Raw genomic sequence first — 72089 nt, forward strand, 5'->3', positions numbered from 1 at the left:
AAGGTTTTGAATTTGTATGGCATTTAGTTTACTTTATTAAATTAGATTAATAGTTATATATAAAATATATGTTTTTTTAATTATTTTTTATTTTTTACTGTAGAGTTATAGAAATGCTGAAAGTTGGAGAGATAGACCTTTTTTAATATATAAGAGACTTGCACACCTATTTGGAAATGACCAAGCAATTGGTATTAGAGTATAATCTTTAATTGGTATGGTTGATGTTGTCCTTTTGGAGAGTCAACATGAATACATAAAGGTTGATGTTGCACCTTCTCCTATGTCGGTGTATCAAACTATACATAATAAACATGATATATAATCCTAAGTAAGAAGTAAGAGAAATTTAAATTAAAAGATGATGACTTTGCAACAGGGTTTGATGATGTAGCATTTCAACTATACAATCAATTAGCTGAAAAGTTTGATAAATTTGATGCTAATTATCCAAAATAGTTAGTCGATGAGCTTAAAAGATTGGGATTTTTTGTTACTGACAATCTCAAAAGCAATCAAATTTGACTAATCAAATTAAAAGGTCTTTCAAGATCATAGAAAATTGAAGAGAGTCATGTTGTGGATTATCTATTTATGTTTTATGTTGTGGATGATATTAATGTTTATTTTAATTTTTGTGGATTGTATATTTGCTATTGAATTTATATTTATGCTGCTAGACTTTTATATATGCGAAGCAAATATATATTTAATAATATATGTTTTTTATTTATACGGCTTTTTTAAATTGTGCTTTAAAATCTTAATGGCAAAGAAAGGCACAGAATATTGAATGAACTATATTATTTAATTTATGTTTATATACGGGAATATTGAATGACAAAGAAATGAGTTTATGCTATGTATAAAGGTAAATAACCAGAGATATCTAATTTGTGGCTTGAATATCAACAACAAGTACATGGATTTAAATATAATTTATATAAAGTATATCCTATAATTGAAAAAGTTGAAATTATATATATTGTGTATATTGAACAGTGGATGGGGAAACTGGTTTAGTCAAAACCTATGTATGAACCTATATGAATTACCACTACACATATACGTGTTAAAAGGAACAACGAGTGGATTAATGGTTTCATATTAGGTTATCTAGTTAGAATATTATCGATGAGTGTATTTGCTTATTAGTTGTATAAGTAGATTTTTCAAATAAAATCTAATATATATTATGAATTTGCTACTAGGTTATATACATTTATGAAGTGGAGATGGATACATAATCTTAATTAAATATAATGTTTTATTTTTATTTTTATTTTGTTAATATTTATAGCTTACCATATTATAATTTAATTTTAATTGATTTGTTTAAAAAATATATTAACATAATTTTGGAGGGTGAATATTAATAACCAATTTATTTAAAATATAAATACATAATATTAATTTTATATTTTAAAAGTGTATATATATTAAATAATTATAGTAAAATATTAGAGTCTGGTGTGTACCAAACACAAGATAACTAATCCAGAATTAAGTCCAAGACTACACTAAATACCTTACAATACTATGGTTGGCCTGGTTTGACCTGACCTGTTCGGTTCGATCTTGGCTTAATAATTCTGTTCAATTCTACACACCAAACGCACTCAAAGAACTTATTTGGCCCTTTTTTTTTATTTCTAAGAGCACCATATATCAAAATGCACAGAGTCATAATGGCCCTTGACATGGTATCAAAGGCTCGCCACCATATCAAGCTCACACTTAACTATACCCATCATCATATCAAGCTAAGCCACACACCTAATGCATATTTGCTTGAATTGCACTTGATGTCCAATCTCGAATCTCACCTACTATATCCCACTAGTATTGTATGCTACCAACCAAAGCACATATGCACATTTAAGGCCCAAGCATGGCAAATGGTATTTACCATGCTTTGCCTATCTCGATATTTAAGGGCCTAACAAAATTTTCCATCTGAAATGGACGACATTCTCGTCAGGTGAAGCCTCAAATACTTAGTCATTTGATCCTCAAATTACCATAAACTAGGATCTCTCTCCCATGTTGCATCAGCCTTGGATTCCCCTTTTAGAAAATTAGTTTATCTCATCTTTTGTTATATCCCATGGTTCAATGATTAAGGATCTTCTCATTCTCCATGTCAAGTTGCTTCTTTACCACAAGAATGACTCTCTTCGCTTAAACCTAATTTTGATTGTCCACTTCATCATAAAATGGCTTCAAAAAGTTTGCATGGAAAGTAGGATGAAACTTCATCCCATTAGGCAATAATAACTTTTATACCACATTCCTAGCCTTCTTCAACACCTTAAACAGCCCTTCATATTTATGCACCAATGATTGATGCACACTAGTCCTTCTATATCTTCGGTTCTAGCTTTAGCAACACCTTGTCTCCCCTTTAGACTTTAAAAGTCTCCTCTTCCAATCAGCATACTTCTTCATCCACCTAGCAGCCATGGCCAAACTATCTTTTGCCCATTCTAAAAAGTTTTGCTTCTCATAGACAAATTTGTATACTATAGGGCAAGCCATGGCCAAACTATCTTTTGATCAATTAGTTTATCTCATCTTTTAGAAAATTAGTTGCTATCTTAATGCCAACTTTATAGGGTTCATGCGTATAGATGATGATCTATGAATATTGTAGTAACAACACCAAGTGAATTGACCCAATTTGTTTGGCTAGTAATCATGAAATGCCTTCACTAATCCTCCAACAATGTATTCATCATTTCCATTTACCCATCAGTTTGGGGATAATTTGCAGCCAAAATCTTCAACTTAGACCCCAACAATTTCAATAGTATCGTCCTAAATCTTCTTATAAATGAGCATCATGATAGCTAAACATGTCATTCTGTGTACTAAAATATTTCACAAAATATTTATGAAATAACTACGTGACTACATTTGCAGGCATCCATGTGGTATAGCAATGAACAAGACATGCTTGGAGAATCTGTCCATTACCAGCAGAATTGATCATATGTCATCAGTCTCTGGTAATCCAACAATGAAGTATGGTGATTTGGATTGAACATGCTTCTTTGGGATACGAAAAGTCTGTAGCAAACCCACCTCTTACTTTTTCTCTACCTCATCTTATTGGCATACATGATAAGTTTTTATATGCGGTTCAACATCTTGCTCCATCTTTATCCAGTAATAAAATTTAGCCAGCAAAATCATCATCCAATATTGTCAAATCGTGACTCGGAACGTGAATTGTTTTGTTAAAATTATAAAACGTGTATCGTAAGATACATTTAAAAATAATAAATTATAATAGTATCAATCTATCATTCATCAATGTAAATATAATTATGTAATTGTAAATTTAACATCTAATTTTTAAAATGTTAGCTACATCCATAAAATAAAATTTTAATGAATACTATTTTTTGAAAATAAAACAATAGAAAATTTTAATTAATTATAAATAATGTCAATCTTCAAATTCAAAAGGATCGATATCATCATCCCCCAATTCATCTCCACTCTCCATGTGATGGTCTTGTGCTTCCTCATCATTACTATTGTTTTGTCCAATATCAATTATTTGTTTTCCCTTATCTTTACTTGTAAGATCTCTTGGACGTACAAATAAGTAAATATATATATTACTATGTTGTGACTATTTTACAAAAAACAATATACTTAAATTATTTATACATTACAATTATCTCTTTTTCTTTTTTTATTGTTTTCTTCTTCTTCAAATTCAAAATATTCATTGACATACATCCAAGTTATATCATCAGGTAAGATTGAATCTTCTTTTTTGGTAATCCACTCATCATCAGATTCTAAATCTAATAGACAAATAGGATCATAGAACTCACCTTCTAATACTCTTTTTTTATGTCTTGCCTCTAATTGGAGATTGTACTTTATAAAAACAAGTGCACTTAATCTTTTTTGTTCTAAATGATTTCTTCCTTTTGAGTGCACCTATTTAAAATAATAATAATAATATTTAAAGTTTAAACTACATCATATAAACATTTATTAATATTTAAATAAAAATATTATACATGATCAAATATACTTCAATTTCTTTCACATCCAGTGGCACTACAAGTCAAACGAAGAATTCTAATGGCAAGATTTTGAAGCTCCTTACAACTTCCACTAAATGACTCCCACCATAAAGCTGTAAAATTAAAAACAAATAAATTTAATATATAATTTAAATGTAACTAGATTCAATATTTTACCTGGTTGCTTTTTATCTCTCATTTGAATAGCCATATCCATACTAAACATATTTTCTGCATTTCGGAATTGATCCAACTGTTTATCAATTTTAAGCCTTAAGTACGATTATGGACACATTCTTTGTATTGTCTTATAAAGTCCCATTTTTACTTCATAATCCGCATCAAATTTAGAAGAATATTGAAATCTACATTTCAATTTAAATGGTAATTAATTAAAGTAGAAGAATAATTAAATATAATAATTAATAAACCATAAAAAATAAAAATATTTTATTTAATAAATTAATAGATAGACTACTATATAAAAAAATAAATAAAAATAAAGTTGTACTTTACCTTGGATTAAGAAAATAGGCTGCTGCATGAAAGGGTCTATGAAGTTGTAATGCCCATCTTTTATCAATAATATCCCAAATCAGCTTGTAATGCTTTTGAACTTTATTGAAATTAGCTTCAATTTGTTCTTTTGTACGGTCCATTGCTTCATAGATATAACCCATGGCGGGTTTTAAGTCTCCATTAACAAGCTTTAATACTTTTACTAATGGAATTACACATTTCAAACAATAATCAATTGATGTCCAAAACTTTTTATCATCAAGAATGATATCCATAACCATTGTACCATCTGACTTTTTAGAATAATTGCTTCTCTGCCATTCTTCAGAACCAAACATTGCTTTCAGTCAATTTTATTCTCCTCCAAACTTGTCAAAGTCAAATAAGAAGTAGCAAAACGAGTCATAGCAGCTCTAATTAATTCTCTTTCCTTAGTATATTTTCTCATAAGGTTTAAAACCCAAGAGTGCCTATAGATATACATTGTAATCTTTCTTGCCTTAAACACTGTATCACTATGTATGGGTAAACTTCCAATATCAGTTAGAATTAAATCTAGACAATGTGCTGCACAAGGAGACCAAAATAATTTTTTCCTTTTATCCATAAAAAATTCTCCAGCTTTTATATATGCTGCTGCACTATCTGTCACTAATTGAACTACACTATCTTCACCAATTTCATCTACTACAGAATCAAGAAGCTCAAATAAATTTTGTGCATTTTTAAATATACCTGATGTATCAATACTTTTTAGAAACATAGTCCCTTTAGGACTATTCACTAAAAAAATTAGTAATAGATCTATTTTTTCCATTTGTCTAAGCATCTAACATGAGTGTGCATCCTTTTTTTTTTTTTTTTTTTTTCCATTCAGCTGTGTATTTTTCTAGTAGTTCCTTGTTAATTGTTTCTACTTCTTTTTTCAAATATTTAATCCTTATTTCATGATATGATGGGGGTTTCAAAATTGGACCAAATGAAGATACTGAATTCAACATAGCTGTAAAATAAGGACTTTTCACTAAATTAAAAGAGAGAGCATTTGCATAAAACAATCTACAAATATCTGAACAAACACTATCTCTATCTCATTTTTTCCACAAAGTATTTAAAGTGATTGTTGCTGGTTTTTCACCACCTTTCATAAAAGCATCCATCATCAATTTTTTTTTTATCATGTTCATCTTCCTCATTGTCAAAAAAATCATCTCCATCATTTTTTTTCTTATTTCTATCTATTAATTGCTTGAAAAAATCACGAATATCATTAGGAACTTTCTTGCATCAGGCAACATCTTTTCATGTACCAGCTAAGTGATTTTTTATTCTAAAAATATCTCCCCAATAATAATTTCCACAATGTATACACTTCAATCTCAATCTATTACCTTTTCCTTTCTCTATATTTTCACAATGATCCCAAGTTGGATCATTATTTTTCCCTTTTCTTTTATCTAACATGTTTTCTTAACCAAAGAAAATAGGAAAAACAAAGAAGAAGAAAAAAGGTAAGTTTGTGTACCAGAAATATTGAAAGAGGCCAAATCTGATTGTGCCGCACTTTATTGACTAATACTTAGGTAAACTAGGTTTACATGGATATATATATATTATTAATTACTATATATAAATATATTATACATCAACTTTTACTTTATTATTTATTTAAAATTTTAAAAAGTTGATTTGTACTGCCATATCATAACATCACATTTTAATAAATAATAAAAAAATAAAATTTTTTATTCACGTGCCTCCATCTTATCAAATAGTAATAATAAAATTTCTTTATTATTTTATTTATTCAATCTATTGAGTTGCATGAATCATGATCCTACAATTAATTTATTTTTTATTTCACTGATAAATTCACCAAAAAAAAAAAAAAACACTTTAACCAGTAAAAACTTTTCTTTTATTTTTCCCTTTTCTTCATCTCTGTCATTCATCTTTGTCTTGTTTTGGTTTCCTTTCTGCATCGTTTACTTCTCTATTTTTTGCCATTTATCTCTATTTTCTGTTCTGCCATTTATCTTCTGCCTTTGCATCATCTTCTTATTTTCTTTGTCTTCTTCGATTATCAGTATCTTCTTCTTCAATCCCCCCTTTTCAAATAGATTTGTTTCTAAGGTATTTTACATTTTGAGGAGTGAAATCAACTGAAAAAAGGGAAAAATGTGCAGAAAGTCTGAAACGGTGAATCGACGATTTGTTCAAATTGTGCGATTCACTTTGGAAAACGTACGATTCATCTTCCATTTGATTCACATAAATGGTTTGTATCATTTTAAGTCAAATTCGATACAAATCGGATGATTCGTATCGTGAATTGGATGATTTAAATAACATTGCCACCATCATTGTTGGATGACTAGCCCAGACAGAGTCATAGGATTCACGCAATAATTCCCTGTGAATCTTTCCACTAGTAAAGACATACATTTTATTGCCTCATGCATAAATGAGTTCCTCTACAAGCTAATATATCCACACCAAGCCATCTTTGATCTCTTGTGCAAGCTTGGTGTTGGCAGCATCCTTTAGGCTTTGCTCCTTGATTCGTTCTAGAAAATCAAGCTCCACATGGATAATGGTAGCAGCATATGCATGCACCTCTTTTTTGCTAAAGGCATCCACCATCTAAATTTGCTTGCCTGGGCGATGAAACTAGTCATAATAGAACTCACCAAGGTATTTCTACCACCATGCTTACTTGGGGGTTAGCTTCTTTTGGATCTTAAAGTAAATATTCATAACATTGTCAGTCACCACTATAAACTTCATTTGTAGCATGTAATGCTTCTAAACATCAAAATAATGCACCATTGCAGTAATTTCTTTTTTATGGCCTGAATACCTCTACTCTACTTCCTCCAACTTCTTACTCTTAAAGGCAAATGGATGGTTGTCTTGCACTAACACACCACTGATTAATATGTCTTAAAATCATCCTACACCTTAAAAGGCACTTGAATCGGATAGGTTCAAAATAAGTTCAACAAAGATGGTTTGTTTTATCTTCTCAAAATTTTCTTTTATCACTTTCTTACATCCACTTGGCAACTTTTTTAAAGCAAATTAGTTAAGGGACTCACTTTCTTAGAATAGCCTTAAAAAAACCTGCGATAATAGTTGGCTAAATATAAGAAATATTGAAACTTAGCACAGCAACCTTCATAGAAGGCATCCATCAAATTCATGATTTGTTGCACTTTCCTACTATTCATTTTAATATGCCCTTGGCCTATCCCATGGCTAAGAAACAACACGCTTGATCGCAAAATTCACATTCCTCCTTCTTAACACTCAATAGGTGTTCCCTCAACTTAGAAAACACCATCTCTAAGTGCTCCATATTTGCATCCTCGATCTCACTCTACACCATAATATCATTTAGCTATACAACCACAAACTCATCCAAAAACTCACACATTATTAATGAGGTTACAAAAGGTAACAAGAGTATTTGGTAGATCGAAGAGCATTATAGGGTATTCAAACGAGCCATACTTTGTAACATATGCTATTTTTTGCTCATCATCTTATGTAATTTGCCCTTGCCAATAGCTAAACCGAAAATTCAATTTCGTAAAGATAGTGACTTTGGACAAATAATTGAACAAGTCCACAATGTTGGGCATTTGTTACTCATCTTAATGGTGTTCTTGTTCAAAGCTCTATAATCCACACAATTCACATTGTACTATCATGCTTTTTTTGAAGCAACTCTACAGCATTATAAAGGGCCTTGGACGGTTAAATACGCTCAGCATCAATCAACTTATCCAACTATTTCTGCAAGTTATAAACTCTAAAAGTTTCATCTTATATGGTGCACGAGTAGAGTGTTTAGCACTAGGTTCCAACTAGATCTTTTAGTCAATTGCTCATCTAGGAGGAAGTGTCTTAGGTAACTAAGGAGGTATCACATTTGCAAATTTCTCCAACACGTTAGCAATAACCTCAGACACTTCCACATGTTGGTCTATTTTAATCTTTATCAATGCAGCTACAAAGATCTCCACACCTTTATCCAAGCCACCCTTTGATTTGGAAGACATATATCATCTTATATAGTTTTTTGGAATGCTCTTTCTCAGCCAGAGTGCATTCCACATATGAGGAAAATAAACCATCAGAAATGAACAATCCTACTCCAATAAAGCATCAAATACACTCGAGCATTGATGAAGAAATCAATGCCTAATATCACATCAAAATCATCAAAAGGCATCACCATAAAACTATAATCACTTTCCCATTCTCTAACTTATAGAGTCGCCACAACTATGTATAGGTCGTGTAGCAGAGTCAAGGGCATTGATATGACTTAAATGTGAATTGATACTTAAACCTAAGTCTTTTGGCTTTTTTGGCGCAATAAAATTACGTATGGCCCTTGTATCTAGTAGTGCTATCAAATCCCTGCTATTGATCCACGCTACAACATAAAAGAGTTCTTGTTGTAATTTGTCCTTCTCGACTGTCAGAACATTCAGCAACTGAAGAGGTACAACCCTATAAGGAGCAAAATCACCATCATTCATGCCCCATCATCAGCAATTACCACATTGATTTTCTCCTTCTAAAGACAGCTACAAGTTTTATGGGGTCCATTACAAATGACGCATCTACTAATGTTTTTCGATTTCCCACTGGAGTAATCTGATTTAGACTTGGAAGACTCGCTTTTCCTTTGCTTCTTGCCACTCTTGGACTCTTCCTATCACCACTCTTTTTTTTGTCATCGGAATATGATAATGGAGCAGAGTACTTGAAGTCCAACAAGCCATCTGCAGTGGTAATAGCAGTGTGTAATTTTGCACCCCCTTGCCTTCTTAATTTAGCTTGTGTCCACCATTGTAAACCAGATTTAAAATTAAAAAGCTTATCCTCTTTAAACTCCTTCACATACTCACGAATGCTACCAATATATTTTAGTTTTGTTCAATGCATTCCTGGCAACCCAAGCTTATTGCCAAGAGAAAACTTATCTTTTAGTTCCTTCTTCAACCAATACCCTATCTCAATCTTTAGTCTATTAGCATCTTCATGATCTTGCAATCGGTTTACCTATCAAGGCTTCACATTACTAGTTAAATACATATTTGTAATGGTTATGTTATCATGATTTGAGTAATGAGTAGCATTGAAATACTGCACCATGTTCCTTAAGAAATTCTCTAATTCTTTCAAATTCTTAGCTCTATTAAAAGGCTTCGAATTGGGAGAAAACTGCCTATAGAAGACTAGAAGACAGCCAACTCAAACTCCAACAATTGCATCTGAGCCTTTAGCACATCATTGAAAGACATTAAATCCTCCATGATAGTCACATGCCTATCATTTAACTCTGTGATGGATGAGGAAATATTATGTGCCACAATGTTTTGATGTTCACCATGGCATTATCCAACAGATTAGAAAGGCTTATAGTTGGATCTTTTTAAGAAAAAAGCACCTAGCGACTCCTTGTTATGGGAAATTCTCTCATGCGTGGCCTCCATCGTTGAGCCACCAACCATAACCAAACTCTGATACTAAATGTCACAAAGATAAAAGTCAATATCAATTTTGGTCTCTGTATGGCATAAGATATCATACTTTAGTCAACCAAGCTCGCCTTACATAGTCTCACACCTACATAAGTAACGTGCATAGCAATCACACACACAATGTAATTGAAGGTAATTACAAAGCAAAAACAAGGCACACCAAATTTATAGGGTCTATCCCAACCTTTTCTTTACTTGGAGAAATAATGATAAACACAGGCCATGAACATGTAAGGATCACCACAACACTCTTTATGGTGTCTCCTATATTGTTTCAATATTTACAACCTACAAAACTTCTAGTTAAGAAGGTTAACTGCATGGATAATACTGAAAAAATTAGCTGAAGCCATCTATCAATGTAGTTGACCTTGTATAACCGCTAAGAATATGTATAAATACAAATGCTATATATTAAGACAATTCTTCCAACATAATTGGATGATGCCATTAAGGCATTAAACACAAGGAACCATCGATAATCACTCTTCAAAGTAAGCTCAAACTAATATTAGATGTCAAGAATGCAAGACACACAAGATTGCCTAGTAGTCATGTGGCCTTGCTTGCACATGCCATCAACATGCAACCTACAATAGCTAGGAACCACAATCAACCTAGTCCACCAAAATGCTAATGCACAATATTGCTCGCTAAACTTCACCCTTTTGCACATTCACTTGCTACTAACGTCCACATTTGTTATTGAACGCTATTGCACATTGCTACTTATGCTAAGTGTTGATGCACACCACAGCTAACCTACACACAATTGCGCATACACGTACTCATGCATCTGCACACATGGCTCACATACAAATGCACAAGGTTGCACTTGTTTGCACAGCCCACTCTCCTATGTACATGGTCGCATGCCTACAGGCATGCTGATGCTTAAATCCAGAAGCCACACTTGCTATGCACACTAAGCCCACACCGTTTGCCTACATTGGCACACACATAGACATGGTTGCCCATGTTGCATGCATAAAGCCTATTTATACATTGGCACCAGGCTATGACACACTTGCCTATATATGCTTGCATTGACAGAAAGGGTCAATAATAACCACTCACAAAACATATGTTCTCACACATGTAGTCATGTAAGATAAAGTTTGTGCCATGCATAGGCATCTAAGAGTTTGTCCATGTCAAACCCAACATGACCACTGCGATACCCCCTTTCAAAAAGCTTATTTAGTCCTTTAATTTCCAATAACACCATATATATGAATGCATGAGGAGTTATAATAGCCCTCGGTATCCAAAGGCTTGCCACCATGTTAAACTCACACCCAATAATGTCTATCATCATGTCAAGTTAACCCACACACCCAATGCATGTTTATTTGACGTTACACCCGATATCCAACCTTTAGTGTCCATCAACGTTGTGGGCCGCCTAAGGCATACATGCACACCAAGGCTTAATTAGGATATATGGTAGCCACCATACGTAGCCCATCTTGAAGCTCAAGGCCTAATAGATGGTTAATTTTAAATGATAGTATTTCTTATTTTTTCATTTGTAAGGATGCTAGTTGTGTAACTCATGTTCTTACATAAAATGCGTTGTCTTTAAATGAGTCTCAATTTTGATGAGGAAGTTCATGAAGTATTACTTCCTACTTTACAAAAGGATATTTCTTATTTATTCGTTCTTAATAAAATTTTATTGATTTTCAAATAAATAAATAAATAAATAGTTCTATACTTTTTCTGATATGGCATTTTATTTTTTTTTAACCCAAAAATGTTATTTTTTTTATTGTCCAAGGCCATCTAAATCTCTTCATTTTTTTTCTACTTCGTGCTTTAGTATTTTTCTCTTAGCAACAACAAATTGAATAAGAATTTGTTCACAAAAAAAAAAAAAGAAAGAATAGGAATATTAGTTATAAATATTCACAAGTTCATAGCATCAGTTGAAAAATATACCAATGAACAAATCGATTGATACAAAAATCCCATAAAATAGCTGTAAATAAAAATAAAATTAAAAATACAAAAATCCACAAGCCTTTCATAACATTTAAAATTTCAAAGGGCATAAACCACAGTTGAAAAATAATAATAATGTAAAAAATAATATTCTAAACTAGATCAAATCTTGATCACTGAGTCTACGGTTATCCTTTAACTCTCTCTTTCTTTATCTCTGATGTGATTCTGTTCGAGCTCGCTCCACCGATAACCCGCTGGGGTGCTGACTCGACACGGATGAAGACTAGGCCAATCACAAGAGCTCAAATTAAGAAATTTAAGGGCAACCTGGGAGTATTTATACAGAGGGTAATCAATCTTAACAGAGCTTGTCCATACTTGAAGATACAAAGCCTATTCGAAGCATCCAAGTGGTGGAAGCCGATACGGACCCGGGTGACGGTTTTGGTACATTTTTGGAGTCCGGGAAGCATGAAATGGTTCCAATGCTTTATGGGTTCAATACATATGCCTAAGAGGTCATGGAATCAAGTTAAAGCAGCCTCAAATGCAATCAAAAAGGGCTTGTACGGACAGCATCAACAATTTGGCCGAATTTGCTGCATTGCTTGCTGGCTTTACTGTATTTTACTGTATTAGCCTTTTCTTATTTTTCCAAGCATGGGCAACGTGTGGGACTTCATATTCAGCTTATTTGGCATCCTAAAAAGAATCTAGAAGCTGATTTGAAGCTCAAAGAGGTCAAAGATTGATCAAAGTCAACTTGATCAAAAGGCTAGCATTTTTAGTTTCCTAATTTGTTTTAAGAAACTACCATTACTTTTTGTCTTTTATTTATTTATTTTCTGGACAAATAACTTTAGGAAGGTTTTTATTTTATTCTTTCCATTGTAAATTAACTAATTCCTAATTTAATATAAAGGAGTTAATTAATCAAACTTAGATTAGGAAAGGAAGTATAGTTTTGGCCAACTAGGTTTCTTTATGTGTGGTGGCTGGTTTTCTTTATGTTCTAGGGTTTTATTTCGTGGCTTTGTAGCCTATTTAAAGGCTTAGTTATCAATAAGAAAAAAACTTTGATTTGACTAAAAGAAAATACTTGTGAGATTAATTATCTCTTTGTTCTTTGAGAACACCTAAAACACCATTAGAGAATTGGTTGTTTTAGCTTGACTTATCAATAGGTTTTCCATCCCCTATTGTGGCGTCTACATTATACCAAGGTGTCTAACCACAGGTTGGTTAGGGGTTGAGGTCCATTCCATTAGAACTTGAACTTAATTAAAGATCCGGGCTAATATAATACGGGTTTAGGAGATGATACGAACCTAGGATGACCTGCTCCTAAACCCGTATTATATTAGCCCGGATCTTTAATTAAGTTCAAGTTCTAATGGAATGGACCTCAACCCCTAACCAACCTGTGGTTAGACACCTTGGTATAATGTAAACGCCACAATAGGGGATGGAAAACCTATTGATAAGTCAAGCTAAAACAACCAATTCTCTAATGGTGTTTTAGGTGTTCTCAAAGAACAAAGAGATAATTAATCTCACAAGTATTTTCTTTTAGTCAAATCAAAGTTTTTTTCTTATTGATAACTAAGCCTTTAAATAGGCTACAAAGCCACGAAATAAAACCCTAGAACATAAAGAAAACCAGCCACCACACATAAAGAAACCTAGTTGGCCGAAACTATACTTCCTTTCCTAATCTAAGTTTGATTAATTAACTCCTTTATATTAAATTAGGAATTAGTTAATTTACAATGGAAAGAATAAAATAAAAACCTTCCTAAAGTTATTTGTCCAGAAAATAAATAAATAAAAGACAAAAAGTAATGGTAGTTTCCTAAAACAAATTAGGAAACTAAAAATGCTAGCCTTTTGATCAAGTTGACTTTGATCAATCTTTGACCTCTTTGAGCTTCAAATCAGCTTCTAGATTCTTTTTAGGATGCCAAATAAGCTGAATATGAAGTCCCACACGTTGCCCATGCTTGGAAAAATAAGAAAAGGCTAATACAGTAAAATACAGTAAAGCCAGCAAGCAATGCAGCAAATTCGGCCAAATTGTTGATGCTGTCCGTACAAGCCCTTTTTGATTGCATTTGAGGCTGCTTTAACTTGATTCCATGACCTCTTAGGCATATGTATTGAACCCATAAAGCATTGGAACCATTTCATGCTTCCCGGACTCCAAAAATGTACCAAAACCGTCACCCGGGTCCGTATCGGCTTCCACCACTTGGATGCTTCGAATAGGTTTTGTATCTTCAAGTATGGACAAGCTCTGTTAAGATTGATTACCCTCTGTATAAATACTCCCAGGTTGCCCTTAAATTTCTTAATTTGAGCTCTTGTGATTGGCCTAGTCTTCATCCGTGTCGAGTCAGCACCCCAGCGGGTTATCGGTGGAGCGAGCTCGGGCGGAATCACATTAATCTCTCTCTGTTTTCCATTGGTATGGATTCACTTGTAATTTCTCTATCTTAAAGTCAATGGAAAAGAAGGAATGAAAAGGGGAAGATCAGATCTGCAACTGTTAGGAGTGAAAATTTGCAATAGAAGGAGATAATCTAAAGGTCAGATCAAATATTCAACAGAAGGGAAAAATCTAAAGATTAGGATTTAATGGCGAAATAGTGTTTGAGGTTTGAGTAGTCCACTTATCAAATCGACCATTTGGTAGGAGGTAAACATTAATATGGAGGCAAAAACATTTCAAATGGTGAAAGCAAAAGGCTATTTGGTAGGAAGTAAAAATTATTCATTAGAGTTGCAAAAATTATAAGTATATTAATTACCGATAGATATGAAGAAAAGGATCATTGTTTTTGAAAATATATTTATACAATATTCATTCAAGAAAATTGTTACGAATTATTTTAATTAGTCTCTTTTGTTTATTTATCTTTTTTTTGCTTTTGCTTTTGTTAATTTTATTTTTATAAAATTCATATTTAAAATTTATATTTTGTTGACTTTACTGTTTGGGTTTTTATTGATTTAATTATATAAAATTAATATTTAAAAGAGTGAAAAGTGAATATTTTGCTAAATTCTATATATAAATTAAACTCAAAATTATTGCAGTTGGAATTAAGTCTTAACATTTGGGAAATTAACAAATAGTTAAATAACGTTAATTAAAATTTTTCAAATCAATTATTTTTTATATTAAAAAATTGAAAGTTGAAAAAAAAAATAATAATAATTTAATCTTCTTAAAGGTATAAAGGTTATTTACATTGCCGCCAGAGAAAATAAGTAACAAGCTCCAAATGGCAGATGAACGAGGACTAAAGTTGAATTGTTTCAAAACATGGAGACTAAAATTGATTTACACTAAAATTCAAATACAGCAATTAAAATTAACCTTTAAGAAAACACTATTAAATCTTCTTTTTGGATTATAAATATCATTTATTATTATTATTATTATTATTATTATTAAGAGATTGGAATGCAAATCGTCAACTGCTGAAAGATTAATAATATTGTAGATAATAATTTATTTATCAATTTTGTAAAATAATATTATTTTTAATAGTGCTATGAATATTAAAATATTCATTAAATTTATTTACAAAATGACATATGTTAAAATATTATTAGTTGGTATGTTTTTATAATCTAAGTATATACAAAAAATGAATTGTTAAATAGATAAATGAATTAAAAAAAAACTAATTAAATGCCATATTATCTGGCATATCATTTAGTAAATAGATTTAATAAACATTTTAATAAGTGTCATATTATTGTATTGTTTTACATATTTGTTGTGTATTTGTTTATATATTTAGAATATACTGGTTTATTAATCATGAATATATTGTCAAATCAATTAGTATTTTAAATTAGTACCTTTTTTATTATCAAAAAATAACTGGTACCTTTTTTTTTTTGGTAAATCTTTTTTACAGTACTTAAAAGTATTTTCAATTATAAGTACAAAATAAATCTAGCAAGATATATATTAAATACCAATGTATTAATATTTAATTGGCTTAGAGTATTTTTAAGAGGTTTTTCAAAGTCTAAATTTCTCTATTTGAATGTGTGATACTTATTTTTAATAACTTCAACACCAATAGATTTTCCAAGTTGAAAGGTTGAAATAAGAAGTACGATTTGACTTTTTAAATGTAAAAAGTCAAATCCATTATCCACATAAAGTTTTTAATATATTATTTATTGTTTTACAATTTTAAATACACAATTATAATTATATTTAATTTCAAAAAAAATTAAGAGGAAATTCATTATTTTTTTAGAATTGAAAAATAAAGAGTAATATTGGTGTTGGATAAAAATCCCACTTTTCATTTTAGAAGATTTACAAAGTTGCTCTTTATTTAGAATATTATGTTCTTAAAGCATCAAGGGACTCTCTAGTTGTATAATACTCTTTATTTTAAAGAATTAATCTTTAAAAAATGCTTCTAATTTTTTTCTTTTTATATTTTGATTGTTTAATATAAAAATTAATTTAATTTAACTTTTTAAATGCCATCCTCATATTTTTTAATGGATCATTTTTTAATTGGTGTTACACAAGTTTCAACAAATTTTTTTTATAGAAAAATATATCTATTACTTTATTTCATGGAATGCAATGCTTTAAGCATCAAAATAGAGAGTATTACAGAAAATCTTTTTGGAAGTCTCCATAAAATTTCATTCGGTCTTTAATTACATTTATCTTTTCAGAATTTCACTTATTCATCAACTAATATTAATATGTTTGATCAGCTATTATGTTTAACAGGTATGATTTTTTGAATTGGTTTTTTCTTTTTCTCTTTTTTTTTTTCCTCCCTTGTCCCTTTAAATTTACATAAAACAGAAAAAAGCTCTCAAGACTTTATTTTTGCTGAATAAAATAAAACTCTTGGATTTTTTTTACACTTATTCTAAAACTCTAAACACAAAATAAAAGCATATCAAAAATTTAAATTTCCAATAACAATAAACATAATCTAATGTTTTCACTTATTTTCCTTAAATTATTAAATAAAAATGTAAATATTATGAAATACATCAAGTTCAATATTATCAAATATATATATATATACATAATAATAATAATAATAATTAAAGAGAGTAAACAAAATGCCCAAATAACGACCTAAAAACCTAACTATTAATATTGCCATTGTACAAAAAATTATGTATTTCTTTGTACTAGGGTATAATAAAACACCGCATTAGAATTTGGAAACACCTCGACCAACCAAAAATAGAGGGAAAACAAAATTTCACGAGGCAGCATAACAAAGCTCAAAACCACCTTGATTTTCCTTTTTATTGAGATCACATCTAATAATACAATCATATGCACTTTTAGACACAAATAAATTATCGCTTGAGAAATAAAACTAAGAACTAACAGAGTACATATCAAATTCTACATGAAAACATACGGAACCTACAATGTTATATAACTACAAGAAAGAAATGAAACAATCACAATTCATGGAGGATCTGCTTTACCAGCACAGATGATATGGTATTTCTGCTGCTGCTAGGGTCGATGATATACATATTTTGTTCTGGGGTCCACAATCAGACCCTTCCCTCCATTCACCTCCAAATCGTGCCTGTATTCATCATGGATCAATTACCACATTAGAACCAAGAATCTGGTTACATACAAACACAGAATTATCACAGAACGTATATCAAATTTCTCCAGCTCAACACTTTTTCACAAGTGATTTGCTTAAACATCAATTAGCCAAGAACAGGAACAAATTCAAGAAGGAAAAGGATAAACAAACTCAACTGAAACACGAAGTCGGGAATGGTCAACTGCTCACGAGGAACATATCTGAAAAGCTGCAGTAGTCGATCTACATATACAACCTTTTTCCATGCCTAAAATTTAAAAGTCCAAAATAGTCAAAACAGTAGATCTTTTAAAAAAAAGTTGCAAAGTAGTCAAACAGTAGATAGTTTATGAGCGACAAATACACTATAAAAAAGTTTCATCATACCACATTGTCCACGAACAATTGCAGAGCAAATATAGCAGCCTTCAGTCCAAAAGTTGGGTGAAGGACGTAAATTGCCTACATAAAAGGACATAAATATTAGAAGCAAGATCATGGGTATGTTATTGATGATCAACAAGATGGAAACATCTTCAGTGCATACATGAAGATTTCGTTGATGTTTCCGACCAAGTATTTGCTGTAATCTTCTCATCCATCCAAGGTCAGGCTGACTGCTCCAGAAACAGGTATTGTGGAATAAAGTGAGTAAAACAGGATTACTTTCAAAAGCATTTTACACACAATAGGACCTACCCAGATATAGTCATTCACTGGTTTTTAATAGGGAATATGAACTAGAAATTGAAACGCCAATTATTTTCATTTTATCAATTATTTCTATAATTCTAATGAACAAGTTTCAAATTCTTATCTCATACTCCAAATAGTATTTGTTTGCTTTGCATGTGTCCTTGGCTCTAGAGAGATCACATTAATCCACGAATTTGGCTATATACCTCAATGGGGAGAAAAGTGTTCGACATCCTGCTTGTCAAGGGACTCGAAAAGAATAATGCGTTGTGGCAAGCTTGACTGGTAGTTTTATTTATTTTTTTTTTTAATAAAAAAAAAAACAAACTACTGAGCTCTGTGCCAAAAATCATCTAGTCACATTTTAGCAGCTAGGAATATTTTAAAAAAGATATCCCCTAATTCCTGAGAATTCCTAGTCAACATGAACAACCCATGGCAAACAAGTTGGCAATATGCAGTGATGCTAAGGCTTAAAGTTATCCATTTCTGAAAGGCAATCACATATACTTACAGCTGCAAAGATGCTGCAGAATGGAAGTATACAATAGTATAAGGCTTCTGTATCAAAGGCTCAAATTCCTGAAATCAATAATCAGGACAGTGATTACATATTCAATAGCAATAAATAGATAAAAGTACAAAAATTAGTAATCAAGATGAAATGAGCATATGAAAGAGGAGAAGATTTTCCAGCATCTAACAGAAAGGATTGTTAACCAACGATTGTATCAGCAAGTTCATCTCTGCAAACACTAATCTCCAGACCAAACAGCAACATTTAAAAATTTGATTACCTTAACAACATACAGCACAAATCGCTCCAGATCAAGACATCTTAGCAGAAAATGTGCCCCCACAACAACCATAACAGGGCGGCCCTCACTATCAACTCCACCACGGTACCTGAAATTGGGAGAAAAATAGATATATATCTGATTTAATGTTGATTGCAACAGAAGGTAATTAGTCCAAACACATGCACTATTTTATATTGCAAAAAGGACAAACACATTCCACAGTCATTTGTTTTTGACAATGGGAAGGATCTTAAGGAAACAAGTCTGCAGATATTTCTGCCAAATAATGCCTTATTACAAATCATAAATCTTGTAGTGGAGGTTGATCACATAACTATTTATGAGTTCCACTATGTTCACGAATATTAGCATCATATCATTTTTAAGTGACAAACTTACCTTCTTTCTTACTAAGTTGGAATTATGGGTTTTACAAACTATATATTTCAAATCCCAAGGGGAATTTACAGCAAGGAGAGTGCACTATATTTATCGGTTGTACTTGTACAGGTCTCTGAAAATTACAGCCTCAAGACCCATATTGCCACTAATATAACTATTTGTAACTCTAACTTGGACAATTCATATTATGGAATGGCAGAAAACTGACTGTTTGCAAAACAACAGAAACCTAAAGTTGGCATGTCAGAAGAAAAGATGGATGAGAACTTACACAATTTTCATCTCAGCAATTTCAGAAAGATTAAGAGAGTTTGCCTTAGCAAGGTATCTTGAATGAAGTGAGTACTCTTCAGCAGCAGATAATGGAGGTCCACCAAGATCACCAAACCCAAGCAATTTTGCACAATTCCATCCACCTTGTGCTTGAGCTGTTTTCTCCCATTGCTCCTTGCGTCTCTGGTCTGGATCTTTTATTAAGGACATGAAGGCAGGATCTAGGTATGAATCCAAGTACGATGAATTCCTAAAAAATGCAATTATTTGTATGGTCGGTTGTTAAATTACAAAAATAAACATAGACAATTTAGCCCCATCAACAAGATCAAAGCACATGAGTGCACAGCAACCGTGGATGTAACAAAATGAGGAGTTGCTAAGATTGTTTTATTATAAAAGCAACAGCTTTGAACTAAAGAACTGCTAAATTCTAATAGAGAGGTGATCTAAGCAAAATTGATTAATAATAAGTTATAAATATGGATTGAACTACAAAGCTGGAAAAGGTTTATCCCATATATGGTTGTGGTATATGACAATATGATGCTAAAACCACAACAAACACAATATACCAAGGAGTACAACATGATTTGTGATTACAATCAATAATGTTAGAATTTCTTTTGAAAGTTCAAAATCACATTGAATTGGCTACAGAAATGTAGTATACAAAACCATAGTTACAATGCAAACATTAAGGAATATTTCTAATTGTAGAAGTGTTCAAAACATTCTGAAAAATGCTTCTGCAAAAATCTAAATTGCTGATAGACAGTAGCATAATCCCTATTAAAATATCAGAAACACATCGATAAAAGAATGTTGCAAACCAAAACAATTAGAGTCATTATGATATACATAAACATATCTTTGTATTGAACATACAATTCCAATCTTGTTACTAGTGACTAAAAGTCTTAGAAAAGAAATTACTATTATGAGTATTAAAAAATGTAAATGTTTTATTATAAAAGCAACAACTTTGAAATATAAACTTCTAAATTCTAACTGAAAGGTAATCTAAGCAAAATTGATCAATAATAAGCTCTAAATATGGATTGAAATACAAAGCTGGAAAAGTTTTATCCCATATATGGTTATGGTATATGACAATATGAAGCTAAAACCACAATAAACACAATATACCGAGGACAACATGATTTGTCATTACAATCAACAATGTCAGAATTTCTTTTGAAAGTTCAAAATGAGGTTGAATTGGCTACAGAAATGTAGTATGCAAAACCATAGTTACAATGCAAACATTAAGGAATATTTCTAATTGTTGAAGTGTTCAAAACATTCTAAAAAATGCTTCTGCAAAAATCTGAATACTTAATAGCCAGTAGCATAATCTCTATTAAAATATCAGAAACACATCAATAAAAGAATGTTGCAAACCACATCAATTAGTGTCATTATGATATACATAAATATATCTTCGTATTGAACATACAATTCCAATCTTGTTACTAGTGACAAAAAGTCTTAGAAAAGAAATTACTATTATGAGTATTAAAAAATGTAAATGTCTTAAAATCACACTGACCTTCGTGCCAAGCCAACATCACTGACAGGGAGATCACTTGGAGCTTGAGGAGGCCTAGGAATGGTCTTTTTTGGCAAAGGCTTTATTCTGATTTTACGTTCATCTATAATCGTCTCACCATTTTCATCTCCTACATCTGCAGGTAATTTTGATATGGCAACCTCCTCCTCATGTTTATCTCGAGGAAAATAAAGTGGAAGCAATCTACGTAGAAAAATGTGAAAAGAAACAGTTAAGCTTCTACTTTTTTGACAGAAACTGTAATAACTAATAATCTCATTAAGCACATATGTTTCAATTCGTAGCTGCATGTTCAAATAAAAAAATTGCCAAATTCAGAAACCTTTTATATATCTCCGTATCAGTTGATGTAGTAGTACAAAAGACTACAGCTGTGATTTTATCTTTCTGCTTCTCAAGAAACCGTCGTACAGTCCCTGAGCAAAAAGAAGACATTAGATGGACAAGAGAACTAAGAAGCAATTAAAATTACAAAATCTTCATCAAAATTATTATTCCCAAACAAGTACAATCTTCCCTCTGTACTTATCTGTACTTACATCATTAAGTGCTTTAACACTCATACAAAAAGGTAGCTATATATGTTTGTCATTTGATAATAATCATTTTTTTGGGCCCCAAAATATGACTCCATTGCATTTGGTACAGCAGTTAAAGTTAGAAAGTCATCATAGAGGAGTTAATATTTCCTGAATGAAATTGTACGGAACTATTTTCCATAAGAATATGTGGTGGCATTTCAATATTATGAATTCCCAATCATGCCAAAACTACTCTAGCAACTCATGGAACAACTGTTAAAATGTAGAAAGTAACTCACTTATAGCAACATGGGCAGCTGGTTCACGAGGATAGTTTTTATTCTCTGTATATATGCAACCCATTGCGATGCTGCATTCATACATGTCAGGGAAAGTAAGTTCCAAACTTCTACAAGCTTATAGAAGGAAAGCAAGTGTTGAGACTACAGGAAAGAAACTAATGTAGCATTAGCTGCAAAGACACCTTCGAAGCCGATTTTCTATGAGAAGTTCAAGGCAAGATCGATAGCAATGACTAAGAGCATTCTCTGCAGCAGTATGGTACTTTACTGCATATTTGGGACCTACAGTATGGATAACCCTCCTGGAAAAGATACATGGGAAAATGGAAATTACATAGTAAAGAATATAGAATGCAGCTGAAAATACTCAAAAACAAATTACTACAACACAACATAAAAAACTACTAATAAAAGATCAAAGACCAAGGATGCCCAAATATATCTGTGAGATTTATACTTGGTGCTATAACTAGACTGATGGAAAGCACGTTATGAAGCATAAGTACAAACTGATAGATGCAAACCCCAAATATTTTCACTAGGACATGCTCCTATGTAGAATGAAAGAAGTTAGCATTTACTACAATAAATATACTAATAATAGACAATTGCAAGGAATAATGGTATTGTCACTGTGGGTGCAATGCAAAAATGAGGATCAGAGATCAGACATTATACTGCTCAGATTTCTGGTTCTTTTCAACATGAAAGTAAAAAGTGCACCAGTAAACCCACCTCGCAGGAAGGTCGTATGCATTAGTAACTTTTGCCATTCCTGTTCGACATCCGCCCTGTCAAAAAAGATATATGAAAATTGTCATCTCCTAATGTATACATGATTTATGTCAATGAATATACCATGTTAGACTTATTAACATCATCAAAGCATTGCCATAACATTAGGTTCCAATCAAGTATTGACAAAGAAGAAAAAACATCAAGTATAGATAGTGCTACCAGTGTTGCACATTCTTCTGCAAGACCAGGTCCAGCTGCAGCATGCAAACCAGGACTGCTGTGTGCTTCATCCAAGCTCTATTAACAATCCAATTAAAATCACATCAGAAATACAAAAATTATTAGCCTAAGACATGTAATATTGAGTAGTGAGGCAATCATGCATTCTTAAAGGTGTTCTTGTACTGAAGGGTGAAGTACCTACTTTCCTTAAGATGCATTCAGTTAGAAAATCAAGTAAGTTATTCACGAAATTTATTAATCATTTATCAGGTGAAAACGTGGAGTGCCACAGTAAGACCTCCATGCCAGCACAAAAAAATGAACAAAGATGCACCATAGTTCAGGGGAATTGTCTGTCGGTACTCCTTTATGATTTATCAATAAGTCAACCAGCTGTCTAATCAGTCCTTGTATAAGGAGCTTCACAAGAATCCTCAGACCTAGTTATTCAGAACCAAGACTAAAGATCTAAGTTAAGGCTAAATATCTGAGTTTCTCAACTCAATTACCAAAAGAACCATTATAATCAGCAAATTTGGTTCAACAAGCACTAAAAAGGAAGAATTTCTCAACATCAGGTGCAGGCAAAATTCCAGTACGTGTTCAAGTTCAACATGGAATTACTTCAGTTATGAAAATCATTCACACACATTAAAGCTTGCAAAACTTTACTGATAATGGCTAGCACACTATATTCACATTTCTAAAAAGTTCATAACTAAAAGAAAAAAAGTTTTCACAATTGTTGTTTAGCATGTCTGAATATGCCCGATTAAGTCCTGACAAGTCCAGTTTTTAACAATCTTTTAACCATTTCCTTGTGTCAGAATGAATACCAAGAGTAAAAAAATCAAAATCAAAATGTCAAAGTCATGCAATTGTAACAATTGATACCTTTCCACTTCCTATGAACAGAACGAACCAATCGTTTAAAAGAGAAGTTTTCTGCATATTTATACACACATCTATCATTATAAAATGCTCACCTCATTTGTAGAATTTACAACAGCATCCACTTCAAGATTCCATGGGTTGCCCCTCCAAAGATATATCTTTAAGTTAATTTCGTGATCAACTGGAAACCTCGAAACATTACCATTGCTACTGCTGTCTTCCCCAGGTGGAGAAGTCAAAGGATCCGGGAAGTAGGAATTAGAATATGATGGATCTTCATTCTCATATTCCAAAGAAGCCCTGTACTCAGCATCGCTCCACCTTGGAACCTGATCCAAACTGACAACATAATCCCCATTATCAGTTGGTGGTCCACCTGGGGTCGAGGTGGGAGCTGTAGCCACAGTCCTATACATTTTCGTGGTATTCAATCACAAGCTCGCTCCTCTAATAAAAAACACTGCCATAAACCAATTCCTTCCAAACTAAAGCTTCAATGCCCTTACAATTCCGAAACTTTCATACCCAGACCAATCACAGAAACCCCTGAAAACAACCAAAGAGACCCAATTTGGTAAATCAAAATGTCAGAATAATTTTGTCAGCGCAAACAAGATCCTACACACACCCCAGTTTACATCATTTGAATTAAAAAAATAAGATTTTTTTTACATAGTTTAACATCAATTACTCTATCAAGCACCATAAAATTGCAAATTCAAATTCATATTTCCAAAATAAAAAACGCAGGGTGTAAAACCCAGAAAAATTAATAATTCCGATCCACTTCCCTTTGGCAGCAGAAGAAAAAAATAAATAAATAAATAAAAATTTGAATTTCACATAAGGACTTAAGAAAATTTAAAAAATATCTGACAATTAAAACAGCCTAATGGAGTCAATTTCGCTAATAATGTTGAATTGCTGCTTCATTTTCAAAATTCCCATAGATAATTTCGTTCAGCTTCTCGGCAATCAAACAGATTGCCTGGAAGTTTACCAGAAATCGAAAACCAAAACTTGAAGCCAACAATTGAAAACTCAAAGAAACCCTAGAATTTGATGGGGAAGAGAAGGAAATTACCTGTGATTTAAGTCCGGTTATCATCGTTATTTTTTTATTTTTTATTTTTCGAATTTCGTCGCCGAGAAAAATACCAGATATGTTTTTATTTTAACGAGTCGGTGAGCTTGAAAGCACAATTTGCCAGAAATAACTTACGTGAACAAATTATATTAATTATTTATTTTATTTTATTTGTTATTATTATTTAATATTTTCCCTTTTTTTATTTGTCTTTTAGTGTTGATTGATTCCTTAAATTTCAGAATCAACCCTCCTTATTTCTCTAAATTCCGTTTAAGACCCTTAAAATTGATTTATTTCTCAACCAACCTTGTGATAATAATTTTATCAGACCCCACATTTGTTAATTTTGTTTCTCCAAATGGCTTTTTGGTAATTTAATTATAATAACACAGCCTTTTGGAGCCAATCCGTTTCTATTCAATGATTTTTTATTTTCTTGATAAATTTTGATGTAGAAATTTCACATTTATATCTAAACTCCAACAGTAGCAAACTCCACCATGTGCCCGGTTCCTTTCGAAAGTGATTTTAAAATTTTTAAAATTATTTTTAAATAAAATAAAAGTATTTTCTATATTCGTTTGGCAAAGGATATGAAATCTTGCTTTTCAAAGATTACCTATTTAATGATTCTCTAAACAAATTACCATCATTTTGCCTTTAGTTTTTGTTATTTGTAATCAATCAGTGATAAAAATCCAAATTTATGTTAAAATTATTTTTGCCAAATAGTATGAGAAGTGTTTTCATCCTTTCTGTAGCATTAGGAAATAAGGAATCACATCTAAATGGGGTCGCTGTGGCCAAAAATACTTTCAGTTTCCTATTTATGCAATAACGACATGGATGGATTTGTGTTCCCAATTAAGCAAGGGAAAAAAAATGCTTCTTTGCATTATCAGCTTGCTTTTACATTATCATTTTTTTGTTTTTTTGATCAATGTGTAGTTTCTGTACCGTCCAACAGTTTGCTTATTGAATCTCACTACAATTTCTCTAGTGAAAATCGTTACAGAGAGCCAGCTTATCAGTAAGAATTAACAGCAAATGTGACAAAATCTCACACTTCATATGGGTTTTGCTTTCTTAAACTGCTGATTCAGAATATGAAATTTGTATGCAAAAAAACTATTCCAGAAGATCATGATCATGAACACTAAAATGTAAAAGAGTTTTATATATATATCCTGTTGGTTAGCTTCCCAATTTCCGTCAAAGTCGTCAAGTTTCTGCATTTCAACGTGAAACTCTTATTGATTACAAGCAACGGTTTTGACAAACTAGCTATATGCTCGTCTAAATCGTGTTTATACACACAAAATGTGTCTTTGTTTCACAAATTTGATCTTGATATACACATGGTGCTGCTGATCTAAGAAAGCACCATCCAAGGATTCTTCAATCACTTATACCAGCTTTCTTCTTCAACATTGAAATAAATTTGTCTCTATCATCCGGTGACATTGCCTCTGCTGAGCAATCTCCAACTCCCCATTCTGCACCACGTACGCAATACTTGTCTTCAATTTGTTGACGATTCCTAAAATTTCCATCATATAGCATTACAGATTAAGATATCATACAAAGTAAACCTCGAAACATCTACCCAACTACAATTTATTTTCAAAAATCGAACACTACCAGACCTTCCCAAGTATAATATTCTGTAGAGACGAATATATAGTAGGCAGTATTCTGACGCTGAAAACCAAAATTATTTTGATCTATGAAAGCTTGTACATGAATTTTTATGGCATTTTCATGTGCAGCAGAAGGCACAAGCTCATATATATAGACTTAGTATTTTTTTCTTTCTAACCCATTAAAGTTGTTTTGTACTTTGTTCTAATGCAAACAATTAGCATGCAAAACCGATAACTCACTTTTCTTTGTTCAACTTGGAACGCTCAAGTAGCTCTTTAACTATTGGAGATGATTTAAATCTTGCATCATTTTCAGCATATTTTTTCTGGTTTTCTTCTGCAAATGAAACAAACTATAAACACAAATTTTCTTTTTACCACAACAGGAATAAACTGACTTTCCACAGCTCGTTTTGCTCTTCCTAGTAATTTTCAAAAATAAAACATCAATGAGGAATGAAGATCAAACCATTGAGACGACTAAGAAAGTCAACTTGAGGTAACTGAGGGCCAGGAACTGATTCAATCCCAGAGAATCCAGACAGAAATCCAGCGTTAGCTGTAAAAACCAAAAAGATGGCATCATCAACAAATCTTTATTTATAATTGTATTATGATACTACATAATGCCTCCAAATTTTTTCCAATATAAGCAAATGAAAGACTAGCATATAATGAGTCAAGCAAGCCCATCATATAGCATTCACTAAATAACTGAAGCAGAGAATTCCAGCAAACTTGGCTCAATTAATGAACCAAACCATGGTAAATAGTATTTGGCTTACATATATATCCAATTATAGTATTTTTTAAGATACAAAATGTGAAAGGAAAAAAAAAGAGAAGAAAATTCATTGCATAAGGAATTCACAGAACTATATAGCACATGTGACTAAAAGTGAAAGGAAAATGAGGGACCGAATGTTATCTAAAATCTAAGAAACATGAAAATAGCGACTACCATAGAATTTTCTTAACTCATCCTCAGTGTTTCAAGAAAGTTGGTCTGATTGTAAGCATAAGTTTCTAATAAACAAAATAGAAAAAATAATCCGTTATTTAGTTCTTTATTTTATTTCACTAATATTAATTTTATTTTAATTTATTTTTGGTAGAGGAGATCAGGACCCAAAAGGGCTCTCTGTTTTTTCTTACTCGGTTAGAATTTGAAAGCTTGGAATATGATAAAAAAAGAAAGACAACCTAATAAGCCAAACATGGATTACACAGCAAGCACAAATGCCCTTCTTCATAAGTTGTAAAACTAAGAGCTTCACTCTGAGTCTCAGTTTCTTTATGCTTTAGATTTCTGGTTTTACTCTATAACATATAAACATATATACAAATAGAACTGTGCTGGATTTTAAAGAGAAAATATAAGAAAACACAGCATGAATCAGAGCAATTTTGAATTTTTTTGGGGGTACCTGGATTTGACCATAGAAGAATGGCTATGGAAGCAGCCAAAGGAACGGACTTGGTAATAACTCCATGAGATGAAGAAGTAGAAGAAAGTGTTAGCGCTTTTGGGGTCTTAGAGTGGAAAATCTTAGATGGGTTATAGGGTTTTCCAGAGAGTGCGAAGTTGGTGATGGACGAAAACTGCGAAAGAGTGAGGGAGAGAGACGAGACAGACGAGGAACCCATGGTTGGTTCCCACTACTCTCTCGTTCTCTGCCTAATCTTCTTAAAACGTAGATAAACGGTTCAATAAATAAAATACATGGAGATAAAAAAAATAAATTAATTAATAGAATTACCACTTTATCCATGTCAAAGGAAATAAAGATGCTTTCCGATTATTTTTTTGGAAATAAATCACTTAATATACAAATTATTTAAAATTTTTTGGTATTTCATATCATTTGAATTCGTATTCTCATAGCCACAAATAAGAATATTCAACAATTGAAGATGTCTTTTTCATCAACGATCATTTGAATTTATTTATTTATTTTTATCTAAAGCGTCTTGAATAGTATGACATTATTAAAATATAACATTACTTAATGTTGATGATCGGTTTGAAATTGATATATTTTAATAAAAATCAACCTATCAAATTACTAATAGATTTAATTATTTTTAATTTATTCTAAATTTATTTCAACATCATATTCAATTTGATCTAATGTAATAATGGTTGATTTGTATTGAATTTGATGGTCGGTTTAAAATTGGATTAAGAATTCAATTTGTAAACTTTAGATTTTAAAATTTTAGATATTAGTTAGTTGAAATTTTAAATTTTTATCCTTTTTATTTATGTAAAATAGCCAAATTTTTTATTAAAATTTCTAAACATTTTGAAAAACAAAAGTACTTATTTTCATAATAAGATAAATAAAATAAAATAAAATAAAATTAGTTAAAATAATATATCAATTAACTAATTTCTTTAGCTAAATAATGTAAATCAATATAAATATTAAATAAAACAAAAGCAACAATAATTCATTAATTCTTTTTAAATATATAGTTTTAATTAGTTTGGTTTGGATTGCTTTTATCTTTCTTTTTTGTCTCTTGAAATAGATTCAAACCAAATCGATTATCGGTTTTAAATTTTTAAAACTAATTCAAGTCAATTAAAAATAATCAATCCAAACAAATTTATTAGGTTGAATTGGTATGCGTGGTTATAAGAGGGAACGTCACCCATTTAGTGTCTCCAACGGAAATGTTAAATTTTATATTTTTTTGGTACTAAGGTCCACAACAATAGAGCATGTGGGTCTAATAATCTTTTGTTATCAATATATTTGGATTAAAGGGAGAAAAGGTAAAAAATTTGATAAGTTTAAAAAACTGTATTCAATTTAATTTTAATGGATATAAAAGAAGTTATAAATTTTAAAATAATCCATATATTATTATGAAATTCTCTAAATTTCATATAAAATTTATAAAAATTCATTGAAATATTTGCACTTGAATTTAAATTTCATATTGACATTTTTTTAGACAGTTGCCCTTTTAAAATCCTACGTAGTCCATTTAAAGACATTATGTTTTAAAATCTTGTTTATAACTTTTTGAAAATTATAGGATTTTAAAAGACTTCTATTAGATCTTAATTGAAAATACAAGGATTTTAAAAGATTTTTATAAAATTTATTAAAATCTCAATTAAATATCTTTTAACTTGTATATATTCTTTTAAAATATGAATAAAATACCCTTAAATTTTCAAATTATTTTAAAATTTTTTTATATTCTAAATTAAATAAACTCTTCTTTATTGAGGAAAGCAAAATAAAGGACAAAAAGAAGAAGTATTTATTAATAATAGTTGTTTGGATAATGAGTAAACAGAAAGAAAGGAAAATGATAATGAAAGCTAATAAATATTTTATTATAATAATAATAAGAGTAATTTTGAAAAATTAAAAAATTCACTGAAACTTTTTTCTTTTTCATCTGTTTTTGTTAATTTGGGAAGAAAACAAAATTGGTTAAAATAAAAGGATTGATTCGATATTTTTCCTTCATTTTTATTACCTCATATTCCATCAATCCAAATATAGTGTAAGTTAATAAATATTGTTATTCTTGTTGGTAAATAATGAACCCCATCACCATTTAATAAAATTTATATTTTAGCATTATATTTTTTTAGCACTTACCATTGAAGTGCAAATGTTAAAATTTGATACTAGTATTGATATTTAACATTGAAGAGCTCATGCCATTATCAAATTTTATAATTGGTAATAGCAAAATGAAATTTATTATTGGAGATGTTCTTATATTTCAATTTTCATTTTATTTTTATGCAAGGACTGTTTAGATTTTTTTTTCACTTCTTTTTTTTTTGGGTTTTTTTTTTTTTGGGGGGGGGGGGGGGGGGGGGCACAATGGGGGAAGGAGGGGGAGGGGGTTAGGATATATGTATCAACAATATAGTGATGGAGTACTAACTACATTTGAAGAACCTAGGCATCATTCAAGTCTCCAAACATACGAAGGCTACTTGAAAGACTTCATTGTGGGTCAAAATTCTAATTTGAACATGGAAGATTGATAAGAACGAGCTCATCATGCCTTAGTCGTATCTAACATGAATAAGAAGTAATTTGGGAGGAATAAAAGGAAGGAAAGAGATTTGCATTCGATAGTGCGGTGCTTAGACGTCATTTCATGTAACTCTCAACTAATGGATGAAGGATGAGCTCATCCAAGCTTTGCAGTCGAGGTGGCAATTGATTGAGGAAGACAAATCACATCTAAACATTTGTCATTATCACTAATACATAGGTCACCTAACTCCAGTATGTCAAGCAATGTGGAGGATATTCCATGCAAAATCAATAACGAACCTTTGAGTTACTAACAAAGAAGTAATTGGCTAAGGTAGACCCATTATCATGCCATAAGGGCAAAGCAGTAGCTGAGGTCGCAATCCATGTCTTCACTGGACATCAAATTGCAAATAGTAGAAAGACTTGCCATATGATAATGGAACATGGAACATAAATCTAAAGCTGCTCAATGTTATGTGAGAAGAAATGAAAAGTTGTGATGAGGCATAATGGAGAAGATATTTTAAACCCTCAAGTTTCAACATGATAATGTTGAGTCCACAAAGATAGGGAGATGAGTTTGAAGGCAACCTGCTTGATGGCTTAAAGAGGAATGCAAAAGCAAATATGAATGTAGGTACTAGAGTGGATCTGGATATACTTGTTGAGAAGAACCCAGATGAAGCTGCTAAGAGGCATCAAGAGGATGCTACTACATCAAAACTAGATGAATACAGAAAAAGACAACAAAGCGAGCTTTTAACCAAATGTTATCCTAACTCTAGATCATCCATGATCTTTAGAGGAAGGTGTATTACATTATTTTTCATTCGATGAGCAAAGATATCGAGAATGCAATTTTGATCATTCATGTAAGGGAGCATAAATCAGATACTGAGATTGAAAAAGCGACTTAAGATGATGTGTCAATGGTTACGGCAAAAGCACTTTAGCATAATCTTAGATTCAAACCCATATTCGACTAAGTAGGATACAAACCATAAGCTAGGCCAGCAGCAATGGAAGCTCTAATGAGGATTTTATCACATCATCCACCACAATGCGTCAATAGCAAAGCCTAAAGAAAGAGGACCTTCGTAGTTACACATGCAATTACATTCACTGACAATGACATAGAGACACTTTATTTAGACCATAGGAGGCCCTTATACCTTGAAGTAATGATTATTGAGATCTATGTCTAGGGAGCGTTGGTAGACATCGGATCCTCTATAAACATTAGCCCACTTCGTGTTTTGGAGATCGCGAATTTTTTAAAAGCCAAAATAGTTTAAAATGAGATAATCATAACTAGATTCGAGAATGATACAAAGAAAACCATTGGTTATCTCCAATTGGAGCTTAATATTAGACCACTTCATCTTTCACTTGGTTCCATGTGCTGAACGTTAAGGTAAACTACCACATTTCGCTAGGAAGGCCATGGCTCAACGAATGCAAAATTGTAGTCTCCATATACCATTAATGTGTGAAGGGATGCTTCAGGATGAAACCAATTCAGATTGTTGCCAACATAACTCCATTTGACCATTTTGAAACCCATTATGTGGACATTGGATTTAATGAGGAGTACACTATAACTCTGGATGGCAATTTCAATCCTACAGGGACTCCTTTACCATCATGGAAGGAGATCAAGCACCTAAGTGATGATGATTTAAGAACAACAATAAATGAAAAAAGTGAAGAAAAAGAAGACACACATGTTGAAACCCCACAACCAAAATGCATCAAAGTTTTCTTGCCCAATGGAAGGATGATATATTGCTTATGAAGGCATGTGAGACTTAACCATGCCTTATGGAAAGATCCCCAAAAGGAAAATAAGTCTTTTTGCATAGATTTCAATCAACTTACTGACATGCCAAGACATAAGGAAGATTAGAAACAAGAAAGTGGTTGATGACCAAGATAGTGAGGAGCCTTTGTTTTTAGATTCCTTGTTCATAGTAGATCCTATATATCCTAAAGTTGACTGCTTCTTTACAAAATTTTGAAAATTTCCCAATCTGGTCATTCCAAGCTCCTTTTGAAACATTAATGGGTTTTTTTGTCACGGAGAACCATGAGACAATTTCACTCTCACTTTCTTTCATAAGTTAAGGATTGGAAGAAATGACTTCTTAAAGGTTCCCATAACATTCTTTATTCCATCTGACATCGTGTGTATTTGGAATGAATAGGTTGAAAAGGAATTGAAAAACAGGAATAGGTTCCCGTAACAGTCTATGTTTTATTGGACTTTTTGTCCAATTTGTCTAATTATATCCAAATATAGTTCAATTTTTACTCAGTATTTAACTAATTGACCAAAAAATGAAAATTTTTTTCGCACGATATCCAAAATTTACAAACTTTATTTCAATGAAAAACATGTAGGATGAGCAATAAAAATCTAAGCTCATCTTGGTCCAAAAATGTCGTCGGTGACAAAAACACACTTGGAAAATTTTTGTCAAATTTAATGTTAATGGATCTATTAGATCATGAAAAATTTTGACAAACAAATGGTATCAATATATTCAGAGGGTCCAAAATAGGAAGGAAGGGTATATGGGTTAAGCTAAAATGGCCAAAAAATGGCCAACTTCTTGGAACCCTAACCAATCATTGTTGTTGGCTTCAAACAGCCGATCTCAGCTTATTTGGTGGTGGATTGGCTGAAAAATTAGGACTTTGGTTGAAATCTAGTGGACTTTAGGTTGGTTAGGCGCATGTTGCTTGTCGACGGCGGGAAAACATTGAATCGACACTAACCCAGTTGGTTGTCGTGATGGGTCAAGTTGATCTAGTTTTGAAGGATTTTGGAACTTTTTGGTATTTTTCAATTTGTTTATAAAGGCATGGTTCTTGAGATATATATATAGACTTTAGATCTACTAAAAGACAAAAACATAGACTGATTTGGATACATATGAAATACTAAATTTAAAAATTTCTTAGAACCATAAATTTCTAACAATAACTTGAAATTAAGTGTGCTATTAGTCTACTAACTTGTATCAATAAACTCTACGCTATGATGTATCAGTCAACAAAAATTTTTGATCGCACAAAAAGTCAAATTTGGAACCAATAAATAGATCACTTGATCAATCTTTGTCAAAAATTTAAATCTAAATGTTTATCTGGAATGGGTTATTACACCATAATCATCATAAAGGATCATAAGTTTTGTGTTTTCATCTATTGTTTTTGTACAACCTAGAAAAACATAAAAGTACAGCTTAAAAAGTTAATTTAAACACACCAAATTATCAAAAATAGGTAATAGTACTAGTAAGCATCAAATGCAAATGAAATATGTAACAGTAATAAGATCATCAGCTGTGAATTCATTGAAAAAATCAAACAACTATATATAAATATACATGTATCTCCTTTTATTTATTTTTTATCTTTCTATTAAACATATGTAAATCCAATTTCTTATTCTACAATATATAAGTCATTGCATTAGATTGATCTTTAAAAACCGAACATGTAAGGTCTAAGAAGATAATTAGATTTACAAAGCTAGCTCATATGTCGTATTCTTTTAAAGCACATATATAAGACAAACTATCGTAGCTGGCGTAAATAATTTAAAGGTAGAGCATAGCATTGCCAAGGCTGAGGTTGAGGGTTCAAGTCCCTCCTTCTGCTCCTGGCTTCGTTGTTTAGCGATAGCGAGTGGAGTACATAAGCTCCTTTAGAAAGAGGGGCGGATCGAAGGTTTGTCCATTGGGATTGGGCATGGATAAGCCTCAACCGGGCCAACACTGATGAAAAAATGACAAAATCAAAACTTCTCTCATTGCATCATTAACCCGTGTAGGATTAAAGATCAGGTCCAAGATTTGAGTGAAATCGACCTTCCCTCTCATCCCAGGGTGAGGTAAAGAATTCAATCAAATGTTTGTTGTTCAATACACTACTATACAAGGAGATGATAAAAGGGTGGAATGGTTCTTCATAATAAGAATCTAATATACCGATTGTACTGATTGTATGTCGAATAGGTGCTTGCCCCTAAGCCAGTGTCCATCTTCATGAAATGATGTTGGTGGACAGGTGGGGACTAGCCTTTTATCCCGATGAACAATGTTCCATAGGCCGGGGACAAGATTCGAACTTGCAGTCTTCAGGTCATTGGCCTAATGAGTCAACCAATTCCTCTACCCCGCTTTTTCCCTTTCTCTTTCTTTCACTATTCCCTGGATCTTGACCTATCTCAATATCCCTCGCAACACACTCTCACCTAGCTTCATGGTCACACTGATAACTCTTCACTATCTTGCTATCTGAACTTGAAGATTTAGTTTATGTTCCATGAACTCAATAACCACTTATTTGAAATGCCATAGTGGGTGCAGTTGAATTGGGACCAAGACAAAGAAAGTGCTTCTATCGAGGATGCCCACACTTCGGTCCCTTATGTAGTATCGATTGATCTTATTCTTATTGTGTGCCTTGTGAGTGCGTTTGGATCCGCAAAGGCAATCGCTCGGATGTTCCCCTAACCTAATCCGAGAACGGACCGAAGGGAACCACAACATGGGGAATGTTGAGTCTCATCGCAAGGCTCATTTTGAGTTAGTTTATTAATAGCATTCAAGGTTAAACATGACCCCTTGAGAATTACCAAAATACGAAGTTATCTTAACTTCTATTGTCCTGGCTGGAGGCTTTTAAAAACCCGAAAGAGTATTGGGAAGACTAGACAGCAAGGCTTTGTCAATAGCAGATAGGTACATACCCTTTATATTCCACATAAAAATGCGATTAGCTTTAAACTTGCTACCTCAAAGGATTTTTGAAGCTATTAAGCCACCTTTTCAATTTGAAAGGAGGTGAGAAGTTTGAATCCATGACATTTTGTACCCAAAACAAACACGCTACCAAGCAACGCTACATCCCTTTCAATTGGCTTACAGTGTCATTGTAGAGAATCTCTTTCTTGTTTTCCACATCTTGATTTCTTTCTTTAATACACACAAACTATCTTGCTATTCTTTGTTTTGTCTCATATTAATATAAATATCCCTCTAGGCTCAAGGCTCTAGCTAATAGCTAATAATTCTACTTCCAGAATAAATAATAAATTTATTTCAACTAAAACAAACTAATATTAAGAAGAACTAATACACTTCGCATTGATGAAACCCTTGACCTGTGTAATTAGTTGATCGACCTAAAGATATGATGCAGATTCAGTGCGTAAAGAATTGGTGCAAATTTGCAGCAAATGGGACTGCGATAGTGAATAATTCCCATGCTCCTATCACAAATGCTAGAATTCAAGATGTCTTATACACCCGTATTAAGCAGCTTAGCCTAAATATACTTGATAGATTCTCTTACCAATTCACCTATAGGATTGTTATCTTCTAGTAATGAACTTCTCAATAAATAGAATGAAACATAAATTCGAGCTCCCAAATAGCGTTTGTCAATTTCTAACTTGTGGTCCTCTATCGAAGTTGCAAGCCTTCATATTTCTAAATGTTTAGTTGTATACAAATATATGAGCTTTTTCCCAATTGGCACATTCCAGGTAGTGTTTAAGAGCCTCCGAATAATCTCTATCGTAAACTGAGAAAAATTGCCTGCAATCCAGAGCATAAAACAAATCAACGATGAGAAATAACTTTTTCAAGCTTCAGTTCAAAAGACCCAAATTCAAATTCCTTTACTTCATGATTTATCCCTTTATGAAGAATTAATAGAGAATTAAAAGCATTAAAAACAATGGATCAATAATCAACACTTATTGTCTACCAAAACCGAATATTAGCAAATGCACACGCAAGGAATTTTAGTATATTTCTATGCCTCACAGAATAGATTATTTTAGCAAAGTTTTCAAACAGATTGCAGAAACAAAGTTCTTCAAATAGATTGTGGAAAAACTAAACCCACATTCATTCAAACAGATTGTACACAAATATAGGAACAGCGTGTCATGATTTCAGGCTTAATTTTAAGCATCTAATGTTGTAACTGTGGAAATGACTAAGAGAAATATATACTCACATAGCATGTTGCCACAAGAATAAAATTTCTTAAGCAGAATAGAAAACCCAAAGAAATTTAAACATCAGAGGAAGAATTGTGATCATCAGCGATAACGTTGCAATCAGCCTGTATAGGAAAATTTGATCAAATTGAAGGCTGAGAATTAAACAATTTAAAGAGAAATCTAATTCAAATAAAGTTACAAGCTTCAATGTCCAATTATAGCAACCGCAACAGAGGAAGAGCAAGCTAAGCATGGAGACGGGAATGATGGCTTCGATTACACTTCTACCTAATAGCCGTGAAATCTCCGATTCTCATCTGAAGGCCGAGAATCTCCATGGACGACTTCTTCGTTCCAATCTCTCTCTACTCTGTTTGTTTATCTTGGTCACAGATAAGAAAGAGATAGAGACTAAGAGAAAAAGATGGTGAAAAAGAAGGAGAGAGAGGGGAAAAAGCCTAAGAAAGAATGTGAAGCAACTGACCTGGAAATTCGACTTTGGGAGTGGAAGTAACAGGCCTTCTTAAAGCGTCACGGCGTCTCTTCCTCCACCAAGCGGCCGACCTTTTCCTTGGCATTAGCGAAGGCTCTCCACGTGATCTCCATTGTTGGTTTTTGCAGTGCGAATCAAGCTTTACGGGAGCAGACACTATAAAGAGGAGGGAAAGAAAAGGAAATGGGCTTTTCTAATTGAAGGTATAGATAGATGGTGTATGTGGCAAATTTAAGCCCAACCCTGTTTAATTAATATTTAAAATAATTTTTATGAAATTTTATAAACTTAATTCACTTAGCTTGTAAAAGAAATTCATATTAATAGCGATGAAATATTTGTCCCAACCTATATAAAATAAAACCTTGCTTCTAATTACTAATGTCAAAAACAAAATTCATTGCAAAGCAAACATTGAAAATATATTTTCATCGCTATACATTTTTTATAGCAAATTGTTTTTGTCTCTATTATCTGGTTAAAAAAAAATGCATACCATTCTAATTCATTTGCCAATAAAGTTGTAATGTGACTATTTTTTGTTAACGACAAGTCATATCGCAAATGATTTATATTTTGCGACTACTATATCACTTTATATGTCAGATTTTTTTATCAGTTGTATATGCAACAAATTAAAATTTATTTCGCTAAAAGAGATTTTGGTAACAAAATTATATTTCGTCGCTAACTATTGCCGCTAAAGATGAATTTTGTTGTAGTGTTAGTATCCAATATTAGTTAACTTTGCATACAAAGAAAATTAATTTCCCCGGTGCAATGAAAAAAATATACGTACTATCGTGAATAAATAAATAAATAAATAAATAACAAACCCAAAAAAATAAAGATTCAAATATATAAAAGAAGGTAAATCCAGTAGTTTCACAAACTAGAGAAAGGAAATTAATAAACACTAGTCTCTTAGACATCATTGCATTGCAGAAACTAACGCTAGCTAAATATTAAAATTGCATAAAAACTACCCTCTAAATATTAAATAGTGACACTCTTACAAAAATCCTGCTATTTTCTTCTTAGTAGGTACCTAATAGTTGCCTAAACCATTGAGCAGATAATTTTGGAATCCTCTTGAGATTGTTTTTCCAATCAATATACACAATGCCGAACCTTGAACTGTATCCTGACCTCCATTCAAAATTGTCAACAATTGACCGTGCAAAATAGCCAATGACATTCGCTCCATTATCCATTGCCTTCTTCATTTCACTAATATAACCCCTGTAGTAATTGATCCTTGTTGTATCATATAATCCTTCAGGAAGTGTCCCATTACCTGGGTCATCCATTCCTGCAAATCAAATAAATAAATAAATTGTAAGATTCAAGCAATCATTCAAAATAAAAAATGATTGGAAGAATGAGAAAAGACATTCCACGCATTACCATTTTCCGATATAAATACAGTAGTGTCTCCATAACGCTCTTTTATGTACATTAAAGCTTTGTACATACCCCACGGCACATCATAAAGCCAAAAAGAACTTGCCTACAAAAATTTGGCACAGTAGTTAACATATCAAAGTTATCTTACCCTCAGGAAATATATATGATAGGAACTCCATCTTTCTGAAAAACTTACCTGTTGACTGATAGGTACTCCATTTTTCTCATCAACAGAATTTAGCTAGCAATAATAAAAATCAATAGTGACACTATATTAAATGTTACATACATATATATTATAAAGTTTTGATGGTCACATGCCAGCTAACGCATAGGAAAAATTGTTCAATCAATTTTCAAAAAGTTGAATCAACCACTAATAATAATTAATACTAAGATGGAGAAGAGGAGCACTTACGCGCAAACCCTGCATTCCAATCCATTTGGTAGGATAAGTCCTTTGGCTTCGTTGTATAATGTGGATCAAGCATGTAGGAAGAAGTATACATGTTTATTCCCACAATATCAGCTGAGCCTTTCACAATCTTAACTTGCCCTTCTGTGAACTTAGGCAGTCTATCACCAACTATTTCTTGCATTGTTCTTGGATATTCGCCATACACAATTGGGTTCATGAACCTGTTAAAATTCAAATACAATTTTTATGAACTAAAATTCCAACCAAAGAACAGAAATAGGTGATTATTTGGGAGTCAGGGATTTTTTTAACCATCCAAGATGAAAGTCTCTTGCTCTTTGTGCTGCCAAGTTGTCGGCCAATGATCGGGTACGAGGCTCGTACCATGAGAAATCTAAAAGAATTCCAATCCTTCCCTTTTGTGTTTTCTGCCAATTAATGCAAAAAAAAAAAAATATATATATATATATATATATATACTAATTTCGTGGAATATTAAAATTATATTGAAAATAAAATATTTTTCTTTATTACTTGATACTTTCCATGGTATCTCTGTGCAGCAGTTGCATGTGATAAAATCAAATGATGTGCCACAATACAAGGCTCAGTTCCGGAATTCCCAGCTGTGCAGTTTCCATAGGCTTTGGAACACCTTGACGGAGGATTGATTCCATTGCCATAACCTAGAGCAGCAATTACTCTTGGTTCATTGAAGGTAAACCAGTTCTTCACACGATCTACGAACATACTGAAACAAAATTCTGCATAATCGGCGAAATCGTTTCTACAAGAGTATGAAAAGAAATTCAAATCCTGAATCCAACACTATATATCTTTTTTTTTTTTCCCAAAAAAAAATATGCATCCGGTTACATATGTAATTCATGGGATAGTAAAATAATTTTACAAAATGTTGCAAAATCTTGATGCACAAGCTATGAATAGAGTATGTAGAAGGAACATACATCACTTGGTCACTTAACAATCCTAAGTACTTCTCCTCAAGGGCTAGAGGAAGATCATAATGATATAGATTTGCATATGGAGTAATGCCTACAGAAGAACACAGTGTGACAGAAAATGTTAAATAAATAGATATATTTAATTTATATGTATTGTCAGGATCCGTCCAGAATTCCTCCCCGGAACCCTAGACAAGCCCTGATCCCAGGGAAACCCTACCGGACCCTCAAATGGAAAATCCGGCAGAACCTCCCCTAAGGGATGGACTTACCACAATTACCTGCACTGAAAATACACTTCTATACTCATCCCCTTATTCCTCCCGCAAACTACAAATTGATTCCACAATTTACAGTACTTCATAACAATAGCAACAGTCCAGTGCATAAATAAAACATAAGTGTCCCAATAGTATACAGAGCTTTATGAAGTGTTAATCAACAGAAATACAACAAGATGAAAGAAATAATACACTGAAAGGAATGAGTACAAAGGTACTTCTCGAACACGATAGCAGCGGAAAATTGGTTCGCTCCGGAAGAACGTCTACCACCAATTGTACCTAAGGGAACGGAACTTAAAAACGTGAGATGCTAATCATCTTAATGAGTGACCCTAACTACTGAACACTTTTAATGATAATAAAATAATAATAATAACAATTAAGGGAATTAAATAAATACCAACAATAAGTAAATACTTAATAATAACTGTTGGAAATAATAATTTCCCTCAAAACTCTCACCAATCACTCCGTTTGAAATGTTCCCTTTTTAAAACAATTTCACAAAACCCGATGTACATACTTCCCGAAAACCAAAGGATTAAACCATTTGATAAACAATAAATAAATAAATACATACCCCAATATAATTAAAATGTAATAAATTATAATAAATAATTTTTGAACACCTTTGGGGTTTTAAACTTTATTTGAAAACTACACTTGACGCACTACACCATATACCGGTGATGCCCTCTGATACCCAGCGTCCTGAGCACCGACTGGCGGGGGATTAAAGAGAGAAACTTGCAAACGGCACTTCGGCGTCCCGACAGTATCGCTGCTGAAACCATCATCCCGGCCAAGGAGGGGGGCGGCTGAGGCCAATCACAAACTTGCCTGCCCACGGTCCAATGGCAACTCACGGGTGAAATAACAATACTTACGCGCTGAACCACATATACATATACCAGAACACCAATACTGTATGAATGCGTCTAAAATAATTATTTAACCAACTGTACCGTTTTCCAAAATTTACCGTGGGAAATATACCAAAACTTCACAAAATACCATCCCACATATTTTATTTAACAAACGGTACGGAAACATCGATAACCAATAAACCATAATTTTTTCCGTAACACGAGGTTCGACAATTAAAATACCGCGGGCATAATTTATACAATTTAAACAAATATTTTCATAAAATAATTAACCCAATTATGCCCGAAAATAATACTTAAAACCTCGTACGAATATTACCGAAATACACTTTGCTCATGCATAATAAATTAAATCACAATAAAACCATAATTAAATTGTACCACATGAGCATAATTTAAATACCAATTAAACATAATTAATTGCCCAAAATATTTTTTGAAGGTGGGTCACTCACTTTAAGCGCGTAAATCAGCTAAGATCCTCCGCAGGATCAACTCCACTACTCGTACGCGCACCTAAAACATCCACAGTACCAACCAAATATATTAATATTTTAATCGGGTAATTCCCAAATGGGTACCCGGAGAGGGAACACCAAACGATATCTAAAAGTTGCGAGTTATATACCGAATCGAAGCTCGAGTGATGAGGATCACGGATTCGGTCTTACTTTCCGGTGATCGGATCCGAGGTGGTCGGAATCTCGCCGGAAAGCTTTTTGGGGTTCGACTCCGCAATTCTCCCAAACCATCGCGAATTGGCAGAAACGGATGCCGGATTCGGGTTCAGGAGGTCGAACACAGTGGACAGGGGCCGGCGGTGAGACTGGGTACTCGCCGGAACAGTAACTTCTGGCGAGCCGCAGCGGTCACCGGCAACCGTCGCCGGCGGCGGCGCGTGCGGTGGCCGTTGGCTGGGATTTTTTGCAGATTTGTAGATCGAGGGGAGAGGAATCCAACGGGACCGGCGGTGAGGCAAACGGAGGCCGGACGGCGGAGAAATCGCGGTTTGAAGAATTTCAACCCCTCGCCGGAAAAAGCTCTGATCCCGGCGCGTCGGTGGTCTGGTGGCCGCGAAGTTTGGTGGGTAGGCCGGACTTGAGGAGGTGGTGAAGGGTGGCTGGTGCGTGTGGCCGGAAAATGGCCGGAAATGGGTCAATCGGCGGTGGAGGGAAAAATCGCCGCCAATCTTCGCCGCCTCGATCCAGGCGCGTCCGGCGGCCAATGGCTGTGAAATTTTGGAGTTTTACCGAAAATGGGAAGGGGCTTCTTGCTGACCAGCGCGTGTACAGTGAATCGGCCGGAATATTTGAAAACCTCTGGTGGCCGGTCGGACTCTCTCTCTCTTTCTCTCTCTTCGTCGAGATTTTTGTCAAATAAAAGCCACAATGGTGATACTGTTCATCCACATGGACCAATCAGGTGACGACACATGGCATTTCACTGTTCATCGATTCAAAAACATTAAAATATTACGGTATCCGGCAAACTTCACGCGTTCATAACTTTTTAACCGGATGTCCGTTTTAAGCGTGCCGCTAGTCTGTGAACTCGTATCGGCGAGCACTTCACAACCATGCATGAGTCAAAGCTCATTTCCCCATAAATAAAAAGTCAACTCCGGCACCCCTTGGACAGTTTGGACCTCAACTTGTTTTGCTTATAACTTTCAAACCGTAGCTCCGTTTTCGGAACTCGTCCCAACGTATACTTCTTAACGGTACCTTAGTCAACCTAGAATTCCAACTGGAACAAAAAGTCAACTTTTGACCTGCTCGGTCAACGGTCAACCTCAGTCAACGTGCACGATTTCCGATACGATTTGGGACGGGTTGTTACATGTATAATTTTGGATTTGCTATACAATAATTAAGCATTTTGTCCCAAAGTCCATCAAATAATTATACCTTTTTCAAGCATGTAGTCAATCAACCTATTTTAGTATGCTACTCTTTCCCAATTTATTCTTCCACTACCATCTATAGTGCAATTAGACAAATAAAAAATAAGATATAAAAATTAATACAGTTGAAAGAGATTCACTTAAAAGGTGATAATGATAAATGCATATTTGGGAAAATTCTGGACCATGAAATTGAGAAACGATAGGCATCAAAGTTCAATTTTTTTATGAGATCAATATCATCCTGTAAAAAGTAAACAAAAGGTGAACTTGTTAGATTTTTGGGCAAAAAACCAAAATATGAATGATTTGGGCCTTAAAAGATTTTTGGGCTTTGGTTTTGTTTCTCTATCTTTTTGGAAAAAACAATATTTTTGAATAAAATAAAAGAAATATTTTCAAACATGGGAAGTTGAGAGTTTTAAGGAAAATAGTTTTGGTGTGTTGAGAGTTAGTGTGGCACACGTTCTTTTCCAACGTTCTAGCAGTTTTTTCAAAAAATACAGAGAAGAACCTGCGTACCAAACGCCCCCTAATGAAATTTTTGGATCCATTTTTTATCAAACTAACATTGACTTTTTTTATGATCAATATTTCATTTATCACCTATAAACCCTTCCCACTTTAGGCTTTAGCAAATATATGACTAAATGTTATTGATTATTGTACCAAGATGAAAAATATTGCCGACAAAATCCTAACGGGAAGAAGTCATATTTTTGAAGCTAAATTAGTTGTGTATATTCTTGGAGGTCTTGATGATTGATGAGGACTATAAGAATCTGTCATAGAATTTAATCACTCGAAATCAAATTCCAACACTTCAGGAGGGAAAAACAAATCTCTATCATTATGAAAGCAAACTTGAAAAAACAACGGTTACTTTTTGTCTTATAGAATCTTAGAACTAATCCCCCCCCCCCCCCCCCAAAAAAAAAAAAAAAAAAACTAAAACATAAATCAACATAGAAATTTCAACAAAATTCAACCAGATTGACCTACATCCTCGTGCTCCAACGTGAGCTTTGGCACTATATGAAATTTTCATTTAAAAGTTTCAACTCAAATCAACAATGGTGATTTCACTCAACAAACTCAGAAACACCCAAAGCCGGATTACATATCAAGATCTTTTCTAGATTCTCTATTGGAATCCTAAACTAGCCCTGACTAGGAAATATACCACCAAAAATTTTACATAAAACCTGGTAGCATCTCCTCTTAGAATGAACCTTCCATAATATTTTCCTGCATAGAATACACACTCTAAAATACATAACCGTCTTATTCCTTCCCCCTTGCTATAAAATTTCCACAAGATTGCAGTAGTTTAGAAATAAGGGAACATAATGCATAAATAAATAATTAAATAACCAAAATAAAACATTCAGTCCATAGTTTAGCATCAAAGCAATCTAGAATTTATTTAAAGAAACACACATGTTACAAAGTCTGAAGAAATAATAATAATAATATAAAGGGGGTGGAAAGAGGAACTATACTTGAATGCAGCAATGGTGAGAAGTAGTTAGAAGTGCTTGCAGCTGGGCAGTCGATCTGCTTGCTACCTACCTAAAGCAATAGGTTGAAAAACAAAAAAGACTAATGAAATGCTAATCATTCCAGTAAATGACATCCATCTAATTCATGATGATGATATTAACATTAAATATAATACTAATAAGGAAAATTTAAAAAAATTAAATAAAAATTTTAGAAAAATTTAGAAGAAAAGTTTTTTTCTCGAAACCCTCATTAATTAACCCTTAATTTTGTATCCCAAAATACTTAAATATTTTTATGAGAAGTAAAATAAAACAAAATTAAATTAAATTAAAATTAAAACTGAAATGAAACAAAATATTATTTAGATAAATATTGTAAAAATATTCTTTTAAAATAAATAAGTAAAATTAAAAAATAAAATAAAATAATATAATAAATGTTATATTTAAAACAATTAAATCATTATATAATTTAAAATTATAAATGAAATAAATATGTATTAAAGATATTTCTAAAATCTATATAATTGATGCACCCATCCCAAGCATCTCATAACCAAAAGAGATAAAACATGCAATTGGACACCTTAGCACTCCAATATATTATTATTATGAAAGTGTAATGTGTTTCATTATATTATCCTCCAAAAAAAAATTAGTAGGTGATGGAAAAGGAAGGGGTAGACTTTGATTTTCGTTTTAATTTATAATATTTGAATCCTTGGTCTGACAGGCCCAAAGTTTAATGGCGAATCAAACATATTTGAATTATTTAATTTGTTCATTTCATTCTTTAACTATTTCTCTTTTTTTTTTTTTTTTTTTTGAACAATTGGTATATTGTGTAGAGAATTATATTAATCTTGTAATTGAGTAAGTTTATCATTATGTATTTTTTAATGTCATTAGTGCTTTGAATGAACAAGGCACGTTGCCCGCGTCTAATATGGATAAAATATCTTAATAACATATAATCCACATTCAATAATATCCCTATATAAAGAAAATTTTACTGTGGCTATTTTATTTATTCTTTCATTCATTTATTTATTTTTACATTTTCCTCGACAAAGATGCAAAATATTCTCTCAAAATCTTTTCCATGTCTTGGAATATATACTATCGTCAAAAGAAACAAATCACAAACAAAAAAATTTCAAAGATATAGATGGCGGATCGGATTCACTGAGTCCAGCAGCTTTTAACAAACTAGAAAAAGTAAACTGATAAACACTAATATTAAAACATTGAGATGCAGAAAGTACTCCCAAAACATTAAAAGTGCATAAAATTTCCCTGATAATAACTCCTAAACAAGAATCAGTAGTTGCCTAATATTTGCCTGAACCAATAGGCAGATAATTTTGGAATCCTTTTGAGATTGTTCTTCCAATCAATATATACAATGCCAAACCTTGAAGTGTATCCTGACCTCCATTCAAAATTGTCTAGAATTGACCATGCAAAATAGCCAATAACATTTACTCCATCATCCATTGCCTTCTTCAATTCACTAATATAACCCTTGTAGTAATTGATCCTTGTTGTATCATATAGTCCTTCGGGAAGTGTCACATTACCCGGATCATCCATGCCTGCAAATCCCCCAAAAAAAATAAAATAAAAAAATAAATAAATAAAATTATGCCATGCAAACAAAATTTCAAGCACAAAGGAATGGGTAGAGGATGAGATGAACATACCATTTTCCGACACAAATATAGTAGGATTTCCATAACGCTCTTTTATGTATGTTAGAGCTTTGTACATACCCCATGGTACATTGTAAAGCCAAAACGAATTCGCCTGCCAAATAATAATAATAATAATAGGCTCTGTTATAACAATCTTAAAATTAGCTTAAATTATTTAGTATATTATTCTGGTTGTATTGTAATACTGGATTTAAAACTTACCCGTTGACCTATAGGAACTCCATTTTTGTCATCTGCATCGTTCAGAAAAATAACAAGTTTAGCTAAAAATGAAAATCATTAGTATACTAATTTAAACCTGATCAGATGGTGAAGAGCAACGCTTACAAGCAAACCCTACATTCCAATCCTGTTGGTAGGAAAAGACCTTTGATGTAGATTGATAATGTGGATCATACATATAGAAAGCAGTATACAAGTTAACACCAAAAAGATCAGCTGAGCCTTTAACAATCTTAACTTGCTCTTCAGTGAATTTAGGAAGTCTATCACCAACTATTTCTTGCATTGTTCTTGGATATTCTCCGTACATGATGGGGTTAAGGAACCTATTGAAAATCCAATATTACAAAAAGTTATGAACTAAAATTTCAACTCAAATCATGCAGAACATAAAATATAAAATAAGGAATTTATTTTACCATCCAAGATGAAAGTCTCTTGCTCTTTGTGCTGCATAGTTGTCGTCCTTAGATCGGGTCAGAGGCTCGTACCATACAAAATCTAAAAGAATTCCAATCCTTCCCTTTTGTGTTTTCTGCAAAAACATATAATAAATGTGCAAATGTTTATTAGTGATTTTTCTTTTTTTTTTTTTTTTTTTTTTTTTTTGGGATAAAAGAGATGTCATTTCATTAAACAAGCAAATCAGATACATCATGCTTGATGAAAGGAAGAAGCCATCACGGTCCCTCTTCCATCCAAGTTTCAGACTCATCTAAAATAAGTGCAAAACGAGCTAACTCATTAGCAACTTGATTAGTACATCTAATACAAAACAAGGAGGACACAGAGAAACCTGACCATCTAATAGAAGAGAAATAGCATTGAAGCTTGATTGCATACAGAAAGAAATAGCCTCCTTAATTGCTAACAGTTCTCTTACCAAAAGAGAAAATAACTAATTCAATGGTTTTACCAAAGCGGCCAACAAATCTCCATGATAATCTTTTATTATCACTCCTATACCCCCACACCTCTACCCACTGATATGGCACCATCAACATTAATTTTAACTACACCTTGGAGTGGAGGTGTCCACTAACTCATACAAGCCTTAGATAGCTCTGTTATGGACAAAGAATTAGCTTCTAAAAATTCAAGATGTAGCATAGCCTCACTGTCTCGAAGCACCTCATTACTTCTGACTACTTCCCCATGCAACACCGCATTTCTCCTACTCCATAACCCCCAACTCAGATAAGCAAAACTCTCACATTGCTAGTACACATACCATGGGACACAGTCTTACTTACTTGGATATCCACCCATGATAATAACATTGTGAATATATTATACCTGTAGTTAAAATACACATATTTGCATTTTACCCCTTAAATTTTAAAAATGTCTTTATCGCCTTCTAAAGTATTGTTAATATTTTTGTCCAATCCTTCAATTTTGCCTAATAAAATTTTCACATCAGGCTATTGCATATTCATCTGTCAAAAATGCATAATTGGACTTTATCAAAAAGAAAATTCATAATTAGACTAAAAATGACCAAAAAAAGAAAAAAAGAACAAAAAAAGAGGGTAATGTGACACTTTTTGTAGTTAAGGGAGTTAAATGCAAAACATGTAATAGTTTAGGGGACAAAATGTATTCAACCCTTACAGTTATATTATGACAAAATACTTTCTTATAATTATGTTAAAAGTAGCATAAAATATTTTCTTACTTGATACTTTTCATGATATCTCTGAGCAGCAGCTGCATGTGATAAAATCAAGTTATGTGCAGCAATATAAGGCTCAGTTCCTGAATTCCCAGCTGTGCAGTTTCCAATAGCTTTGGAACACCTTGATGGAGGATTTATTCCACTATCAAACCCTAGGGCAGCTATTATTCTGGGTTCATTGAATGTAAACCAGTTCTTCACTCGATCTCCAAACATATTGAAACAAAACTCTGCATAGTCAGCGTAATCATTTCTGCAAGAGTTTGGAAAAGAAGAAAAGAAAAAAAGAAAATTAAATGTGAAAACCAAAACAATATGTTTTAAAATATTCAAAAAAAACCTTGATTATGAATAGAAGGAACCTACACTATTTGGTCACTTAAAAATCCCAAGTACTTCTCCTGAAGTGTTAAAGGAAGATCATAATGATATAGATTTGCATATGGAGTAATGCCTACAGAAGAACAAAGTATGAAAGACAATGTTAACTAAATAAATACCACTAATTATATATGTAATTTCTTATTCTCTATATAAGCATTTTTGTGCAAAGTGTAATTACCTTTTTCGATCATATAGTCAATCAACCTATTGTAGTAGGCAACTCCTTCCCAATTTACTCTTCCAGTACCCTCTATAGTGAAATTTATAAAGAAAAAACAAAAAAATAGACACATAAATTGATATTGATGGAAGAGATTCAATTGGAACAGGCTATAATGTTAATTAAATACATACCTGGGAAGATTCTGGACCATGAAATTGAGAAGCGATAGGCATCAAACTTCAGTTTTGTCATGAGATCAATATCTTCCTGTGACAAGGAACCAAATGGTCTGAATTTTCATAAATCTATCCCAACATGAAAAATGAAACCAATTGCTTCTAAATTTGATCAAAAATTCGATTCTAGCATTTTTCCTTTTTTCTTTTTTTTAAAAGAAAAAAACCCACAATGTTAATTAGCCTCACATTTTAGATGAAAACATATGTGAGATCCCTAGTTCTTACTGAAACTCTTAACAAAATGATATGATCCATCCAATACATATAGTTATATTATAAGTAATTTATATAATTATGGAAAATTCATTTACATCCCTGACATAAAGGCAATGCATTCAAAAAGTTGACTGAAGCATTTTGATTTTTAAATTGCAATATCTTTTTTTTTAAATGACATTTTTACCCTCTAATTATTATAAATAACCCTAGATATAATTCTTTAAAAATAATAATAATAATAATAATAACATCAGATATAATTATAAAATTATTGATTTACAGCTCTAAAAATTGAAAATTTCATTATTAAAAGAAATGCAGTAGTGAGGGTTTACCTAATGGTTATCATTAATTTTATGAATAAAATTTTTTTATTAAAACATTTTCACCCTTTGTTCTCTAACTTATTTTTCATCATTCAAAGGTAAATATAAAAAATTAAAAAAAAAATTAATCGTTCCAAAAACAACAAATTTTTATCCACCAAAGAAATGGGTTTCATAACCTTAATTCCTACAAGCGGACACACTTTTTCAGTTGAGATGAATTAGATAAATAAGGAAAAAGGGCAATAATGAGTTTTTCAAATATATATATACATAAATAAAGGATAGGGAAAAATGGAAGTAGAATTGGGAGAGGAATGAGAAGAAGAAGAGAAAGAGAAGGATCCGCACGAAAATCATTGTTTCAAAGTTGTTTTTCTAATTTTTTTTTTTTTTAACTAAAAAGTATAAAGTCAATTTTGCCCTTCCACCTTTTATTCCGATAGAAGATGGAGGTTTAAAGTAAGGAATTTCCCTTTTTTTTTTTGGGGTAAAGTAGGTTAGAGCAAGGAATTTTAAAAGTAATAGTGAACATTAATGAAAATTATCCCTTTATATACAAGCTTTAGAAAATAATAATAATAATAAGAAGAAGAAGAAATTATTTACATATATTAACCATAGAAAGTTCATTTTGCCCACATTTTTTTTATTTTTTTATTTTTGGTGGTCACCTAAAAGCTGTTTCTTTTTATTTTGCTCACATTTTTCACCTAAAAATTGTTTTTTTTTAAAGGTGATTAATGATGACGATGCTTACTTTATAGCGATGATACTGATCCACTGTGACATCTGCCGTATCATTATCTGCAATACTTCCTGTTCCAAAAACCCCACGAACCCCCAAAAAAATAAAAATAAATAAATAAATAAATTTTCAAATAAAATAATACACAAAATGGATGAAACGAAAATAGAGTACCCGGAAGTTTGACGAATGGATCCCAAATGCACGGCCCTCGACCATATTTGTTGGTCATTCCTTCGACTTGATAAGCAGACGTCGCCGTTCCGAATACAAAACCCTGCGGAAATTTGGCTCTGCTCAACCCACCGGTATCCAATTTGATTGTGTCCGCAAATTCTTCTGCTTCAGCCATGCAAACCATGACAGAAATAACAAACAGCAAAACCATTTTTGGAGCTCTCATTTTTGAGAACCAGGACTATGAAACAAAAGTAGATTTTGATAAAATTGAGAATGTTTTTGAGAGTTAAAATAGTGATAGGTGGTTTTTATATATAGATTTCACAGTTTTTTTTTTTTTTAAATTATTATTTTTGAAATAAAGCCTTCAAAATTTGGTAAAGTTAAACAGCAATTACAAAAGATTTCACTTAGCTGTTTTCCCATCCGGAATTTTAACAGAATGATATAAATCTATCTCAATTTATCTCTGCAGGATATTTATATATAATCCACATCGGATGTGGGAATTTTCCTGGATTTTACTGTTGATGAGTATAGGACTCCCTCAATGATATTGATATCGGATAATTATATAAATCTAATTATAATTTTTTTTTAAAACAAAAAAAATAGAAAAATTGAAGATTTATCCAAATGATATAATTTCTTTTTCAATTAGGTATGGATATCTCTTTTTATATTTACCAAACGAAGGTAGTTACCAAAAAAATATACATGAAAGGATATCCATTTCTTTTACAATTAGATAAGGACTGAAAATTCACCTAAAAACAAATTATATAAGAACTGAAAAGGACAACACATGACACGTATTTAAAAAAAAGTCTTTTTTTTTTTTTCCCTAATAAATTGTTATCTGAACGAGATTTTATGGGAAATGACAGTGAGAGGAATAGGATTTGGGGATAAATTCACTTATATATGAGTTAATATGAAGATAATTACACGGATTTGTACTTTTATTTTTTCCTTTTTCCCTTTTTGTAATGGGGTTCTCAATCCAGTATGATCCTATTGTTATTATTTTTTACTATGAGAATCGAGTATCGTTAAGAGACCAATCTTTTAAAAATATGTATATAATATATATATATATATATATATAATTGGATAACTTTTCTCTTGATAGATAATAAAAATAAAAATAAAAACTGTCTGATTCATGATAAAGACAAACAATTTTATCACGTAGTTTAAAAGAATCCATCAAGCTAAATAATTTTTTTTAATCAAAATAAAACTAAATAGATTGTTTTTAAAAAAAAATTAAAAAAAATGGACCATGCCTAAGGCTAAATAATCTTTTCTTTTCTTTTCTTTTTTTTATATCTTTTGTCACCTAATTGATTCAGGTATCAAACGATACCTAAAGAGTTATTTTGAAAGCCATTTTATAAATTGGATTATACTCTTTTTAATTATTATCAAAAGCAAACAAATAAGCGAAGAAAATTTATGTTTTACCCAAAAAAAAAAAAAAAAAAAGAAGTAAATATATATATATATATATATATATATATAATTTTTACAAAAATAATAATTTAACAATATAATGCTTTTGTACATAAGCTTATCAGGTATTTTCAAAAAAAAAAAAAAAAAAAAAAGATGCTTGTTAAATCTGAAAAGATTGTTGTGTGTAAAGAATAATCAAAGGTGTATAAAATTAAACTATTTACAAACTTCTCAAAGAATAATTTCACCAAAGAGAGAACTTTGGATTGTGTTGAACTCGAGAAATCAATATGTTTTTCATTTCTAAATAAAAAGATATCAAATTAAATAAATAATATGATGGCATATGTTTTGAACAGTTTTGAATTATTCGATGATTATTACTAAGTGTGTTAATCGTTGCATTTTTTTTCTTAAAAGAATAAGGTATAATCATCATTAATATATAACTTCAATAGTTTTAGGAAATGAGTGATATAATTGATCGTTTCTATATTTATAATTTATTTCTTTAATGATATGAGTCTATATTAGTATTTTCTTAAATATAAAACGATTTTGTGAATGAATTTCAATAAATATATGGATAAATTTAAAATCATCTTGACCTAAGAAGCCAATAAAACTATAAATAAAAATATTTTTATCATGTCTTTTTTTTTTCCCAAACAAATATGAAGTATTTTGGATTAGTTGATAAATCATAAACTGTCCTTCCAATCTTTTATATTCTTTTTTTAATTTTAAAAGCTACATAAATTTATATTTTAGTTATAACAATATGATTTGGAAAAGACTTTATTATATCATATATTGTTTTGGTACTTCTTAAAAAAAAAAAATGAGGATTATCTTCTTTTGAATAAAAAAATATTATTTGTAATAGTGAATAATATGCCAGATATCAATTTAAATATTACTGTTAAAAGTTTCATTTTTAAATTTTAGTGTAAAAATTAATAGAATTACATATTCCAATTACAATTTATCTTATAAAGTAGTGATCATCACCAATAATAACAAATAACATAACTATTAAATAAATTATTTAATTTTTTTCTTCTGACCATTATATACACTAATACCCTTGAAGATTCAGCATCTTTGCACTTTTACAAGCTATCCTTCACTCTAGCAAGAAAGATTCCTTTTCTTTTTGTCCATTTGAGTTTGTTTGCCTCCTTTATGGGATGTTTGGGTAGTGGTAGAGTTAGTGGAAATTTAAATTCTCTAAGAAAGTAAAAAATTTTCTTGTTTGGATAATTTTTAATAGAAGAAATTTGTAGGTCCCAATAGAAAATAAATCTTATAATGTGGGAAACTTAGAGGGAAAATAGATCCTACGAAAGAGGTATCATTCTAAAATTTCCTAAGAAACTGGTTTTACTAATTTTTTTAAATACAATTTTATCCTTTAATTTAATGTATAAATTTATTTAATTATTTTTAAGTCCTATTTTCTTCTATAATTAATCGAACATTATAAAAAAAATCTCAATAAAACTCATTCTCAAAAAATCGAAACCCAAGAAACTGATTCTTAGAAATCAGTTTCCTTCAATACTTTCTTTTTTACTAAACACCCCATTAAAGTTTTTCATTGGTAAATCCAAAGCTTTCATCGTCTTGGTCCACTACCTTTAGTTTAGATGACTCTTATCTATTTTTGTCGAGGGCTATAGCTTCTAGTTTGCACTCATAGTATCAAATTACATTAATGTCCCTCAAATATGTAAATAGTGTAATATTAGTCTAAAACTTTTACACTATAATTTTCAATAAATACTCCAGAAAGAAGTGGAATCCTTTCATATGCAATCCTTTCATATGCAATGCACATGAATTTTAACAATTGTATGATGTGAAGTTTCAGCAATTTTTTAGTCAAATAAAAACAAATAAATCCGAACTGTTAAATTCTGAAATGGATCAAGGTTTCCTCTGGGATTGATTTGAAGTTTCAAATTTAATCATCAAAAAAGCTAAAGCTACTTTAAAGGTTTGGTAAAATTCAAAATTTTGATTATATAAGAATCTATATTTTTTGTAGCCTTTTTAAATAAGGATGTCAACGGGGTGGGACGGGGTCGGTTTTTAAAATCCCGTCCCCGTCCCCGCGGGAAATTTTACATCCCATCCCCGTGATTTTCCCCGTTTCTTTAGGTGCGGGGCGGGATCGGGGATTTTGCAAGGCGGGGACGGGGCGGGACGGTTTTCCCCATTTTGTTTTTTAATTGATATTTTTTAAAAAAATTTATATAAAAAAATTATTTTATGATTAAAATATAAAGAAAATGACTACAATGCAATAAAAATATAATAAAATACATCAAGGAACAAATTTACAATTATAATAAAATACATATTTAGAAAAATAAATAAAAAAAAAGAAGAAAATGATTTTACATAAATAAAATTTTATAAAAAAAATAATAAATATATATATATATATATATATAGGGGCGGGTTCGGGGCGGAGTTATTATTCCCCGTCCCCGGCCCATCCCCGACTCGGTTTTTAGGTATTTGCCCCGAGCCCACCCCGTATCCCCAAATTTTCGGGGAAAACCCGCCCCGTTAGGGACGGTGCACCGCGGTTTCGGGGATGGGCTGGGCAAATTGACATCCCTATTTTTAAAAAGTAGCAAAAGGACTAGATTAGTATCTTGAGGTTCTCATTTTAGCTTCTCTAATTACCCATAATTAAAATATCAATTTTATCCCTTATTAAAAAGTTAATATTATTTTTGTCCTAGATCTATTGTATTCTATTGAACAATGTTATGATCAATATTGTTTACTTTTTATTTTTTTGTCATTTACTATAATTTTTTTTAAGAAACATTTACTATAGTTCAAGCTTGTTTTTTTTACTTATTTTTCATTTTTTTACTTGAATTTACGTGGAATATTTTGATTTGGGCTTAAAATTATTTTTATAATTTTTTGAAAATCAAAATACTAATTTTGAACAATGTTCTAACATTGCCGGAACAATGCTGAAGACTTTGTTGAAACAACGTTCAGCCATGTGTCAGTTTCTGGTTGCTGGATCTACATTATTTAAATAATGTCTAGACACGTGTCATTTTCTGATTTAATTTTTTAAATGTTATTTGAACAACCTCATATGTTGTTCGGACAACATCTAGACATATGTCATTTTCTGGTTTGATTATTTAAATGTTGCCCAAACAACATTTCCCAAATTTGTTTAATCATCTTTTTCACTTAGGAAAAGTTAAAGAAAAAAGAGGAGAGCTGCCATTGATGATCAGTTTGAGCTCCTTGTTATTTTTGTGAGCTTTTGACCTCAAAAATCAATCTTTAGCATGTTTTCCTGATTATATTGACTTTAGATTGATTTTTCAAGTTTCTTGATGTTTGATTTTTTTACTTAGAGAAAAACCCATAGGATTTTTCCACCTATGAAACACCTTAAACACCTTTCCTTCATTTTATGTATATTGCTCTCTTGGATTTGTTATGACAAAACTTAGAGGAGTTTCTTTGCCAAGAAGAATATTGTGATGGTAGTGTTGGTGTACCCTTATAAGGAACATAGCTGGGACGGTGGTAATGGAGCTTAATCCCTTGCGAGGGAGACTTTGACAAAGGAGCTATAGAGTCATTTTTACAAAGAGTGGTCATCGCAGTGGTATGGGCTTAAGGCCATTGCGTCCAGAGTTAAGGAATCAAGCTACCCCACTATTAAAATAGTTAGGATTGTGGGTGTATTTCTTACACTTAGGATAAGACTCTGTGACTATATGATTTGCCTTTATTTTGTGGACATTTAGATTAAAGATGATGACTGACACTCGTAGTTTTTCTCATATAAAGTTACAATGTAAAAATATATGTCTGATTTTAATTTTTCAGTCATTTACCTTTATGTCTTTTTTACTTCTACTGTTGGAGAATTGAATTCTCATATATTTATTTTACTACATTTTGTTTATGTAGTTACCCCCTTCTCTTCGAGGTTCATTCCGCTTTGTCAATTTTTGCACCTGATTCTCTATGCAACACAGCTAAGATTGATTTTTTTTATAAGTTACAGTAATACCAAAATATGCCCAACTATGGAGAGTTGCTCTCGCTATCTAAATAGAGAATGCGGTGGTGGAAATCCCATTGAGATTACCAGTGGAATCTCTACTACAGCTTTAAAATCTTATGGTGCCCCAGATCAACTTGGAATGTCCATAGAGGGGATTTCTCTAGAAAACTTTCCTTGTTTTTTCCTTTTTTTTTTTATTTATTTTTTTTGGGGGTATATGAGTTGCCCAATCACACTAGGAGGACCATATCTATCCTTTAGAAATCTCCCTTTTATTAATATATTATTAAATTGCTTCATAATATTTCCCCAATAAAAAAAAAAATTGCTTCATAATCTTTATTAAAATTTTATAATTTACATCAAGTAAAGTTGGCTTGGTAATCTTCAATTTACTCTCTTCGTTGCTAATTAATTAGTCTTAAATATAAAAACTTTTCTTGTTGCAAATGTTCACATAAAGGATTTACGAGTATGTTTAATATTATTATTTTTTTATAATAAATATGTCTAGTATACTTAATATATTACCCAATATACTTAATAATTCTTCCATTATTTAAGTTTCATTGTATTTAGTTTATTAATTTATATTTTAATGTTTAATATATTTTTAGTTGATTAATTACTAGCAAAACTGAAATTTGGTTTTATCATTGACATCAACGAGATGAGGTAATCATGAACTGATTTTAAGAACATTAAAACTTGTAAATTATGGACAATTGTTGATTCGTAAAATAATTTTTTTCAAAAACAATCATTAACTGCTCTATATATTTTCCTTCAAAAAAAAAAAAAAAACTACTCTACATATTTTATGAATAATTTTTTTAGACTTTATTCTTAATATTTTATTTAGTTATTCTAAAAAATATCTATATATATTTTTTATAACTAATCTAACTCGAACATGTGTATAGACTTACTTGGCCCACTGATACAACCATTTAAGCATCCCTCCAGGTTCAAGGTTCAAACCTATCTTGGTAAAAATTTCACCTCTCCATGTTGTAATAAAATATTTTTAAAAAAATATTTAAAAAAAAAAAGGAACTCTAACATGTCATTGTCTTCCATTCAATGATACAAAATATGAGTACTGATTTTGCAACAAAATTAAAAAATATGACAATCATCATCTTGTAATAAATTATGGTGTTGATGAAGTATTCGAGCTACCAATCGGCAATGATCTGTACGTTGGCATCATTTTTGACGTGTCAAGATTCATTTTCAAGCCATTGGTTTATGCAACATCGATCCCACAACCAGGAAAGTTTGGCCTTCTACACTTCAAGATTCAGCATTTTTGCACTTTTACAAGCTATCATTCGCTCTAGCAAGAAAGACTCCTTTTCTTTTCGTCCGTTTGAGTTTGTTTGCCTCCTCTAAGGTTCTCCATTGTTGAATCCAAAACTTTCATCGTCTTGTCCACTACCTTTACTTCAAATAAATCTATCTATTTTTGTCGAGGGCTATAGCTTCTAGTTTGCACTTGTAGTGTCAAATTAGCATTAATATCTCTCAAATTTGTAAATAGTGTAATATTGGTTTAAAATTTTTACACTATAATTTTTAATAGACTCCAGAAAGAAGTAGAATCCTTCCATATGAAATGCATATGAAGTTTAACAATTGTATGATGTGAAGTTTCAGCAATTTTTTTTGTCTGCAATTAAAAACAAATAAATCTGAAGTGTTAAATTCAGAAATGGATCAAGGCTTCGTCTGGGATTGATTTTGAAGTTTCAAATTTGATTATCAAAAAATCTAAAGCTACTTTGATGTTTGGTAAAATTCAAAAATTTTGATTATATAAGAATCTATATTCTTTGTTAGCATTTTAAAAAGCAGCAAAAGACTAGACTAGTATCTTGAAGTTCTAATTTTAGCTTCTCTAGCTATGCATAATTAGAATATCACTTTTATCCCTTACTAAAAAATTAATATAATTTTTGTCCTAGACCTATTGTATCCTATTGAACAATGTTATGATCAATATTGTTTACTTTTTATTTTTTTTGTCATTTACTATATATATATATATATATTATAATAGACATTTACTATAGTTGTGATAAAAAAAAAATATTGTGTTAAATATTTAGTAATATATGATACATATATTAATATAATACTACAAGTAAAAATATAATAATAAATAATATACTTTTTAGTCATTATATGCCGTAATATCAATTAAACAATATTATTTACCAAATACTTATATCTAATATTGAATCGTATAATAATTATTAAATACTAATTTAATAAACACTTAACTAATTATTTTTGTTGAGCCAGTTTTTGTATATTGGTAAATTTTCATGAGTTAAAATACTGAATTATAATGTTTGTCTACTTTTGTCAATACTGGAGCATAAAGTACAAATTTCAATTAAGTATAGTAAGTGACCTACGACCAATTTCTCTGGTTATTAGGTGGTTTGACATGCACTTTTACACATAGCATTTTTCAAATAAATTCAATCTTGTTTTTTACTTGAGTTTACATGGATTATTTTGATTTGGGTTTAAAATTATTTTTATAATTTTTTGAAAGTCAATATGGTAATTTTGAACAATGTTCTAACATTGTTGGAACAATGCTGAAGACGTCGTTAAAACAATGTTATCTCACATGTCAATTTCTGATTGTTGGATCTACATTGTTGGAATAATGTCTAAACATGTGTCATTTTCTGATTTAATTTTTTAAACATTGTTTAGACAACCTCATTTATTGTTCGAACAACATCTAAACAAATGTCATTCTCTAGTCTGATTGTTTAAATGTTGCTCGAACAACATCTCCTAGATTTGTTAAATTATCATTTTCACCTAGGAAAAGTTAAAGAAAAAAGAGGAGAGCTACCATTAATGATCAATTTGGGCTCCTTGTTATTTTTTTGAGCTTTTGACCTCAAAAATCAATCCGCAGCATGTTTTATAAACTATATTGACTTGATTTTTCCCCCATTTCTTGCAAGTATTTTACCATTGGGTTTCTTGACCTTTGATTTTCTTAGTTAGAGAAAAACCCATAGGATTTTTCCACCTAGCACCCTAAACACGTTTCCTTCATTTTATGTATATTGCTCTCATGGATTTGTTATGACAAAACTTAGAGGAGTTTCCTTTGCGAGAAAGAATGTTGTGATGGTAGTGTTGGTGTATCCTTGCAAGGAACATGGTTGTGACGGTGGTGATGGAGCTTAATCCCTTGTGAGGGAAAGCTTGAAAAAGGAGCTACAGAGTCATTTTTGCAAAGAGTGGTCACTGTAATGGTCTGGGCTTAAGGTCATTGCATCCAAAGTTAGGGAATCAAGCTACCCCACTATCATAGTGGTTAGGAGTGTGGGTATATTTTTTACATTTAGGATGGGACTATATAACTATATGATTTGCCTTTATTTTGTAGACATTTAGATTAAAGGTAGTGACTGATATTTATGATTTTTCTCATATAGAGTTACAACGTAAAAATATGCATCTGATTTTAACTTTTCAATCATTTACATTTCTATCTTTTTATTTCTACTATGGGAGGACTAAATTCTCATATGTTTATTTTATTACATTTTGTTTATGTGTTTATGGGAGGACTGAGTCTTAATCTTTTTATTTTTTGCCATTTATTATCCTTTTGTTGAAGAAGAGAGTTATGAATTGTTAAAAAATATAAATTATGAAATTGTAGTTTGAAAGCATGGAAATATAATTTGAAGTCGGCCTAAGCTTTTGCAGGTTCATTTTATCATTAATGTTGGAAAATTTTAAATAACCAAGGACCTACTAAACCCCCTATCTCCTTGTCCTCCCCCACCCCCGTGCGATTATTCTCTTATTATGTCTAAATCTTATTATTTTATAATTTTCTTTATATATATATATATATATTTCTTTATTATTTATTTATTCATTTACTTATTTGTTTGTCTATTTGTTTATTCAATCATTTATTTGACATATTTAATCATAGTTTTAAAAATGTAATTATCAAGAGTTAACACTTTTGTAATTATGACTAGTTAATATGTAGATGCATCATGCAGTACTAGTATTCAGTATTGTTATACTCATTGTTTGGCACATAGGTTATATTTAGTTGTCCTTTGTGAGAGGTACTGAGCGATGGTAGGTAGATATTTTGTGACGATAACATCAACCACCTTCCTAGTGGCTGAATGGATGACAGGTTTAGCCATCCCTGTAAACGCTAAGGTGAGGGAGGGTAGACATATATTTTTATTGTGATGACATTAGCCATCCAATTGGTCATAAGATAGCAGATTATTTAGTAACAGTACCATTTGAAGGTTAATGGGGCCACACGCAGATTCTCTTCTCCCTTCCTTATTTGTCATGTAGTATTTGGGATACCAAGCATTAATTGACAACACCGGTATATTATATGGTACATTAAATATTCTTTTGATGTATATATATATATATATATATATATATATATATATATATATATATATTATATGTTAGGTGTACCGTAACATAACAGGGCAACGACCTAGTTATGCCCATTACCGAGTTAGCATCATATCTTTGTTGTCTATGAGATCAAAACATTGGATAGCCATCATAGACAACCACCCATGGCCATACTAGTAATAGTTGTTAAAAAGGTGGGAATCTTGCCACCTTGTGCAAACCAAAATCCACCAAGGTTTGCACCCTCTTTCTTTCTTTAAAAGAAATATTTTGTTGAATGACCTAATGCAATATTTATGTCTATGTTTTATGTTCCTTTTAATGTTTTTGAATACCTAAGTTTTATTGAATTTAGCTTAGGAATTGTCTCTTTGTTGGGTATTGATTTTATTTTATAAAATGGCTCTGTGCTGGAAACAGTGTTTCCAGCAACATAGGTTCATTTTTGGGGCTGGCATTCTCTAATCTTTTAGAACGAGTTTATTATTTTTGGATATGATGTAGTAGACATGTAAATGAAAATATAGAAAAAAGAATGACCCAAAAAGGCCTTGGGAAGCCCAAGATATGCAGCTTGCAGATTGGCATAACTGCTGAGATTTCCAACAGTTATGGCCCACGGGGTTGAGATGAATTGGAGGCCTTACCCAATTCTTTTGGACTTGGTCTTCTCTAGATTTCATCCTTGATATTTCAACATGCCACATGCCAAAATTCAAGTAATTTGGATGAAGATATCCCAGCCTTCCATCTGGTCAAAGTAATGGTACAGGATTAGGTGGAGACAGTTTTTTGAAATTCAGAATCTCACCAACTCTTGTCATGATTATGCACTCACATGTGAAGCTGGTGGTTGAAAGGTCATGTATCATAGTTTTGAGTGGGAAATGTGTAAATTTTGAATTTTAAAGACTTTCATTTGGTCCCACACACACCTTACATATATGAGACAAGTTTTGTATCTATATATGCAACAAATGAATGAAAAGAAAAAATGAATTAGTATGTTGTCTAGTCTTGTGTGGCCTACTCTAACATCGTCTCTTCTTCTTCATCTTCTTCTTCTTCCTTCAAAACAAAAACCCTAATAATCCTAAATATCACCATACTAAAAACAAATACGAAAATTAACCAAACATCAAACCAAAAACCGGATTAAAGGTTGTGGACAAGACTAACACCTTGCGTACAACACTCTTGGCCAAGTGAACCCAAAACCACACCAAACTCCAACATGGTATCAGAGCTTTGTTTGAACCATTGAGGGATCTTTTGAGCTCTCTTTCTAGCCTATTTTCTTGTGAGAGAACCCCCCATTTCATTCCTTTCATTTTTGGTTTGAAGTAGTACAAAAATCTAGCTAGAAAACTCACCAAAAATCCAACCCAAGACCCATTTTCTTCAAAAATCCGGTTTTGTGTCATGGCTTCTCAAAGTTTTGCACCTCCCACTCTACCAAAATTTGAGGGCCAAAATTACTCCATTTGGAGCATAAAAATGAAAGCCTACCTACAAGCCTTTGGACTTTGGGATGTGATGGAAGAAGGTTATGAAGTTGAGGAGTTGAGAGCAAATGCCACACAAGCACAAAGACTTGCACATGAGATCGAGATAGCTAAAGGATTCAAGACCTTGACAGCCCTTCATTCTTCGGTGAGTGACTCCATCTTCACTAAAATCATATATTGTACAAGTGCTAGAGAAGTTTGGTTAAAGTTGCAAGAAGAATTTCAAGGAAACACTAGAACAAGACAAATGCAGGTTTTAAACTTAAGAAGAGAGTTTGAAACAATTAGAATGAAAGGAAATGAGTTGGTTAAGGATTTCACCGATAGACTACTAAAGGTTGTGAACCAAATTAAAGTCCTTGGAGAGCCATTGACCGACCAAAGGGTTGTAGAGAAGGTATTGGTGAGCTTACCCAAAAAATTTGAAGCTAAGATTTCTTCCCTTGAGAAATCAAGGAATCTTAGTGAGATTACTTTGAGTGAGCTTACCAATACCTTTCAAGCAACTGAACAAAGAAGAGCCATAAGAAAGGAGAAGTCTTTGGAAAGTGCTTTTATGTCTAGTTAAAGCAAAAAGAAGAATAAAAAGAACAACAACAAGAATAAAGGAGGAACCGGTTATGGAGGTTTCAACAACAAGAACAACAACAATTCCAACAACAACAACAATGCAAGGCAACAACAAGGATGACAACAATAAAACTGTGGGGGTTGTCCACCATGCCCCCATTGCAAGAAGCATGGACATGCACCAAACAAGTACTTTTGAAGATCGGATGCAACTTGTGACAAATGTGGGCAAAGAGGACATGTTAGCAAAGTATGCAAGCAAGGATGGAAATAAGCAAATGTTGTAAATGAGGAGGCCGAGACCTTATTTGTGGCTACATGCCTTAAAGCTACAAGTAGTGGTTTTGGTTGGTTAGTAGATAGTGGTTGTTCACACGATATGACTTTTGAAGAAACCAACTTTGTGGAGCTTGACCGATCCTACAAGACAAGGGTAAAGATTGGGAATGGAAGCTTCATGGATGTAGAAGGAAAAGAAGACATCTCATTGAACATCAATAAAGGTACAAAACTTATCAAAAATGTTCTATATGTGCCTTTATTGTGTGGAAACTTATTGAATGTTGCACAATTGGTTGAAAAAGGATATGTTTTGAACTTTGGTTGTGATGGTTGTTTGATATCGAATGCTTTTGGAAATGAGCTGTTTAAAGTTTTCTTAAAAAATAAAAGCTATAGGTTGAATTTACTAGATAGTGAACAAGCTTTGAAAGGCAAAGTTGAGTCCATTTCTTAACTTTGGCATAAAAGGCTTGGTTACTCTAGTTATGGTGCAATGAAGAATACTAATGCTTTGGTGAATGATATGCCCTTGATTGATGATGTGAAAAATATGTGTAAAGTTTGTCAACTTGGAAAGTCCACTAGGTTGCCATTTCCTAAATTGGTGTATGGAGAGCCAAGGAGAAGTTAGAACTTGTTCATTCGGATGTGTGTGGTCCCATGAGTGTATCTTCCTTGAGTGGTCATAAATACTTTCTCACCTTTATTGATGACTACTCTAGGATGTGTTGGGTTTATTTTCTCACACATAAGTCATACGCTCTAGAAAAACTTATGGAATTCAAAAAGTTGGTTGAAAATCAAAGTAGGTCCACTTTTAAGTGCTTGAGGACCGACAATGGTGGTGAATATACTAGCGTGGCTCTTGAAGATTTTTGCAAAAAAAATGGAATAATTCATCAATTTACCACACCATACACAGCACAACAAAATGGTGTGTGTGAGAGGAAGAATAGGACATTGATGGAGATGGCTAGGTGTATGATACATGAAAAGAAAATGCTAGAGAAATTTTGGGCCGAGGCTATCTATACTAGTTCCTACATTCAAAATCGATGCTTCACCAGATCCATTGAAGGCAAGACACTCTATGAGTTGTAATTTGGAGAGAAACCATCTTTAGAAAATGTTAAAGTGTTTGGTAGTGTGCACTTTCTCCATGTTCACTCACACATGAGAGATAAGCTTGACAAAAAGGCTAATGTTGGTGTCTTGGTGGGATATAGTGAGGTTACCAAAGGTTTTAGGGTCTATAACCTAGAGACCAAAAAGTTTGTGGTAATAAGAGATGTGAAGATTGATGAGAATGGAAAATGGGATTGGAGTAAGGAGGAGTTATTAGTGAATGAGGATGAGCCATGGTTTGAAGAAGAAAATGAAGAAAGAAATGTTCAAAACAACAATGATGAAGAAAATGAGGAGGATGATGATCTATTCCAAGAAATCATTGGAGCCGATTTGGAGGTTGGTGATGGTGTTAGAGGGGAGAGATCTTTGTCTGAGATTTATGAAAGCTGTAATGTTGCATTTGGTGACCCTACATGTGTGCAAGAGGCCTTAATGAAGAAAGAGTGGAAGGAAGCAATGGATGTGAAAATGGAGATGATTGAGAAGAATGAGACTTGGTCCTTGGTCAGTAAACCGAAAAATAAGAAAGCAATTGGTGTCAAATGGATCTTTGGAACTAAATACAATCCAGATGGCACCATTTGCAAACACAAGGCAATATTGGATAAGGACCCAAGGAATGTGGATAAGCTAAGACATAAACTTGAGAAGGAGTTTGAGATATCTAGCTTGGGTCACATGAATTACTTCCTTGGTGTGGAAGTAATGTAATGCCAAAGAGGAATATTTATATCACAAGAAAAGTACATAAAAGATTTTTTGGAGAAATTTAATCTTGAAGAATGCAATCCAATGAGCACTCTAATGATCCAAGGAGAGAAGTACCAAAAGGAGGATGGCACACCAAAGGTAAATCCTACTCTTTATCGATCCTTAATTGGTAGTTTACTTTATGTGTGCTCATCTAAACCGGATATTATGTATGCCGTGTGTGTGCTTTCAAGATACATGTAAGCACCCACCCAAACTCATCTTAAAGGTGCCAAAAGAGTTCTTAGGTATCTTAAGGGCACTAGTGATTATGGCGTTTGGTATGAAGCAAAGGATGGGTTGAAGCTTGTTGGCTATTCGGATAGTGATTGGGCAGGCTGCATTGATGATATGAGGAGTATTTCAGGCTATTTATTTTCACTTGGAAGTGATCCTTTCTCATGGAATACAAAGAAGCAAAACACAACGACTCTAAGTACCGCGGAAGCTGAATACATTGCTTGCTTATCTTGTGCAAACCAATGTACTTGGTTAAGGAAGTTGATGGGAGATCTTGGTCATACTCAAGAAAGTCCAACCATCATCAAATGTGACAATACTTTAGCAATTTCAATAGCCAAGAACCCAATACAACATGGAAGAACAAAATATATTCCGGTGAAATATTATTCCTTGAGGGAGTTTGAAGATCTTGGAGTATATGAATTCGAAGGATAACCTCGTGGATGTTTTCACAAAGCCAGTTGGAAAGACTAGATTTGAGGCATTAAGGACTCTCCTTAATGTCTCTAGCAAGATTACCAAGGAGAAGTATTAAAAAGGTGGTAATCTTGCCACCTTATGCAAACCAAAATCCACCAAGGTTTGCACCCTCTTTCTTTCTTTAAAAGAAATATTTTGTTTAATGACCTAATGCAATATTTATGTCTATGTTTTATGTTCCTTTTAATGTCTTTTGAATACCTAAGTTTTATTGCATTTATCTTAGAAATTGTCTCTTTGTTGGGTATTGATTTTATTTTGTAAAATGGCTATGTGCTAGAAATAGTATTTTCAGCAACATAGATCCATTGTTGGGGATTGTGTTCTCTGAGCTTTTAGAATGAGTTTATAATTTTTTGATATGTTATAGTAGACATGTAAATGAAAATATAGAAAAAATAATGACTCAAAAATGCCTTGGGAAGCCCAAGATATGCAGGTTGAAAGTTGGCATAACTGCTGAGATTTCCAGCAGTTATGGCCCGCGGGTTTGAGGTGAATTGGAGGCCTTACCCAATTCTTTTGGACTTGGTCTTCTCCAGATTTCATCCTTGATATTTCAACATGCCACATGCCAAAATTCAAGCAATTTGGATGAAGATATCCCAGCCTTCCATCTGGTCAAAGTAGTGGTACAGGATTAGGTGGACACAGTTTTTGAAATTCAAAATCTCACCAACTCTTGTCATGATTATGCACTCACATGTGAAGCTGGTGGTTGAACGGTCATGTATCATAATTTTGAGTGGGAAATGTGTAAATTTTGAATTTTAAAGACTTTCATTTGGTCCCACACGCATCTCACATGTATGAGACAAGTTTTATATCTATATATGCAACAAATGAATGAAAAGCAAAAATGAATTAGTGTGCTGTCTAGTTTTGTGTGGCCTACTCTAACATCTTCTTTTCTTTTTTATCTTCTTCTTCTTCCTTTAAAACAATAACCCTAACAATCCTAAATATCACCATACCAAAAGCAAACACAAAAATCACCCAAAGATCAAACCAAAATCCGGATTAAAAGTTCTGCACAAGACTAATACCTTGTGTACAACACTCTTGGCCAAGTGAATCTAAAACCACACCAAACTCCAACAATAGTATATATAGGATCAGCCAATATCATGGGACTGTGCCATGGTATAGTATATGGTACATCAAGTGTTGTAGTCTTTGGGTAGATTGTAGCATTTGGACAGGTATATTAGCCTTCGGATAGGTATGGTAGCTTTCGGGCATGTTTATTAGCCTTTGAATAGATATTGTAGCCTTTGAACAGATAGTATAGCCTTCGAGTAGGTGTATTAGCCTTTGGGCTTATATTTCATTCTTCGGACAAATGTCGTAGCTTTCGGACAGGTATCTAACCGTCAAGCAAGTGTATTAGCTTTTGGGTAGGTATTGCATTCTTCGGGCAGGTTATCCAAATTCCTCATGAATTTGTATACATATGTGGAGGAAATATATAGAGGAAATATATATATATACTTATGTTGGTCCTAAATAGTGGTGATGTTATTGGAGTTTCTATTAAAGCCTTAATTGCTCAATTTAAAATATTGTTCTGTTGTATGCATTTTCTTAAACATAATTTATTTTATTAAAAGTTATCTTACGATTTATTGATTATCAACAGTAAATATATATCTATGTACTTTCTAGATATTAAAGGGTGGACTGAATAATTTATGGTTTTGGACCAAGGTTGTATTATTATTATTTTATGTACATTTATGTGTTTGGTATATTCATGAAGTGCTGTAGAAATGTGAGACTATAGTAAGTGGGTTGTGTGCGTAGCCATAAGTTATAAAGGTACGTATTTTCAATGTTGAGTAAAATCTTAGGAAGAGTCAAGACCATTCCGAGATTCAAGTAGTAAGCTTCATAGAGGATTTTGACACATATAAAGGTATTTACGATTTATTAATTATTATTTATATTTATATTTTTACCCTAGTGTTATTGAAGTTCTAAAAATCATTGAAACCTGTAGTAAGGCGGGGAGGAATAAAGCAGATGTATATTTTCGGAGTGAGTTTTTTGTGTAAGGAATATTTGGGACGAGAAAATGCTGTCAGATTTTCTGTAAAACTTCTCATAGGATTTCTCTTAATCGGTGCCATCCTAAGGTTTTGATATGTAACCTTGGAAGGATCCTAACATCCATGCATTAGAAAAGAATTTAATTTTTTTTTTTAATAGAGTTTAGTATCTCAGGTGCTATTTTTAATTCTGGATTTATTATTTCTTTAAAACTTTTATTTCTGAAAATAAATCCAAACCATCAATATCAAATAATATGTTATGTTTTAAAAAGTTTTCAAGATTTAAACACACTACAAAAAAGAAAAAAGAAAAAGGGAATTAGCGACTAAGCCATCAGCGACGCAAAAATAATGGTCACTGAATGGATAAAATAGTGACCGGTATTTAGTCACAGAAACAATAGTAACAGATATGTGGAGAATTTTGGTTGACCTCTTATGGTGACCACAAATTTGGTCACAAATAGCAATTTTCAATGACCAAAAATTATTTGGTAATTAAAAAGGCAGGGCGGGAAGCTTTCCGCCTATTTTTTTTTTTTTGGTGGGAACATGAAATTTCAACGACCAACCAATATTGGTCACTCAAAGTACTTATCAGGGACCAACATATTGATCACTAATAAAATAAGCTAAAAAAATTTGTAAGAAAAAATAGCAAATAATGTTATTACAAGGCATTCCTCAACCAAATTGTTTTGGGTCGTCAAATGTTATATTTGTGACTAAAAAATTGGTCACTAAAGAGAATTTAAAATAATAAAGGATAAAAACAAATTTTATAGTAGGTTTACTTTAATGCCGTCAGCGACCAACTATGTTTGGTGAGTAAATGAAATGGCGGGAAACCATCCGCGTGCTTTTCCGTTTTGGCGAGAAGGAGAACCTTGACTAAATGTAAGAAAAAGAAACATTAAATTCATAATTTAATTATTTGAGCTACCATGTCAGTGGCCATTAAATAGGTGCAAACAGTGTTAATAATAATATTAATAAAATAATCCATAATGACCAAGTTTTTATTTGTAAAAATAATTTTTGAAGTTTAAAAATCTTTAGATCTCATACGAAATATTGAAATTTTAATTTTCATATAAAACCATATCTACAAATTGAATTAAATGCTTAAAAAAAATATTGAAATTTAATTTTCTTATAAAACCATATCTACAAATTGAATTAAATGCTACAATTTGACTAAAAAAAGTTTAATTAAAAATATCAAAATGATATCCAACAGTAATGAAAAAATTTTAATTTGCAACAATAAATTATTAAATAACAACAATAAAAGATTTAGTATCTTACAAATGATTTTAAAAATAAAGTTTTTCAATTAATAAGTGATGCAGAGATTTTCTAAAAATTTTCCAATTGAAAATTTTAAAGTAATTGTTCAATTTTTTTCCTTCATTCCCTATATTATATTTTTTAAGTAATCATATTTAAAAAGAAATATTTACTTGAAAAAAAAAACAGATTTTATAATTTTTTTAGATTTTATTATATATATAATCCCTAACCTATATCAAACTACATTTTGCTCCCTTCTAATTTATACATAAGTACATACTTGACATTTTTTTCTATATTCTTAGATGAAATTCATTATGCACTAACGATAATCGGCAATAGAGTTTAGGGTAAAATGATAAGAAAAAAATTTAAAATCAAAGTGTGAATCATGGTATACTCAACCACCTTGTTTAAATAGATGTTTCTTAATAATTGTATACTTGATTAAATTTGTGTGAAGTAATTATATTAACCACTGTTCACACATATAATTTTGGTTAACAATTGATACTCTATATATAACTAATAACATTATTATATGAATATTTTATATTGAAGCATTTATCATATAAATTATCAAAATTGATTTTTCTTTAAAAAAAAAATTAAATGTTTACAACCAAATTGCAAATATATTCTTTTTAGGTGAAAAGCTAAAACCGATGGATGGTTTGATAACTCTCCACATAGACCCATAGATCATTTTATTTATTTTTTGTATTTTTGGTTACAATCCCCATAAAACCATTTTTGGATGGATGATCCCCATAAAACCTTATAGATGATAAAATTGCATCGGCCTATTTCAATTCTAAAACTCTCTCCAAGAGTTCTTTGGATTGTCTCACCTCTCTAACCTTCTCATTGGTTCTATGACTGCTTGGATTGGCATCTCTCTCAAGCTCCATCTCAGGTGTGTTTCCGCTCCCAATTTCTCTCTGTGCTTTTTCTTTTCTCTGTTTCTTCATTTTTCCCTAAGTTGCTCATTCCATGAAATGTAGGTGAAGTATGGGTTAGTTCTTTGTTACTTATGAAAAAAAGTCAACCGGATTTAATGAGCTGATAAAGGAAGGATTGAAAGATTTATTAGGGACGTGAGAGGAAGCAAATCTGTGTTTGGTAAGAGACATCTATAACTTCTTCTTTTTTTCCCTTTATGTTTGCTATGGTGTTTTGAGAGAGATAGGTATATTGAGTTAGAGGAGTCTCTGTTCCTATATGTTATTGGTTTTTAGCAGTGTAGTTGATGTTTTCAAATAATAAAGTTCTAGAAATTTTGGCCACGTGTTGAGACATAATTGAATTTTTATCTTTTTTCCTATGTTCTTAACATAATTTATCTTCATGGATTGGAATGTTCTTGAACTGCTCAGTTGCTTTTGAAAAAACACAAGCATCGTAATTTGATAGCTCGAGATTTTTTGTTTTTGAGAGATATTGAAGCAAAATGCAAAAAAAAAATTAAAAAAAAAGGAAGGAAAAAAAAAAAAAAAGGGTAACCGAAAATGGGAAAAAAACTTGAGGTAGAGAAGTCAATATTGTTTTCCAACCAATAAACAAATATGATAGTTTGTGTCGGCATGGTGCATAATTTGGGGAGATTGGAATACTGATGGCATCCTCCATCTATATAGATGTATATACATATATAAATATGCGGGTTTGAGAAATAGAATAAAAAGACACTATAACATTTCCACAGGATCAGTGGTGATTGCTTCATTTATTCATTATACATGTTTGTATATATATACGTATAACAAAAGAATTGAATGATACAATATCATCCCTTAGATATTGTATTGATATTATTTTTTTATGATTGTAGGATGGTAATATAGGGGAAACAAATATTGCCAAAATATTACTTTAAATATGCCACCTAAGAGAACAAGATATGTACCAGCAAGAGAGACTTTGGTTCCTAGGAGGTCTCCTAGGACGATAGCATCATCTAGAAGAACTCCATCGCCTATGGAGACACCATCCCCTAGAGGTCGACAACCTATGCAAACACTAGACCATTCCACAACACCAACGCCTAGTAAGACATCAATACCTGGTGGTCTAGAGTATGTGGAAACACCAATTCCAAACATTACATCGTCTAGAGGTCATTCGACTATAGATTCTATAGATAAGAGTACTAAAGATGCACCTGTATCCACTGGTATGTTGGTAATCTATCATATATGTTTATTAATTGAGAATCTATATTACATAGTATTATTAATTCACATTATTTCACTTTGTCGGTCTAACGAAGAGAAATACACGTGGCATTACTCGAGGATTGGAAATGTTCAAAATGTTCTAAAGCATGGCAATGTAATAAGGCTAAAAGGCTATATAACCATCATGCTGGATCAAGATCATTTATTGCAACAAGGGCAGCACTGGTTTGACATTTTTCAAAAATTACTTTAGTTATATTTGAGGGTGGATTAGTATTTCTTTATTATTTTTCCAGATTTTGGTGAATTGTCGGTTCATAAAGTGCTTGGTAAGTGAAATTGCCAATTGCATTAATATCTTTGATATCTTAGTGTTTACTTAGCAATTTTAAGGATAAACCTCTAGCTCATGCATCTTATGTCTATTGAAATTTGGTTGTCATTGGATGCTTTTGGATTTTTACGAGTTTTGGTCCTTTGACAGTTTATAATATATGTCATGTATCTATAGCATAAATGGATTTTAGCTTAGAATTCCATGGCTTTAATGACTATTTAGTTTCATTGCCATGATAAAAAGACAAAAAAATGAAGCTAAAAGGGACATTTACTATTACTACTTTTGTTATTCCTACAAACTGTTTATGCTTCAACTTTGTTGATATTGAATTTTTACTGCCATGTAGTTATAGTTCTTTCTGATTCTGTTGAGCTGTTGTTACCCTTGTTTGTGAGCTGTTTGTAAGCTATCAATCCTGGTGATTCATTGGAATGTTGAATTGAAGTTGGAGATTATGATTATAATGTTATATAAGTGTCTATTTATACATATATATATATATATATATATATATATATATATATATATATATATATATATATTATATACATACAGAAGGTTTAGTCCCAAATACGAAGGTGACAATCGTTTTGTTGAGGCAGGCAAGTAAAATTTTCTATCTTTTTATTTTGTAGTCATCTCCAAGTGAACCAATTGATGAGATTGAGTTATTCAAGG

The 72089-nt window shown here is 31.9% G+C and overlaps 3 protein-coding genes, 1 long non-coding RNA gene and 1 pseudogene across 9 annotated transcripts; all 5 read right to left on the reverse strand.

Annotated features, from left to right (window-relative positions):
* Positions 1–17352: 17352 nt before the first annotated feature.
* LOC107428894 (uncharacterized) lies at positions 17353–25347 on the reverse strand. 2 transcript variants are annotated; one of them, XM_016039494.3, is made up of 15 exons: positions 25191–25346; positions 24199–24652; positions 23210–23287; positions 22988–23043; positions 22435–22554; positions 22250–22320; positions 21752–21845; positions 21409–21612; positions 19855–20106; positions 19179–19287; positions 18896–18963; positions 18233–18302; positions 18073–18147; positions 17862–17953; positions 17353–17676 (listed from the first exon to the last, which is right to left on the reverse strand). In XM_016039494.3, exons 2-15 carry the CDS (start codon positions 24520–24522, stop codon positions 17601–17603), a joined length of 1689 nt encoding a protein of 562 aa, XP_015894980.1. In that variant the 5' UTR covers positions 24523–24652; positions 25191–25346; the 3' UTR covers positions 17353–17600. The 2 variants fall into 2 exon arrangements, with proteins under 2 accessions (XP_015894980.1, XP_048318576.1); XM_048462619.2 differs by lacking the exons at positions 17353–17676; positions 17862–17953; positions 18073–18147; positions 18233–18302 and adding an exon at positions 18348–18663 and having other exon boundaries at positions 25191–25347.
* A 999-nt stretch (positions 25348–26346) lies between these two features.
* LOC107428887 (uncharacterized) lies at positions 26347–28531 on the reverse strand. The gene is made up of 4 exons (XM_016039485.4): positions 28267–28531; positions 27309–27398; positions 27080–27176; positions 26347–26736 (listed from the first exon to the last, which is right to left on the reverse strand). The coding sequence occupies exons 1-4, from the start codon at positions 28484–28486 to the stop codon at positions 26595–26597; spliced, it is 549 nt and encodes a 182-aa protein (XP_015894971.2). The 5' UTR covers positions 28487–28531; the 3' UTR covers positions 26347–26594.
* Positions 28532–35803: 7272 nt separating this feature from the next.
* LOC132799307 (uncharacterized) lies at positions 35804–37570 on the reverse strand. 3 transcript variants are annotated; one of them, XR_009635221.1, is made up of 4 exons: positions 37368–37570; positions 37109–37265; positions 36898–37005; positions 35804–36470 (listed from the first exon to the last, which is right to left on the reverse strand). It is a non-coding gene; the product is annotated as an uncharacterized LOC132799307 (long non-coding RNA). The 3 variants fall into 3 exon arrangements; XR_009635220.1 differs by having other exon boundaries at positions 37083–37265; XR_009635219.1 differs by having other exon boundaries at positions 37172–37265; positions 37368–37560.
* An 843-nt stretch (positions 37571–38413) lies between these two features.
* LOC107428881 (beta-glucosidase 44-like) lies at positions 38414–43794 on the reverse strand (annotated as a pseudogene).
* Positions 43795–45884: 2090 nt separating this feature from the next.
* Positions 45885–51121, reverse strand: LOC107428879 (beta-glucosidase 44). Of its 3 annotated transcripts, XM_048462143.2 has the most exons (11): positions 50614–51121; positions 50452–50510; positions 49099–49174; positions 48923–48994; positions 48727–48814; positions 48361–48613; positions 47102–47217; positions 46788–47008; positions 46662–46693; positions 46449–46551; positions 45885–46340 (listed from the first exon to the last, which is right to left on the reverse strand). In XM_048462143.2, the coding sequence occupies exons 1-11, from the start codon at positions 50840–50842 to the stop codon at positions 46066–46068; spliced, it is 1524 nt and encodes a 507-aa protein (XP_048318100.2). In that variant the 5' UTR covers positions 50843–51121; the 3' UTR covers positions 45885–46065. The 3 variants fall into 3 exon arrangements, with proteins under 3 accessions (XP_048318100.2, XP_060669214.1, XP_060669213.1); XM_060813231.1 differs by lacking the exons at positions 50452–50510; positions 50614–51121 and adding an exon at positions 49895–50033; XM_060813230.1 differs by lacking the exons at positions 50452–50510; positions 50614–51121 and adding an exon at positions 49871–49889.
* Positions 51122–72089: the final 20968 nt, after the last annotated feature.

This window comes from Ziziphus jujuba, chromosome 12 (genome assembly GCF_031755915.1).
Source record: "Ziziphus jujuba cultivar Dongzao chromosome 12, ASM3175591v1".
In the NCBI taxonomy this organism is placed as follows: domain Eukaryota; kingdom Viridiplantae; phylum Streptophyta; class Magnoliopsida; order Rosales; family Rhamnaceae; genus Ziziphus; species Ziziphus jujuba.

Bases quoted from the DNA above. Each gene is read 5' to 3' on its own strand.
- LOC107428894 (XM_016039494.3), bottom strand. From the start codon at position 24,522: ATGTATAGGACTGTGGCTACAGCTCCCACCTCGACCCCAGGTGGACCA. The intron at 20,107-21,408 runs GTCAGTGTGATT...TGCATTTTTTAG, and splicing joins GATGTTGGCTTGGCACGAAG to GAATTCATCGTACTTGGATT. The intron at 19,288-19,854 runs GTAAGTTCTCAT...TCCCAATTTCAG, and splicing joins ATTGCTGAGATGAAAATTGT to GTACCGTGGTGGAGTTGATA.
- LOC107428887 (XM_016039485.4), bottom strand. From the start codon at position 28,486: ATGGGTTCCTCGTCTGTCTCGTCTCTCTCCCTCACTCTTTCGCAGTTT. The intron at 27,399-28,266 runs GTACCCCCAAAA...TGGTTTTTACAG, and splicing joins TCTTCTATGGTCAAATCCAG to CTAACGCTGGATTTCTGTCT. The intron at 27,177-27,308 runs GTTTGATCTTCA...TTTCATTTGCAG, and splicing joins CTTTCTTAGTCGTCTCAATG to AAGAAAACCAGAAAAAATAT.
- LOC107428879 (XM_048462143.2), bottom strand. From the start codon at position 50,842: ATGAGAGCTCCAAAAATGGTTTTGCTGTTTGTTATTTCTGTCATGGTT. The intron at 48,815-48,922 runs GTAATTACACTT...GTTCTTCTGTAG, and splicing joins TGACTATATGATCGAAAAAG to GCATTACTCCATATGCAAAT. The intron at 46,694-46,787 runs GTAAGCGTTGCT...TGAACGATGCAG, and splicing joins TTGGAATGTAGGGTTTGCTT to ATGACAAAAATGGAGTTCCT.